This window comes from Cetorhinus maximus, chromosome 19, assembly GCF_964194155.1.
Source record: "Cetorhinus maximus chromosome 19, sCetMax3.hap1.1, whole genome shotgun sequence".
Lineage (NCBI taxonomy): Eukaryota > Metazoa > Chordata > Chondrichthyes > Lamniformes > Cetorhinidae > Cetorhinus > Cetorhinus maximus.
The window spans coordinates 28,818,032-28,880,834 of NC_135897.1; the positions used below are offsets into that span (position 1 = coordinate 28,818,032).

At 44.0% G+C, this 62,803-nt stretch overlaps 1 protein-coding gene and 1 non-coding gene across 3 annotated transcripts; both read right to left on the minus strand.

Annotated features, from left to right (window-relative positions):
• Window positions 1-22,121: 22,121 nt before the first annotated feature.
• LOC144693704 (hepatic and glial cell adhesion molecule-like) lies at window positions 22,122-48,089 on the minus strand. 2 transcript variants are annotated; one of them, XM_078563617.1, is made up of 3 exons: window positions 47,040-48,089; window positions 30,452-30,730; window positions 22,122-22,577 (listed from the first exon to the last, which is right to left on the minus strand). In XM_078563617.1, the coding sequence occupies exons 1-3, from the start codon at window positions 47,416-47,418 to the stop codon at window positions 22,486-22,488; spliced, it is 750 nt and encodes a 249-aa protein (XP_078419743.1). In that variant the 5' UTR covers window positions 47,419-48,089; the 3' UTR covers window positions 22,122-22,485. The 2 variants fall into 2 exon arrangements, with proteins under 2 accessions (XP_078419743.1, XP_078419744.1); XM_078563618.1 differs by lacking the exon at window positions 22,122-22,577 and adding an exon at window positions 24,239-24,388.
• On the minus strand, window positions 35,389-35,495 carry LOC144694323 (U6 spliceosomal RNA). Its single transcript, XR_013579710.1, has one exon. It is a non-coding gene; the product is annotated as a U6 spliceosomal RNA (small nuclear RNA).
• Window positions 48,090-62,803: the final 14,714 nt, after the last annotated feature.

Here is a 62,803-nt window from a genome sequence, read left to right on the forward strand (position 1 = left end):
CCTGGTTGCTCACATCTGCCACTTACTGCAGGACTTGGCGCCAAGGGGACATGGAGGGCATCCACTGCCAGTGGCTGTGAAAGTGACCGTGACGCTCAATTTCTATGCCCGTAGCTCCTTTCAGGGCTCCACAGGTGACCTCTGTGGGATCTCACAATCCGCCACCCACAAATGCATCCATGAGGTCACGGATGCCATCTTCTCCATGGCACACAACCTTGTGCATTTCGCCCGGGACCGGGACAGTCAGGGTGCAAGGGCCATTGATGATGATGACAACATGCAGTGAGGACACTCCATAGATCTTCATATAGCTCTGAAAATGTCTGACTGCTGTCTGGCTGAGGGCAGCTCGCTTGTGCTCCATGATCAGGGCCATCTCAAAGACGCAGCCATGAAACTTTAGACACATTTGATGCTTGTTCACCTTCAGCAACTCAGCCCTTCAGGACTGGTGCACAACATCACTGGTCACAGATGCAGGTGTGATGGGGGCCAGCCCCACCTTAAAGGTGCTGAGAGCACACAGAGATTTATGAGAGAACTCTGTGGCGCCTGCCCACTATATTCTGGCAGCAATGACCAGCACTGCTGAGGTGCAGGCATCAGTAATGTTTCCAAGGAGTGTGAGGCTGGACCATCACTGTAGTTTGAAGGCTACACAGAGCACAGGGAAGAGGCCCTGGACTGAGACATCTGCCTTTGATCTTGTGCAGAAAGGTTTCACATCTGAGTGACAAGAACACTGCTCATCAGAACAAGGAGCCAAAGGTAGGGAGTGATTCTTGGGAGTTTATTGACAATAGTGAACATTTTGTACAAGTGATTAACACCTGCGCCCAGACTGTGCAACTAATTCTCCTTTACTGTCCTAACCCTGCCGTTACATCTTGGTGATCCCCGGACATCCACAGCAGAGGTGGAGGCAGCCTGCTGACTGCGACACCCCGTCTGTGATGACTTTGGCAGGCATCCTCTGAAGGGCCGAGACTTGAACGACCCGGCCTGCTTTTGGCGTCCTGCTGTGTGGCAGTGACACCCTCCTTGGCCTGTGAAACTTGATCTGCAGAGGTCACAGGAAGAGAGGAGTCAGATGGGCAGGTCACTCCCAGAGTCACCTGGGTGGATGGCCCCAGAGTGTGCACCTGCTGATCCTCCTCCCTATGGGTGCCCGAGGGCCCCTGGCTGACTCCGTGAGTGGAAGGGGTAGCTGGAGTGAGATCGAGCTGCCCAGCACCCCTCTTGCGTACACACTGTTGGAGGCCAACTATGGCATCAGCGATGGAGTTAAGCCCGCGCAGCAGTGCAGGAGCGACGTTCTGGACCACGGTCTCCATGGCAGCTGCCATCCTGCCAGTGTTGACCTCGGTGTGTTGCAATGCCAGCGCTATCACCTCAGCCTGAAGACAGACGGACTCCTCCATCGTGCCTTGTAATCTGAGGAGTGTAGCGGACATCCCTTCCTGATGTTCCCTAGCTTTCCTTTGCAGCTCCAGCAACTGTGACATGACTGAATCCAGAGGCTCATCATCTGACTCAGACTCAGCAATCTTCTGGCCTCCAGCAGTCCTCCGAGTTCTAGACACCTGGGAAGTCCCTGCCTCCGCCTGCTGTAGATCAGATGGTGCGATGCACTCACCAAATTGTGGTCCCAAGGCTACTCTAAAGCTAGGTCCCACCAAGGTGTGTGTCTCTGCACTGGTGGAGGGTGTGGGTGAGCGCTGTGACAGGACTTCAGGGAGGGTGCCTCCAGATTCCTCTTCAGAGATTTCTTCGGAACTTGCTTGGAGGCTCTGGGTTGTGGACTCCGTTGGCTGCTTCCCAGATGTGCCTGCGAAAGCAAGGACAGAAAATTAGTGCACGGCAGTGGCCTGTGAAAGAGGACACATCACTCACAGCATGGTTGTCTGATGGGTGTTGCACTGTTGGATCCTCACTTGGTAGAGCAGCACCAACCTCACCGTCAGCACAGGACCGGTCCCGGTCATCGCCGGCCAGCTGGATGTCTCTGTTTTCGAATTTTGTCAAAACTTTGATCTCCGGCATCCCTCCACCTGTCTGTGACCTTTCCCTCCTGTTGTGAGCCAGTTTGTCCTGCATGGATAGAGATGGGGAGAGTCTATCAGGACGCCTGCTGAGCCAGATGATAAGTATGCCTGGCCTGTGTGGGTGGTGAGTGGTCCCATGGATGGAATGAGGACAATGACGGTGTGTGTGAGAGGGTGAATGGTGATGTCCCTTGCACTGGCAGTGAGTAAGGGCCCTGTCGATGTGTGATGGGTTTGTGAGTGTGTGAGTTGGAAGTGATGAAAGAGTTGATTTACCCTGGCGTAATGGAGGAGATCATTCATCTTTTTGGGGCACTGGGTGCCTGCCCTCCTCTGCAGGGCATTTGCACTGACCACTGCTGCCACCGCCTCCCAAGACGGGTTGGTGACTTTGCTGCCCATCCTGTGGCCAGAGCGGGGGTTGAACACATCCCAGCAGGCCTGCACAGCATCCAGTAGTAGCTCAAGGGACCCGTCATTGAAGCGGGGAGGCTGCTGCCTTTTTGCCTTTGCTGGCCATGTCTCCCAGGCAGTGGTGGTGAGTTGCTGGCAATGAGCGCTTTGCTGGTGGCTGCCTTTTAAAGATGGCGGCTGGCGTGATGCATCAGTGGGATGATGGCGAGCCGACGAATGAGAGCCCGCCCGCCATGGAAACAGCACGTTTCGCAGGAGTGAATATATAATGAGGCGGGCTCGGGAAGATACGGCATGAAAGCCCGCCATTTTCATTGGCAGGTAGGACTCCATTTTACCTGCCCGCTACCGCACTTAGAGCAATTCTGGAAAGATTCTGCCCATTGTCTCTCATAGGCTCTTGAGACACTGGATTAAAGCAACCGTGTACCAGTATACTAGGTCAACTGAGTTTTCCCATTAAAATATCTTTCCTGTTGTCACATACCCTTCCAATGTCTTCACAGATACACATTGTCCTCTTCTTACATTGACCCAAATATTAGCTTGCAAATTTTGTTTGATTTAGAGATGGCCAATCAGAATAGTTCATTTCGTAGATTTCTAAATCCCCCCAAAGTCAATTTCTTTTATCTCTCAGGTGCCAAAATGGAAGAATAAGACCAGCAGGGCATATGGTCAGGGTGGAGACAGTTACCCAAATAAGTGCCCTGTACACAAATGTGTGTAACGTAAGAAATAAAACAAAGTGAGTTAGAAGCAGAGATACGGATTATAGGTAATGATGCAGTAGCCATTAAAGAATCCTACTTTCAAGCTGGGCATCATTGGGAGTGAAATATTCCAGACAGTAAGATATTTAGAAAGGACAGGGAAACTGGGAGAGGAAAAGGTATCGTAATATTGATAGAAGACACAACTATAGCAGTGCAAATAAAACATTTTGGTAAGGATGATCAGGCAGTGGAAACATTATGAATAGTGTTGAGGCACAGTAAAGGCTGCAAGACTCTTGCAATAATTATTCACAAACATCCAGGTGATAATTGTAGTAAAGGTGTATTGGGAGATTTTTGAGGGAGTTTTAACCCCAAAAATGGGTAGATTTGAGATGGGTAGCTTCAATGAGGTAGGTAAATTTAATGAGCCCTCAATCAGAACTGCATCCTGGCTCCAAAGTACACATTTTCAGTTTTAACAGAAATGTGTCTGGATGCTTCAATAAACCTACTCATTGAAGTCAGAAATTTAATTATTGCAGGAGGACAAGTAGTCATTGGTGCATTTAGCATCTGTCAGAAAAGCAGTGCTTCTGCAAGCTGAGGTTGTCTCATTGGATGATGGCAGCCTCCTTCGAACATATGAGTATACGAAATAAGAGCAGACGTAGGCCATTCAGCCCCTCGAGCCTGCTTAGCCATTCATCAAGATCATGGCTCATGTGTTTGTGTTGCAAATTTCACATTCCCATCTACCCCTGATAACTTTTGATTCCCTTGCCTAACAAGAATCTATCTACCTCCTCCTTAAAAATATTCAATGACCCCACCTCCGCCATCTTCTGAGGCAGAGAGTTCCAAAGTTGCACAATCCTCTGAGAGCAAAAATTTCTCCTCATCTCTGTCCTATAATTGCAACCCCTAATTTTATAAGAGTGCCCCATAGTTCTGGACTCACCCACAAGAGGAAACATTCTTTCCACGTCCACCTTGTCAAGGCCGTTCAGGACCTTGTATACTTCAATCAAGTCATCCCTCACTCTTCTAAACTCCAGTGGAAACAAGCCCAGTCTGTCCAACCTTTACTCATAAGACATCACACTAATTCCAGGTATCAATCTAGTAAACCTCCACTGAGCTGCCCCCAATGCATTTACATCCTTGCTTAAATAAGGAGACCAAAACTGCATATAATATTCAAGATGCGGTCTCATCGATGCCCTGTATGCCTGAAGCATAACATCCTTACTTTTATGTTTAATTCCTCTCATAATAAAGGATAGCATTCCATTAGTCTTTTTAACTAATTGCTGAACCTGCATACTAACTGTTTGTGACTCATGCACTAGAACAACTAGATCCCTCTGCAGCTCGGAATTCTGCAGCTATTCTCCATTTAATTAATATTCTGCTTTTTTGTTCTTCCTGCCAAAGTGAATAACTTCACATTTTCCCACAATATACTCTATCTGCCAGATTTTGTCCCACTCACTCAACCTATCTATTTCCATCTGGAACCTCTTTATGTCCTCTTCACAACATATTTTCCTACCTATCTGCAAATTTAGCTACCATGCGTTCACTCCCCTTATGTAAGTGATTGATATAAATTGTAAAAAGTTGAGGCCCCAGCACAGACCCCTGCAGAACTTCAGTCATCACACCCTGCCAATCAGAAAAAAAACAATTTATGCATACTTTCTGTTTTCTACCGGCCAGCCAATCTTTTATCTATGCTAATATGTTATGCCTTACACGATGTGGTTTAATTTTCTCAATGACCTTTGATGTGGCACCTTATCAAATGTCTTCTGGAAATCCAAGTACAGCACATCTACAGGCTCCCTTTATCCACAGTGCATGTTACTCCTTCAAAGAACTCCAATAAATTGATTAAACATGATTTCTCTTTCACAAAACTATGCTGTCCCCCCCGATTAGCTTGAGTTTCTCTAAGTACCCAGCTATAACCTCCTCAATGATCGATTCTAACACCTTCCCCATGACAGACGTCAAGCTAGCTGGCTTAGCTAGCATCCTGTTTTCTGTCTTCTTCCCTTCTTGAATAGAGAGGTTATATTTGCTACTTTCCAGTCTGATGGAACCTTTCCAGAATCTAGGGAATTTTGGAAAATTAACACTAATGCATCTACTACCTCATTAGCCACCTCTTTTAAGACCCTAGGATGGAGCCTATCAGGACCTAGAGACTTTTGAGCCTACAGCTCCATCAGTTTGCTCAGTACCACTTCCCTAGTGATTGTAATTCCACCAAGATGCCTTGCCCTGTCCACCTCCTGGTTTACAACTATTACTGGTGTAGTAATTGTAGCTTTAAGTAATGTAGTGACTGTAGCTTTAAAAGTTATTGTGTTGTATAGCATCACATGACTGTGTGAACAAATCAGTTCTAAGCTCGGGAACCTTAGAGTGGGAGTTATTCTTCTAGTTGTGGAGCTTGATGGAAGCATGTAACTGCTGCTGCAGCCTGTAAATAAAGTTTGATGTTTCTAATAAGAAACCTGTCTGGAAAATCAAGTCTATAACAGACTGGCGATGAGGATGGCATCAGGGCCAGCATTGTCCCTCGCCCAGTGACTGTGAGTATCTTGTTTAAACATAAGAAAAGGAAGATAAATTCACCATGTATGTTGCAGAGTTCAAACTGAAGAAACAGAAGTGCTATCACTTTAAGTTTAAAAAAAAGGGGCCTGATCCAAATGGCTGAGAAATCTCCTGCAGCACTCCCAACGTTTAAAACTAAAGGACCTGCAGAGTCAAAAAATAAAAAGAGAATCTGTACTTAAGGTGTAAAATAGGTGGGAGGTTCAGTAGATTAGAGAAGCTGGCACACAACTGCAAATAAAGAAAGGTTTAAAAACAACCTGCAGCGCGCAGTAAGAAAATAAAGACTGCTGAGTTAAAAATTAAAACAAAGGGGCAATCAGGGCAGAAAGCAATGCTGCACTTTAAATTTAAAAAAAGGCCCCAATCAGTCCACAAGGCTTCTGGGTCTCCCGAAGTTTTTTGTTTAATTCATTCAGGTGATGTGGGCTTCGCTGGCTAGGGCCAGCATTTATTGCCCATCCCTAGTTCCCCTTGAGAAAGTGGTGCTGAGTGCGGGACGTCCAACATCAAAAGAACCTGCGGAGTTAGTTAAAAAAGCTGCCATGTTTGCCAGTGAGTCTGCCAAAACACAAAAAGCACGGGAAACTCAAAAACAGCACAGAAAGCCAACAGCTGCAGAGACAGCCCGGGTAAAAAAAATGGTGACTGCTCTTAAAGAGGCAATACATTTAAGGTGGTAAATACAAGAAAAATGGCTATGAACAGAAAATTAGAAGAGACCCCAGAGAGGGGGCAACTCGGCAGAAGTCAACAAGAGACCCCAGGGAGAGGGCAACAAGAAATTAAATAGTTGAAAGAACAGTTGATTGTCCTTCAAGATCAAATGCAGAAGGAATGTGTAACCATTTAGCAACATGAAGAAATAAAGACTGTCTTAAACAGTAGAATGGAAGCACAGCAGAAGAATCTCGAAGAGGGCTCAAGGGAAGCCCTGGTAATTGGAGAAGGCTCACAGGAAGCCCTGGGAGTCGTATATAGCTGGACACAGCCAGGAGACAGGAGTTTGGAGAAACTCAAAGGCAGTGCCAGCTCAGTGAAGCTCGCTATCTAGCATAGAGCTGAAGAATCAGCTGAATGAAGATAAAGAGGAAGTGAAAGGAAAAGTTGTATAACTTTCCAAGATGCGAGTGATTACCTGGTGTAATAGTTTCTGTGACTGGACCCTTGTGTACCACGTAGAAGTGGAGGGCCAGATCACCCACAAACATGTGGATCATTTGAGAAGAAGGGAGATACCCCAACAAAATGATGTTACACCTGTAACCATTGTAGAAACTGTGGTCCCTGTTGAAATTGTTCAACCAAGGGTAAACATATGTGGATAACACTGAACTGCCTGTTCCTAAGGAGGTACCTGATGTTGCTGCGGTTCCAGATAATGGGGATCCTGTAAGAATTTGAAAGTTGTGGAGCAACAATGTTCCACCCAGATCAGAAAACCATCTGAGAGACTGAACTTGTAATTTCATAACTCGTGTATATATTTGCAATGTCACGAAGGTAGATGTTCTTGTAAATACAAATTGCACAAAAAAATTAAAGGGAGAACAAATGTAGTAATTGTAGCTTTAAGGAATGTAATGACTGTAGCTTTAAGACTTATTGTGTTTATAGTATCACGTGACTGTGTGAACGAATCCGTTCCAAGCGTGGGGGACCTTAGAGTGGGAGTTCTTCTTCTAGTTGTGGAGCTTGATGGAGGCATATAATTCTGCTGCAGCCTGTAAATGAAGTTCGATGTTTCTAATAAGAAACCTGTCTAGAAAATCAAGTCCATAACAACCGGAATGTATTTTTTGTCCTGTACAGTGAAGTCAGAAGCAAAATATTTGTTCAATTCATCAGCCATTTGCTTATTTTCCACTATTAACTCCCCATTTTCACTCTCTAGAAGACCAACATTCACTTTACTTACTCTTTTCCTTCTTAAATACCTATAGAAACTCTTGCTACCATTTTTACATTTCTAGCTAGCTTCCTTTCATACTCTAATTTCATATTTCTGGTTAAGCTTTTAGTCATTCCCTGCCATTCTTTATATCTTGACCAATCATCTGACCTGCCACTCATCTTTGTGCAGTTATATGCCTTTTCCTTAAGTTTGATGCTTTCCTTAACTTCTTTAGTTAAACACCGATGGTGGGTCCCTCCTTTAGAATTTTTCTTTACAGTAGGAACATGCTTATTCTAAATATTCTGAAATATCCCCATAAATGTCTGCCATTGCTTCTCTATTGATCTATCCCGTAGCCTAGTATCCCAGTTCACCTCAGCTAGCTCAGCTTTCGTGCCCACATAGTTGCCCTTACTTAAGTTTAAAATACTAGTCTTTGACCCACTCTTCTCCCTTTCAAACTGGATGTAAAATTCAATAATATTGTGGTCGCTGCTACCTAGGGGTGCCTTCACTCTGAGGTCATTAGTTAATCCTGTTACATTACACAATACCAAGTCTAATATAACCTGTTCTGGTTGGTTCCAGAATGTGCTGCTCTAAGAAGCTACCACAAAAGCATTCTATGAAGTCCTCATCCAGGCTACTTCTGCCAATCAGATTTTTCCATTTTATATGTAGATTAAAATCACCCATGATTATTGCTGTCCCTTTATCACAAATACCCAACATTGCTTCTTGTACACTTTGTCCTAAATTGTGGTTACTGTTAGGGGCCTACAGACCACTCCCACTAGTGACTCCTTTCCTCTCCTATTCCTCATCTCCACCCAAACCGATTCTACATTCTGATCTCAATCTCTAACTATTGCATCAATGCCATCCTTCATTAACAGCGCTACCCCTCCACCTTTACCTAGCTTCTTATTCTTCTTGGATGTCATTAATCCCTCAATATTCAGGACCCAATCTTTGTCATCCTGCAGCCATGTCACCGTAATGGCTATCAGGTAATATTTATTTACTTCAATGTGCGCAATTAATTTGTTTACTTTGTTATGAATGCTAAGTGACTTCAGATACAGAGCCTTTCGCTTTGTCTTTTTGCTATATTTGTAAATCTAGTCTTGACTATTGGTGTATTCTTAGGTTTTATCGCGTGACTGCGCATTGACGTTGGCATGCTCGACTGATGTCAACACGCGTCATTTCACACTCGAGTGGGTCGGGCGCATGCCCATCTGCTGAGTGAAAATTTCTGCCCTTACTTAAGTTTAAAATATTAGTCTTTGACACACTCTTCTCCCTTTCAAACTGGATGTAAAATTCAATAATATTGAATTGGATTTTTCCTATGGCGGGCAGGCTGGGTGGGAGCAAGCGGGGGTGGGCATGGAGTGATCTGCGCCGCCATTTTACGCAGGCGGGCCAATTAACGCCTGCCCAGCATAATATGCGCCGGTAGTGTCAGCGCTGCCTGTGCTGGTGGGGGGGGGAGGGAGAGTATGGGCCGTCGCTCTTATGCGCATGTGTGCGAAAGAGCGCAGCAATCTTCCTGATGCACAGAGCTGCCTCAGGGAGATTGAATGGATATTAAAATAATTGAATAAATGACTTTAAAATTTATTTAAACATTTCCCCTCATGTCACATGAGTTGGGACATGTTTTTATATTTATGAAAATGTATTTATTTCTTTAATAAAAGCTTCAGGAAACCTTATCCTGCTCGTGGATGAGGTTTCCTGAAAAACGCAAAGGCCGCTTGGGCTTTTTGCCTGCCCGCCGACTTTAAGGTTGGACAGGCAATGTTACTAATGACAATAACTGCTTTCTTAATGGCCTTAATAGGCCATTTACATTTCGGCGGGCGCTCAGCTGACTCCGGCGCGTACCTGCCGAACGAAATATCGTGATGGCGCACGATGATGTCGGGACACATGCCCAACATCATCGTGCATCATTTTATGTGTTGGCATGTGGGGCCTGCCCCCGCATGCCGACGGAAAAATCCTGCCCTGTGTGTGTGTGTGTGTGTGTGTGAGACTTAATTGAATTAGAGGCAATTAGTCTGGGTGCTTTGAGAAATTAGGTTTGAGATGTTAATTAGGTAAACATGGGGAAGTGTCACATGAGCTGGGACATGTCAATGAACTTTAATAAAAATTTTTATTCAATTTATAAACACTTCATGAAACCTCATCCCACCCATGGATGAGGTTTTATGATAAATGTGAAGGCCGCCTGGGCTCTTTGCCTGCCCGCTAGCCTTAAGGTTGGACAGGCAGCTCCATTAAGTATTTTAATTCATTTTTAAATGGTCTTAATAGGCCTTTGACAGTTCGGCAGGCGCGCACCAGAGTCGACTGCGTGCCCGCCAAACTGAAAATCGGAATGACACACAGTGACATCGGGACGCACACCCGGTGTCACCGCGTGTCATTTTACGCATCAGTGAGCGGGGCCCGCCCCCGCACGCCAACCCGAAGATTCTGGCCTTGCCCATGGGTTTAAAAAATGGCTGACAGTATTTTGGGAAATGACCACTTCCTGCAGCTGCTGTGTGGTAAAAGATTTACCCACCCAGTGAGCACAGCAGTTACCACAAAATAACGTTGGGGAAAGTGTATGCTGAGACTTGCAAAGTAGGATCCAAAGAAGGACATTGACCCACAAATTGGAAAAATTTGATTTGTCAGTGAATTCACCAAAATTGGTCCAATTAGTCACTTTGGCAATAATTTAAGCTTTTTCTCCCTTGGCTGTCCATTGTTTATGTGGAAGAAACATCAGTGATCAAAAATAGAAATTCTCCTTTAGATTTAACAAAAAAGGCAATGCTATTTTGCAATGGATTATTCAGTATCTGGTACACTGACAATTCAATTTTAACTGGGGATTGGTGTTTCAAACTTTATTACCAAAATAGGAAGAGTAAGATAAAAATTGCAACCCATATCAATATGCAACTGTAAATCTCCCATCAAAATCAAACCCAACGGTCACAGCATCAAAGGAAAATCAAGACATTTTGTACAAATAATCAACAGGTTTATAGGAAAAAGACATTAGAGGAAAAAAATGATTTACAAACATATAATCAGTTGAAAAGGAGACAGGCAATCAGTACTTTATTCCATTTGGCAAGATTTAACATTAAAATAGCTTCAGGTTCTGATCATGAGCATAACATTAAAAGGGTCAAATATTCATTTATCCAAATAAATAAACAAGTCATGCATCCCACACACATCTTTCAGGCTCCAGACATAAAAGTGTCAAAAGTAATTTTCATTTCATGCTGATTTAGGATCTGGAGCTGGGAGCTTATGAACATCCGCTAATCCACAAAATTCCTCATTTATAATCATTAACTTTGCGCCCTCAAAGAGGGAGGCCACAAAGCCCAGCTGCTCCTTTGCAGCTGATTAAAACATTATCCATTGGACTGATTATTATCAAACAATATTTCTGCTTTATCATGAGAACCTTCATGTGAACACTTCAATGCTAAAAACTAACAAAGCAATGTAAAAAAATTACAAATCTGAAAAGACAAAGTAATCCGAAATAATGATGGTCAAGACAAATTTGAGGGAGTTCAGCGAGAATAAATACATTAATGCTCCTAGTGTTGGGACATATCATCATTCTTTTAATTTCCAGTGGATATTTCCTTTTACAAGTTGAGGCTTTCTGAAAGATGAAAATGTAAAATGTAAAAACCGCTCAAGTGTTTGTTTGGCCCACCTTGGGATAGAGTGGAACAGACACAAATATAAACTCTGATCACAAGGGGGTGTTATTGTTCTGTCCCTGGCATACAAGTAGATAGAGGGTAGTATGACTCAACTCCCATAAGAAGCAGGATTCTCGGAGCGCTTATAGGAACAACAGATGCCATGTAACCTGAGAAAATCCAAATGGAAAATCCAAATTCATAAGAATATGTCTGGTTTGAAATTATGCACGTGAACTGAGAAAAGGCAGCTTTATGTGAAAACGTTAATTTGCCTTATTTAACTACTCAGAGAATGATGAGAATATGGAATCTGTTACCACGTGAGGGGAATGAAGACATTGCAGTTAAATATGCAGATGACACAAAGATAGGTAGGAAAGAGGACACGAGGAGGTTGCAGATAGATATAGATAGGTTGAGTGAGCGGGCAAAGATCTGACAAATAGAGTTTACTGTGGGAAAATGGTGAAGTTGAAGTTGAATGTTCACTTGGCAGGAAGAACAAAAAAACAGAGTATTACTTAAATGGAGAACGGCTGCATAATTCTGAGGTGCAGAGGGATCTAGGTGTTCTAGTACATGAGTCACAAAAAGTTAGCATGCAGGTACAGCAAGTATATAACAAGGCTAATGGAATGCTATCCTTTATTATGAGAGGGATTGAACTTAAAATTAGGATGTTATGCTTCAGTTATACAGAGCATTGGTGAGACCGCACCTCGACTACTGTGTGCAGTTTTGGTCTCCTTATTTAAGGAAGGATGTAAGTACACTGGAGGCCGTTCAAAGGAGGTTCACTAGATTGATACCTGGAATCAATGGGCTGTCTTATGAGGAAAGGTTGGACAGACTGGGCTTGTTTAGAAGAGTGTGGGATGATTTGATTGAAGTGTACAAGATCCTGAACGGCCTTGACAAGGTGGACGTTGAAAGGATGTTTCCTCTTGTGGGTGAGTCCAAAACTAGGGGGCACTGTTTTAAAATTAGGGGTCACCCTTTTAGATGAGGAGAAATTTTTTCTGTCAGAGGGTTGTGCGACTTTGGAATTCTCTGCCTCAGGAGGTGGAGTTATTGAATATTTTTAAGGCAGAGGTAGATAGATTCTTGTTAGGCAAGGGAATCAAAGATTATTGGGGTTAGATGGGAATGTGGAAATTGAAACACAAGAAGATCAGCCGTGATCATGTTGAATGGCGGAGCAGGCTCAAGGGGCCGAATGGTCTACACTTGTTCCTATTTCTTATGTTCTTATGTACGTAGAGTGGTTGAGGCGTAAAGAATGGAGGCATTTAAGAGGAAGCTAGATTAGTACACGAGAGAGAAAGGAATAGAAACATATGTCGATCAGGTGAGATGGAGGAAGCTGGGAGGTGGCTTGTGTGCAGCTTAAACACTGGCATAGACCAGTTTGAACAAATGGCCTGCTTCTCTGCTGTAATGACTCTGGCAATCGGCATAATAAGTGGCTGTGTTGTAACAACTACTTAACACCTTATGGCAAAACATTTGTTCCCAATTGTATAAACTGAACTTTCATCTGGAATTTTTTGGACATTTGTATGATAATAACACAGATAAAGTTGCCAATGCCACAACAGATCAATAAGCTGCTCATCAACACTTCTCACTAAAGACCAAAAGACCATAAGACATAGGAGCAGAGTGCAGACTGAGGGAGATCACTTCGACTTTTAAAACTATTAAAAATTGAGAAAAGAAAAATCCCTCACATGTCCCATCATGTGATAATGTCACATGAGTTGGAACATGTTCATAATTTACAGAATAACTTTATTACGGTATTTAAAACCTTGCATGAAACCTCATCTCACCGCTGGATGAGGTTTCATGTTTTCTCTATTTGCTGCCGGGGCTCCTGGCCGACCCGCCAACCTTAAGGTTGGATGGGCAGGTCCTTTAATTAGTTAAATGATCCTGTCGATGGCCTCAATTGGCCATTGACAGGTCGGCGGGTCCACAGCTGATTTTGCTGCGCCCCTGCCTTCCTGAAAATTTAAATGGGGCAGGTGACGTCGGGGGTTCCGCCCAACATCATCCCGCGTCATTTTATGCGTTGGCGAGTGGGCCCTGACCCCTGTTTGCCGACGACAAAATTCTGCCCAACATGTTGCTAAATCAATGCAAAAATGCAACTTTTGTGGCACCACATGGCCCAAAGTCATAGCAGTATTGATTTCATTGGGCAATAATTTACTGTAGGACTGAGTCTAATGTTGTCTGCCATTCATTAGACTTACGCACGGACGCTTGGGCTTTTCAAACGTTTTTGTAGCCAACTACTGGAAATGTGAGCTGATAATGTTGCAGGCAGGAAAACAGGGCACCCAGGACCTGAACAAACAGAGGAAGCAACTGTGTATCTCTGAAACTAATCAGATTGAAGGATATTGACATTAACAGTGAAGAAAATGGGCAGGATGTGTAAATTAGAGTGGGAGAATTCGATGTCAAATCAGGTGGAGAAAGACAAAGAAACAGATGGAAAAGAAGATTGGATTATCCAATTCCCTTTTGAAAGCGATGGTTGAACCTGCCTCCACCACACTCTCAGGCACCGCAGTCCAGATCCTAACCAGTTGCTACATAAAAAAGTTTTTCCTCATGCCACCATTGCTTCATTTGCCAATCACCTTAAATTGGTACTCTCTGATTCTCAATCCTTCCATCAATGGGAACAGTTGCTACATATCTACCCTGTCCAAATTTTGATTTTAAATGCCTCTTTCAAACCTCCTCAATCTTATCTTCTCAAGGGGAACAGCATCAGCTTCTACAACCTATCCACGTAGCTGAAGTTCCTCATCCTTGGAACCATTCCTGTGAATCTCTTATGCACCCTCCCTAATCCCTTTACATCCTTCCCATATAAATTGACATAAAGTGGACCACCCAGGACTTGTTAAAATGCTCCAGCTGAGGCCAAATGAGTGTTTTATAAAGATTTATCATAACTCCTTCTTTTCGTACCCTATGGCCTGAATTTTTAAGGTGACGGTCGTGGAGCCGCCATTTTACCTGGGTGGGCCAATTAAGGCCCACCCAGCGTAATACGCAAGCAGTATTGCTGAGTGCTGCCTGTGTGGGCAGGGGGAGGAGGGAGAGTCGGGGCCAGCGCTGTTTCGCGCATGCACACGACAGAGTGCTTCAATCTCCGTGCCTCAGGGAGATTGAATCGTTACGGAAATAATTAAATAAATGGTGTAAAAATTTATTTCAACATGTGCCCTCATGTGACTGTATCACATGAGATGGGACGTGTTTGGATATTTAGGAATTTTTAAAAATTATTTAATAAAAGCTTTAGGAAACCTCACCCCGCTCGCGAATGAGGTTTCCTAAAAAACGCGAAGGCCACTTGGCCTTTTCGCCTGCCCACCAACCTTAAAGTTGGATGGGTAACATTAACGATTACTTCAATTACGTTCTTAATGGCCTTAATAGCCTATTTACATATCGATGGGCGCACAGCCAACTCCTGCACACGCCTGCAAAACAAAATATTGCAGGACTGCACGATGACTTTGGGATACACACCCGACATCATCATGCATCATTTTACATGTCAGCGTGTCGGTTCCGCCCCTGCACGCTGAATGAAAATTCCTGCCCTATGTTCCCATTTATAAAGCCCAGGATCCAATATGCTTTAGTGAATACTTTCTCAACATGCCCTGTCACGTTCAATGATCTGCGCACAAATACCCCCAGGATGCTCTGCTCCTGCACCCACTTTAGAATTGTACTGTTTGGTCCAGATCTTCCGGTCTTTGGATAGCCAGAGACTATCCGTCAGCAGCCTCCTTCAGCTGCTGCAACATGTCTGAGATGTGCTCGCCTGATAGTGGCTTTGAGCTGAATCGTGAGTGCGTATTTCCACTGAGGTGTTTGCATCTGAGGCCTCCACGTCCTCATGCTCAGAGCTGGGCTGCAGGGTCATGGACGATGGAGCAGGTCATTCCTCCAGAAAATGAGGACCTGAATTGGAGAGCACAAAGAATTAGGTTAGCATCAATCACAATCCCTTTTCCCATCCCTCTGTCACGGGTGTCTCCTTTCTGCCCAGTGGTCAACACCAGGTTTGAGGCTTCTTCATTCTGTGCTCTTTGCACTTCTGCTTCACTGTCTGCGATTGCCCACCACCCTGCTCTCCAGCCAGTTCTACTGCCTCCTGCTCTGCAGGTGTGAGTGTTTTTAATTTGGGCACTCCCCCTGCCATCTTTGCCTGTCCCTTGGTGTTATGAGCCATGTTCCCCTGCAGACTTCAAGGGACCCCTAACCCCTCGTGCCTCTATCCATCCCTCAGCTAGAAAAGGGGCCTCCCGGGTAAGTGATCCACAGTCTCATTCTCCTGTCACTTGTATAACTTTGCAAATTCTGGTTCACATATATTCAGGCCTCATGGTATATCTGCTTTCGAGGTTTACAATGCATTGTACCAGCTGGCTGATCTCTCCCCTCGCTGAGACACATTGCTTGATGCCCCATGAGAGCCGCATTGACATAACGCAATGTTTTACACATCCCAGCAACACAGAGTAGGTCATTGACCCTTTTCCTGTGCTGGACCCAGGTGTGCCTGTGGACTCTGTGGCTGCTCACTTCCACTGCAATCTCTACCCAGCTCTCCTTGGTGAGGTGGGAGGTCCCCTGGTTCCATCAGTGCTGACAGCACTTCTCATCTTTCCCAGACAGGCTGGAGGAGAACCTGCAGGGAGCCATCAATGAACCGTGGGGCCATGCGTTGTCTGCTCTGAGCCATGAAGTACCTGGGTCTGCAAGTGAAGGAAATGAACCTGTGGCTCAGAGTCAGAGAGGAACACAGATTCTGGAGGCAAGTAAGAGGACCCTGTAGATTGGTACCAGGCTTTGCAGAACAGATACTATTGGTTTATAGGCAATGGGTACATGTCCTATGCTGCTTAAAAATGGTGACTGGACCTCCGTTCCTGTCAGCTAACGGCGGGTTCAGCAACTTCTTGCCTGCCCCTGTCGCATAATTGGCCAGGTCCTACGCCTCTGCATATCTTATCGGCTAGCTGCCACATGATCACGCTCAGCCAGCCTTTCCCGCAGTAAGCAGAAGTTCCACCCATTTCAGGTTCTGCCATTGAGACCCCCGCCGCTGGAATGGAATTGTACTCCTTGGCTGGAATTTTTCAGCCCCTCACACCGGCAGGATCCTCCAGTCCTGCCAATGTGCACGGAAATTTCAATGGCTCGCCGGCTCTACCACGGGGACACTCACCACTGGGGGGCTGGAAAATTCTGGCCATTGTTTCTAAAAGCTTTCCTTCCATTGAGGTTAAACTGACTGGCCTGTAGTCACTGGATTTATCCTTACACCCTGTTTAGAATGAGGATCTAAGATTTGCATTTCTCCAGTTCTCTGGGACCACCCTTGCATCTAAGGAGGATAGAAGATTATGGCCAATGGCTCCACAATTTCCAACTTCAATTCCCTCAGTATCCTTTGATGCATCTGATCCAGTCCTGTTGACTTTATTAACTTTAAATACAGCCAGCCAAATACATCATCCTTTTCAATGTTTAGCCCTTCCAGCATCTCAACTACCCCCTGATCCACAATAACATGGGCAGCACCTTCTTCCTCAGTAAAGACAGAACATAGGTGAAGAGGGTCAGTATCCAAAATCAACTTACAGCATCTGCCCACGCTCAATGCGAAGAAAAATGCTCCCACAAATGGGCAGAATTTAACGCCGATGACGGTGAGCCCATCCTCTGACTAGAGAGCCGGTGGCAAACCCACCATGGCCATTCCAGTCCCCGACCCACTTTAATGCCAATCAGGCACTTATCTAGTTGGCAACAGGGTTCTTGTTGTGTTGAGGGGGAATTTCCCATTTGCTGGCCAATCAGAGGCCAGAACCGGCAGGACCATCAGGAGTGATGACCATGGACTCGAATTTTCTTTTTCCATGGCGTCTGCCATGTTCTTGCTGGAGCTTGATTTTCACAAATGGAATTGTTATTTCCACTTGTTTCAAAATCACAGCCAAACATTTGTTTGCTGTTTTATTTTCAAATCATTTTGCAAACTTATTAACCTTTTCATTCAGCTCAGCTTTTTCTTCTTCTAGTGCCTTGTGCTTCAGTGTCGAATTTTCATTTTCCGATCTCATTTCTGTCTTTTCTTTCTCTGCTTACAACAGAACTTTGTTCTTGTCTTTCATTGTGGTTTCACTGTTGGCCAGATCTGACTCCAGCGAAGTCTGAACTTGTTTCAGTTCTGTAATTGTGCTGGTCATGACTTCATTATCCACTCGCAGTTTGGAAAGTTTGACAGATTTTCCTTTCAATGCCTCCTCTTTTTCATTAAACTGTTTATTCAGCTCTTCAGGCTTTTTCTTGTAGCTTTCAGCTTCCTCTTGGAATACAGAACATTGCTGAGTATTCTCTGCTAAATGCTTCTTCAATTTGTTCAGAGTGACATTAAATTAATTTTTCTTCTCTTTGTAATTTTCTAGAGGAACAAACTTTGTCCTAAGTAATTCTTGTAACCTGTGAAGGTCTGTCAACATGTTTTCCTTTTCTTTGCGAAGCTTGCTTGCTACATCTTGTGATTTCCTGTAATTCAATAGAGTCTCCTCAAGTTTCTTCTGTTGTGCTTCCATTCTGCAGTTTAAGACAGCATAACCTGCTGAATGGTTATGCATTCCTTTCGCATTTGATCTTGAAGGACAATCAGTTGTTCTTTCAACCAATATTTTCTTGTTGACCTCTTGCCAACTTACTCTGGGTTTCAGTGCATCGGCTCGTTGCCACTAATAGTTCCAACGCAGCTTTTCCTGAAGTAATATTCAATGTCCTTTTTAGCTCCTCATGTTTTTCCATGGCTACATATTGATTCTTCAAGGAGTCTTACGGAGTTGCAACTACTTTGCATACCTTTCCTGCCTGCTGTTTTGCCTGGATGTAGATCTGGTCGAGTTTTCCCAACTCCTGCTTTGATTTGCCAACTGTGGAATTGAGGATCATATTTCCCCCTGGTACCTTTGTGTCATCTCTGAAATTTATTTGTTCTGTTCTCGAACAACTTGCTTCATTGAAGACTTCAGTTTATTGTGTGTTTTCAAAGGTATATACTCAGCTTGAATCTTGCATTTCAAATCTTCCAGTTCAGCTCTGATGTAAACATTTTCCTGTAGAACAGCTTCATTTACTTTTTGCACATTTTGCTTTTTTTGAGTTACCTCAGATAACTTTCCTTCATACATGGTCATCTGCTCACTCTGCACTGCCACCTGTGTCCCTCTCTCTGGGGTAATTTAGCTCCCTTTCTCTGGATTTTTCTGATGCCCACGCTCTGGAGTCTTTTGTTGCCTCCACACTGGGGTCTTTTGTTGTCTTCTCTCTGAGGTCTTTTGTTGCCCTTGTTCTGGGGTCTTTTGTTGCCTTTGACACTTTATTGGGAGTTGCCTTCTTTCTGAGGTCTCTTGTTGCCCTTGGTGCTGTTGCCCTCTCTCTGGGGTCTCTTGTTGCTCTCAGTGGAGTTGCCCTCTCTCTCCGGGGTCTCTTGTTGCCCTTAGTGTAGTTGCACTCTCTGTAGGGTCTCTTGTTGCCCTCAGTGTAGTTGCCCTCTCTCTGGGATCTCTTGTTGCCCTCAGTGTAGTTCCCCTCTCTCCGGGGTCTCTTGTTACCCTCAGTGTAGTTCCCCTCTTTCCGGGGTCTCTTGTTGCCCTCAGTGTAGTTGCCCTCTCTGTAGGATCTCTTGTTGCCCTTGGTGTAGTTGCACTCTCTGTAGGGTCTCTTGTTGCCCTTGGTGTAGTTGCCCTCGCTCTGGGGTCTCTTCCAATTTTCTATCCTTTGGCTGTTTTCTTTTCTTGTAGTTACAGTTTTAAATTTTGTTACCTCTTTAAGACTAAGTGCCGTACCATTTTTTTTCACTTGGGCTGTTTCTGCAGCTTGTTGGTTTCTGTGCTGTGAGTTTCTGACATTTTTTGCTTTTGTCTGGCTCCCTGGCAATTGTGGCTGCTTTGCTTTTTTGTTTTAACTTTTGAAACTGCAGCAATTCCTTCATTTTTTGTTGTAACTCAGCAGATTTTCTTTTTTTTAACTCAGTGCTATTTTCATTTGAATGTCTCGCGCTTTGGGAATCTCAGTGAGCCTCGGTCTGATCAGAGGCTTTTCTTTCAAATTTAAAGCACTTCTTGCTTAAGCACTTCTGCGGGTCTTTATTTTTAAAACCCTGCAGGGTGTCTTCTTAAATCTTTGACTCTGCCAGCCAATCTTTACAGTTTTACAAACATATTTTTTAATTGCAGCTGTGTTCCAGCTTCTCTTAGCTACTGAGCCTGTGGGACTGCCACTATTCTACAATGTAAGTGCAGCTTCTTTTAGAATTTTTGTTCACCGCCTCATGAACTCCAGCATTCTTCACTCTGCATCACTCCGAGTCTTGCAAGTTTTTATATTTTTGTTCACCCGTCTATGTGATATAACCTTTTATTTCTCAATCTGTGTCACCTGGGGATCTTGCAACTTTTTGAGTGTTACTGATCCGTCTTGTGGATCTAAACAGTTTTTTGCTCTGCATCACTCAGGGGTCTTGAAACTGGACTTCCACTCACTCTGGTGGATTCCTCAACTTCTAAGTCTGTAGAGAAGCTTCTACAATTGTTTCTTCAAGTTTTATCCTTAGGCGCATGTCTTTCTAGTTAGGCTTCAGTTGCTTTTAGTGTTTCATACCTTGAAATGCTGCCCTGGGTTCAGACATTTGGCTGCCATCTTTCATATCACCGTGGATCACCATGTCAGAGTCTGATGCAATATCTTTTAGAAGTGACCAACACTGTCAAGAATGTTGTACTATGCTGATAGTGCTGGTATCCCACTGCTGACAACCATGTTGTGTTATGGTGCACTGCGGATGTCTCAGTGATGAGATCCTGCAGAATTGTATGTTTCAACACGAACCCTTTATTGGGAGTCTTTAACTATTTACAAATCCAAGGTATGGTCATGCATGGAGCTGTTGACTCCGTACTGGCTGGTTGCAGAGTGTCCTTTCTAGACTGTTCTCTCTGAGTCTATCACCATGCAACTCTATACATCATACCGTGGGTGCTGCCATTCTCGAGTCCCACATTAACCCTTGCTCTGCCAAATACCTTTACATTACAATGACCTGCAAGTACAAAACCTAATGAGGTGAGGGGGGGGCGAGAGGAGTTGGGAAGGCAATCGGGGTCTCCATCCCATACATTATCACTTGATTATAAAGCCTTCGGGGAGCATTAAATTCTGCCCAATGTGTCATTTGCATTCCATTGTTTTAACTATGCTAATGCAGCTTTGATCATAATTAATTGACAACATGCCGTCAAAGAAATTAATAATATAAAACAAGAGGATCCTTGAGCTTTCTGCTGTGATATGGTTTCTCCAGTTAATCCAAATATAAGGAATGTGTAAGCATTTGACTAACGGTAGACTTTAAGAAATTGTGGTTTTACCTTGAAGGAAAACCTGAAAATCAACTTTAAAGAAGTATTTGCTGGAACTGATTTGATATTACCTTGAGAAAGCCTAAATCTTGAAAAGGTTGAATTAACCCCTTGCAGATGATTTTTATTCACTTATTTATTCTACAAGTCCTCTTTGCCTAATAATTTCACTGTTGTAAATGAATTGGATATAAATTGAATTACTGTTGTCTTGTACAAAGCTCACTTGTCATGTGACATTTTCCATCTTTCAAAAGACTCAGGGATCCTCCATAAAGATAGTGAATGACCCATTGTAAACATACCAGGGCTGCACTTAATTATAAAAGCAAAGTACTGTGGATGCTGGACATCTGAAATAAAAACAGAAAGTGCTTGAAATGCTCAGCAGGTCTGGTGGCATCTGTGAAGAGAGAAACAAAGTTAATAGTTCAAGTTAAATATGACTCTTCTTCAGAACTTCAGATGCTGCCAGACCTGCTAAATTTTTCCAGCACTATCCATTTTTATTTCCTGCGCTTAATTATGCTGGCCAGAAACACAAAGTTTTGTTTGTAAAGGACATTATTCATGTACAAAACCTGCCATCAGGTCAGGTTTAAAACATATGTCAATGTAGTTTAAAAAAAAAATTGGTCAGAATTCAATTGTGTGACCTGAAGCTCTGTATAATTAAGATTTCAGTGCTGGACCATTGCTGGAAAAAAAAACATCCCTGATATGATAACGTCTTCATGTTTTCTTTTAATCAACCGATGAATGTTCTCACCACTTATTAAATTGATAAACATTTGTAGAATAAAAACACACGGTCCAGAATCTTCAGATCGGCGTGCGGGGGCGGGACATTGGCCGTGTGTCCCGACGTCACTGCGCATCATTCTGATCCTCAGTTCGGCGGAGTCAGCTGCACACCCACCGAACTGTCAAAGGCCTATTAAGGCCATTTAAAAACTAATTAAAGTGATTAACTGAGCTGTCCGTCCAACCTTAAGGTTGGCGGGCAGGCAAAGAGCCCAGGCGGCCTTCGCATTTATCATGAAACCTCATCCATAGGCAGGATGAGGTTTCATGAAGTGTTTATAAATTAAATGAAAGTTTTTATTAAAGTTCATTGACATGTCCCAGGTCATGTGACACTGTCACATGAAGGGACATGTCTTAAAAAATTTTTTTCTTATTAAAATTTTAAAAAATCAAACTGCCTCAGGGAGATTTCTGCACTCTTTTGTGCGCATGTGCAAAAGAGCGCAGGCCCCGGCTCAGCCTACTCCCCCCGCCTGCACAGGGAGTGCTCAGCGCTTCCGGGTGCGCTTCATGCTGGGCGGGCCTTAATTGGCCCCCCCACATGAAATGGCGGCGTGCAGCCAATCATGGGCGGTGATCGGCTGTGCGCCCACCTGTACCCACTCCCATTCAACCCCCCTGATGGGGAGAAAACTCTCCCCACAGCTTCTCTACAAATAGTACCACACAATGAATTAACAGGTCACTGGGCAATGACTGCGTTCTTTGGAGGGTTTCATGTTAATTTGAACTGTGCCACTTACCGCTTTAACTGTGAAGACTTTTACAGGAGTATACAATGGTTAAAACCAGAATTGTCATCACCACAGGGGCCAGGACCATCCAATAGTTTCTCTTACCTAAAACAGATTTACAGTATCTTATGAAACAGGAGGGGACCATCCAGGTCATCATACTCACACCAGCTCTGAGAGAAGCACCCGCTTAGTCCATTCCACCCCTCACCCATAACCTTTTAAACATTTAATTTTCCAAATTTCAACCAATTCTCTTTTAAAAGCCATTCTGGATTCTGCTTCCACCACTGTTACTGGTGAGGCATTCCAGATTCAATAAACCCCTTGTATGAAAATATATCTCCTAACTTCTTCTTTTATCTTTTGGTGGAAACCTTATATCCAATTTGCTGAATGGATATAGTTATTCTTAATTTAACATCAAGGCAGCTCTGATAAGCCTCATTACCTCTTTTCTCTCTTTCCCCGTTCTTTCTGCTGCTATCTCACCTAAAATTTGGTGAGATACTGTTGTAAATCCAGCCTGTACAGCCTGATTCACAAGTTCTCCAAATTTCATTGATAATTTTATGTGACTTATCCAAACTATTTGTGGGTATTTATGAACATTTGATCATGTACTGAGTTTAATCACAATGCAAAGGATCAGTTTCATGTTGCAAAAAATTGCATTTGCTGCTGACCTCATAGAAAGCTACCCACAAAAGTTTAGTGAGCTCCACGGTATGTGCATTTCAGCTTTACCACTTAATTTCATTCTGCTGTCAGTTATAGGGAATCCCTGGCATCCAGCAACTGTGGTGTCTTCAAGTAGGCTAAGCAGCCTATCACATTGAACTAACAAGCTGGTTCATCATTTACTACTTATAATTTTAGTGAGGACAAAGATTGGGGCATTCACATGGGATTAAGGTAGAAGCTGAAATATCATAAGTAAATTTTAAAACAAATATTTTAAAAATCAATGGAATATCATGGAATGGATAAATTTGACATTCCACAAATATAAAATTAGTTTTCAGGGTCAGGCAGGTTGATCAATAGTAATTATGACAGTACATTGTTAAAACTCAGCTACACCTCATCCAGCAGGCCTTGATGCTTAACTCACAGAGTGAATAATGCATATACAGCAGACGTTCATGTCTATTCTGTGATTTAGAATTAATTTCCATCTGCAAGGATATCAACATTGCTCCCTTTGGAGGAACAGGGAATAGCTGATAGCAGGGATTCTAGAATTCTGCATTTAATTGCACTTGTGTGGATGTCAGAAGCTGCTGTCAGTTTTACAGATTAATGTCTGTGAATACTGACAGTTTTGCCATCATTACAACCAGAAAATCAGAACATAAATATTTTGCTTCAAATGGCTGGAAAGCTATTGGACAACTTAATAAATAAAACCAGCCAATGTTCTGCTGCGTCCAAAAGAAATGAGGAAGAAAATTGCAAAGAAGTTCTGAATATTGGTTTAACAATAAATCCAAAGATGACTGGATGGCATGAAAAGGAAAACTAGCAACAATAAACAAAAGCTATGGCAAGTCAAAGAGGAGGATTCACAGCTGAGGTTCAGTGATACAAAAAGATCATCACACTGAAACATATAGGAATCCACTGTTCATCTATTGAAAAGGGAGAAGGTGTTTGAATCCTCTGTCTCCAGATATTGCAATACATCCTACAAAGTTCTGTCAATTTTCCTTTTGTAGGCCTGACAAGCTGACTTGTGAAACATTACAAATAAAATTAGATTGAATACTCTGATGAAAGATTTTTATTTCGATGCTGCTCATGTTCATGGAATTACACTTCAAATGATTCAAAGGCTTGCAGCTGAATTGGGATTAAACAAAATCGTCAGAAGGAAGATTGTTGGGCAAAGTCAACAATGACGTCAGTTTAGGCTTCTGTGGAAATATCACCCACACCATCTGTTAGGCCATTTATAATATCCTTTACTCTCACATTAATGTTACAAATTGCAGCAGTGTAAAACATAGCATTACATGGGGTAAAAAACATAGCAAAGAATTGATCTGATCTAGTTTCAGAGCTGGGTTTGGGGAGCTTGAAAATTTCATTGTAAATCAGCAGCTGATGATCATTGTAGATGTGTAAATAGTGCTCCGTGGATTGGGAGAGGCTGAGATTTGATAACACGCATAAAATGATGCACATGAAAAGCATTATAATACTTTAATACTGACAGAATGTTATTTTAAATCAGAGCAAGTGATTTCTCCTTTTGTTCCCAGAGGCACTAATTACCATTTGCTTTAGTTTAAACAGTCGAAACTTTCTGGCTCAAAATGTATTTATTGTTTTGAAATTGTGATTACATAGGAACAGAAAATCATTGAGATTTGGAGAATTTGTAAATCAGATAATAATTAGGCTGGAGTTTCCTCCATTATCCCACAGCAATTGGACATGCCATCTCTCATCAAGATGGACACTTTCTGTAACCCCCACCACAGCCCCCACTACCCAAAGAAGTTGTCAGATTTGGCAGCTGTTTTAGTCATGGATTTTTTTTCATTCATTCATGGGATGTGTGCTTCGCTGGCTGGGCCAGCATTTATTGCCCATCCCTAATTGCCCTTGAGAAGGTGGTGGTGAGCTGCCTTCTTGAACCGCTGCAGTCCATGTTGTGTAGGTATACCCATGGTGCTCTTAGGAAGGGAGTTCCATGATTTTGACCCAGCGACAGTGAAGGAACAGCAATATATTTCCAAGTCAGGATGTGACTTGCAGGGGAACTTCTAGGTGGCAGTGTTCCCACCTATCTGCTGCCCTTGTCCTTCTGGATGGTAGTGGTCGTGGGTTTGGTAGGTGCTGTCGATGAAGTCTTGGTGAATTCCTGCAGTGCATCTTATAGGTGGTACACACTGCTGCTATTGTGCTTCAGTGTTGGAGGGAGTGAATGTTTGTGGATGGGGTAACAATCAAGCGGACTGCTTTGTCCTGGGTGGTGTCAAGCTTCTTGGATATTGTAGGAGCTGCACTCATACAGGCAAGTGGGGAGTATTCCATCACACTCCTGACTTGTGCCTTGTAGATGGTGGACAGGCTTTGGGGAGTCAGGAGGTGGGTTACTTGTCACAGGATTCCTAACCTCTGACCTGCCCTTGTAGCCTCAGTATTTATATGGCTAGTCCAGTTAAGTTTCTGGTCAATGGTAACCATCAGGATGTTGATAGTGGGGGATTCAGTGATGGTTATGCCATTGAACATCAAGGGGCGATGGCTGGATTATCTCTTGTTGGAGATGGTCAATGCCTGACACTTGTGAGGCAAGAATGTTACTTGCCACTTGTCAGCCCAAGCCTGGATATTGTCCAGGCCTTGCTGCATTTGTAGTAGCCATCACTGAGACGTGGCTGAGGGAAGGGCAGGATTGGCAGCTCAACATTCCGGGATATACGATCTTCAGGCGAGACATGGGAGGGGGTAAAAGAGGAGGAGGCGTTGCATTATTAGTTAAGGAGTCAGTTACTGCTGTAAGGAGAGATGAAGCTTTGTGGGTAGAGCTTAGGAATAAAAAAGGGGCAACCACATTATTAGGTGTTTATTATAGACCGCCAGGTAGTCAGCAGGAAATTGAGGAGCAAATATGTGCACAATTTGTGGAGGTGTGTGAAAACAATAACAATAGGATGATTATTAGGTGTTTTCAACTTTCCCAACATTAATTGGGATAGACATAGTGTTAGGGGCTTGGATGGAGTGGATTTCTTGAAATGTGTACAGGAGAATTTTTAGGTCAATATGTAGAGGGTCCAACAAGGGACGACACAGTGCTGGACCTAATTCTGGGGAATGAAGCCGGACAGTTGGCTGAGGTGGTGATGGGCGAACATTTTAGCGATAGCAACCACAACATGGTACAGTTTATGTTTGTTATGGACAAAGAAATAGACAAGTTGCAAAAAAATGTTTTGGATTTGGGGAGAGTGGATTTTAGTAAAATAAGGCAGGATCTGGCCAAGGTAGACTGGGAACAGTTACTTGTGGGGAAATCTACAGAGGAACAGTGGGGGGTGTTCAAAAAGGAAATGGGGAGGGTACAGGCTCAACATGTTCACTCTAGGGTGATAGGAAGGAGTAACAAGCCCAGAGAACCATGGATAACCAGAGATATTCAGGTTACGATGAGAAGGAAAAGAGAGGCTTTTAGCAGGTACAAGGGAAGCAAATCAGCAGAGGCATTAGTGGAGCACAGACAGTGCAGGGTGGAGCTTAAGAAAGCAATTAGGAGAGCAAAGAGGGAATATGAGAAAGCTCTGGCTGGTAAAAGTAGGGAAAATCCCAAGATATTCTATAAGTATATCAATGGGAAGAGGATAACCAGGGAAAGAGTAGGGCCCATAAGGGACCAAGGGGACAATCTATGGGTGGAGCCAGATGACATCGCTAGAGTGTTGAATGAATACTTCACGTCCGTCTTCACCCAAGAGAATGTGGATGAAGGTATCGAACTCGGGGAAAGAGAGGCTGCAAGGTTACTAAGCAAATTGATGTAGGGAGTGACAAGGTATTGGAGGTGTTGGCAGGCTTGAAAGTGGACATATCTCCAGGTCCGGATAATTTGTGTCCCAGACTGCTGAGGGAGGCAAGGGAGGAGATCGCAGGGGCTCCGACCCGAATTTTAAATTCCTCTCTGGCCACGGGGGAGGTGCCAGAGGACTGGAGAACAGCTAATGTGGTTCCGCTATTTAAGAAGGGTTGTAGAGATAAGCCAGGGAACTACAGGCTAGTGAGTCTCATGTCAGTGGTAGGGAAACTATTGGAGAAATTTCTGAAGGAAAGTATCTATCTCCACTTGGAGAGTCAAGGTTCGATCAGGGATAGTCAGCATGGCTTTGTCAGAGGGAGGTCATGCCTAACGAATTTGATTGAATTTTTTGAGGAGGTGACCAGGTGTATAGATGAGGGTAGTGCAGTTGATGTAGTTTATATGGATTTCAGCAAAGCCTTTGACAAGGTCCCACATGGGAGACTTATAACGAAGGAAAAGGCACATGGGATACAGGGTATTTTGATAAGATGAATTCAAAATTGGCTTAGTTGTAGGAGGCAGAGGGTGATGACAGAAGGATGCTTTAGTGACTGGAAGCCAGTGCCCAGTGGCGTACCACAGGGATCTGTGCTCGGTCCCCTATTATTTGTCATTTATATAAATGACATAGATGACTATGTGGGAGGTAGGATTAGTAAGTTTGCGGATGACACAAAGATTGGCCGGGTGGTTAACAGTGAGCTTGAGTGTCTTGGGCTACAGGAAGATATAGATGGGATGGTCAATGAGCAGATAAGTGGCAGATGGAATTTAACCCTGAAAAGTGTGAGGTGATACACTTTGGAAGGAGTAATTTGACAAGGAAATATTCAATGAACGGCATGGCACTAGGAAGCTCTGAGGAACAAAGGGATCTTGGCGTGTGTGTCCATAGATCTCTGAAGGCGGAAGCGCATGTTAGTGGGGTGGTGAAGAAGGCATATGGGACACTTGCCTTTATCAATCGAGGCATAGATTACAAAAGTAGGGAGGTCATGTTGGAGTTATATAGAACCTTGGTGAGGCCACAGCTGGAGTACTGTGTGCAGTTCTGGTCGCCACATTATAGGAAGGATGTGATTGTACTGGAGGGGGTGCAGAGGAGATTCACCAGGTTGTTGCCTGGGATGAAACATTTAAGTTATGAAGAGAGGTTAGATAGACTTGCGTTGTTTTCGTTGGAGCAGAGAAGACTGAGGGGCGACCTGATCGAGGTATACAAGATTATGAGGGGCATGGACAGGGTGGATAGGGAGCAGCTGTTCCCCTTAGTTGAAGGGTCAGTCACAAGAGGGCATAAGTTCAAGGTGAGGGACATGAGGTTTAGGGGGGATGTGAGGAAAAACTTTTTTACCTAGAGGGTGGTGACGGTCTGGACTGCACTGCCTGGGAGGGTGGTGGAGGCGGGTTGCCTCACATCCTTTAAAAAGTACCTGGATGAGCACTTGGCACATCATAACATTCAAGGCTATGGGCCAAGTGCCGGTAAATGGGATTAGGTAGGTAGGTCAGGTGTTTCTCATGTGGCAGTGCAGACTCGATGGGCCGAAGAGTCTCTTCTGCACTGTGATTCTGTGACATGGACTGCTTCAGTATCTGAGGAGTCACGAATGGTGCTGAACATTGTGCAATCATCAGCGAACATCCCCACTTCTGACCTTATGATGGAAGGAAGGTCATTAATGAAGCAGCTGAAGATGGTTGGGCCTAGGACACTACCCTGAGGAATTCCTACAGTGATGTCCTGGAGCTGAGATGACTGACCTCCAACAACCACAACCATCTTCCTTTGTATGACTCCAACTAGCGGAGAGTTTCCCCCTGATTTCCATGTGCTGGGCTCCTCCATCGTTGGGGATGGGGATGTTTGTGGAGCCTCCTCCTCCAGTGAGTTGTTTAATTGTCCAACACCATTCATGACTGGATGTGGCAGGACTGCAGAGTTTAGATCTGATGCATTGGTTGTGGAATCATTTAGCTCTGTCTATCACTTTCTGCTTATGCTGTTTGGCCTGTAAGTAGTCCTGTGTTATGGCTTCACCAGGTTGGCACCTCATTTTTAGGTATGCCTGGTACTGTTCCTGGCATGCCCTTCTGCACTCTTCATTGAACCAGGGTTAATCCCATGGCTTGATGGTAATGGTAGAGCGAGGGATATGCCAGGTCATGAGGTTGTATACAATTCTGCTGTTGCTGTTGCCCACAGCACCTCATGGATGCCCAGTCTTGAGTTGCTAGGTCTGTTCAAAATCTATCCCATTTAGCACGGTGGTAGTGCCACACAACACAATGGAGGTAGTGCCACACAACACAATGGAGGGTATCCTCAATGTGAAGGCAGGACCTCATCTCCACAATGACTGTGCAGTGGTCACTCCTACCCATACTGTCATGGACAGATGCTCTGCAGCAGGCAGGTTGGTGAGGTGAGGTGAAATATGCTTTCCGCTCTTGTTGTTTCCCTCACCACCTGCCACAGACCCAGTCTAGCAGCTATGTCATTTAGGACTCAGCCTGCTCAGTCAGTAGTGGTGCTACCAAACCACTCTTGATGATGGACATTGAAGTCCCCCTCATGCTGCACCCTTGTCACCCTCAGTGCTTCCTCCAAGTGGTGTTCAACATGGAGGAGCACTGATTCATCAGCTGAGGGAGGGCAGTATGAGGTTTCCTTGCCCATGTTTGGGCTGATGTCATGAGGCTTCATGGGGTCCAAAGTCAATGCTTAGGACTCCCAGGGCAATCCCTCTCTCCTGACTGTATGCCACTGTGCCTCCACCTCTGATGGGTCTGTCCTGCCTGTGGGACGGGACATATCCAGGGATGGTGATGGCAGAGTCTGGGACATTATCTGTAAGGCATGATTCCATGAGGATGACCATGTCAGGCTGTTGCTTGACTAGTCTGTGAAACAGCTCTCTCAATTTTGGCACTAGCCCCCAGAGGTTAGTAAGGAGGACTTTGCAGGGTGAACATGGCTGAGATTGCCATTGCCCTTCCCAGTTTCATTCCTTCTTTGTGACAGTTTGATACAACTGAGTGGCATGCTAGGCCATTTCAGAGTCACATGTAGGCCAGAAGATTCCCTTCCAGATGGGTTTTTACAACAATCAACAATGGTTTCGTGGTCATCACGATCAGGCTTTTAATTCCAGACTTTTATTGAATTCAAATTCCATTATCTGCTATGTTGGGATTCAAACCCAGGTCCCCAGAGCATTACCCTGGGTCTCTGGATTATTAGTCCAGCAACAATACCATTATGCCATTGCCTCCCCAGATCACTATTACATATAGAGGAATGCATACATCAGAAAATCATCACTGAATATTTTCATATGAATTCCTGTGATGAAAAGCTACAAATAAAGAGTTGCTCTCATAGAATAGATAATTTTTCCAAATTTCTCACCAGTGGGATTGGCCCCCGTTATGTAGGCAGTCACTGGGTTGCTGGTTGCGTTACTGACTGGGTTTGCTGCTCTACATCTGTACACATGTTGCTCCTCTTCAGTAACACAGTCTATCACAAGCAGCATCCCATCATATGTCTCATTGAGAACTCCAGACAAGGACACCTTTTCCCAGTGAATCACGACATTTGTTCCTTTGAAGACAAAGCATCTCAAAGTGATATTTGGTGAACTCACACAGTTACCAAGGATCACTATCGCAGGCTGGGAAACTGGTTCTGAAATACACAGATAATAATTAGCCTATATAACATAGTCATTGTACTTTAGAGTAATTCATTTTGGATCATATGCCTTGTGAGACTTTTCTAAGCAATGTGATAAATCAGAACACAATTGTAAGTCTTTTCTTTTGGGTTTGTGTTTTAAATGATTAATATTAAAGCTCCAATATAATAGAGGTCCTAATGTTAACTCACACATTGTTTTTTTACTTCACAAATGCATCCAGTTTATGTATTTTTCATCATCGTTGACTGTCCATCCATTGAGAATGACATCTATTCAGGGTCGCGAGTTTCTGCCATGGGTCTACATGTGGCTGAATTGGCCAATTCTTGACCCACAGATCTTTGGGCACATGGAGAAGGATGACCCAAGATCTAGTGGGATTGAAGTGTAGGATTTGCTTCTTTTTCTTTCTTTCTCTGTTGCTCCTCTGCCTCATCATTAAAATGATGGGACTCAAAGCGTGATGCAACTTGATGGACAAGTTGTTGCCTTTGTGGACAATTGGTAGAAAGCTCCTCTCAGTCACTAACGTCAATGCTGCTGCACTTCAAGGAGAACATCAGAGTGTCTTTAAAGCATTTTCTTTGTCTTCCTTTGGAATGTTGGATATTTGAGAGTTGAGAAAATAGGACCTTGAAGGGGAGACAGTTTATGGCTATCCAGACACAGTGTCCAGTCCATCAAAGTTGATTTTGCAGGAGTTTTGCCTGAATACTTGTGGACCTGGCTTCAAGAAGGATACTAGCATTTGTTCCTCAGTCCTCCCCTTGGGTCTGATGGATGTGGCAGAGGTACTCTGATGGAATTTCTCTAACATCCTTATTTGTTGCTGATACACAGTGCAGGTCTCACTGCAGTACAGAAGTGTGGTGACAACAACTGCTCTGTACAATAGGAATTTTGTTGTCTTGTGGAGGTCTTTATTATCAAAACGTCAGCACCATAGTTTGTAGAAAGCTGAGTTGGTGCAGCTGACCCAATGTTGGATGTCCTTGTCAATGGTGGCCTTTTGAGATAAGTGGCTGCCAAGGTATCAAAAGTGCTGAACATATTCCAGAGTCTCTCCCTCAACATATATGGGAGGTGGAACATTTGACAGACCAGGTCTGGGTTGATATGAGTTTTGTTTTGGCAACAATTAAGGACAGGTTGAGCCTCTTGTATGCGGAATTGAAGATATCGAGAGTTGTCTTGCAAATCTGTTGCAGAGTGGGCAATAACACTGCAGTCATCTGCAAACTCTAGATCACGTATATCTATGGTGGTCAGTTTAGTTTTGACACAGAGGTGACTGATGTTAAAGCGTTTTCCATCTAGACGGTATTTAATACTGACATTGGAGGGCTGTTGATCTTTGATGAGATGAATAGCCATTGTCAGGTAGATTGTAAATAGTATGGGAGCTATTACACAGCCTTACTTGACACAGGTCCAGATTTTGAAGTTGTCTGTTTCTGATCTCCCACTCAAGACAGTTGCAGTCACATCATCATGAAATAATTGCAGGATTGTGATGAAGTTTCTTGGACATGCAAATCTTTGGAGAACAATTCCACTGAACCTCGTAATTTACTGAGTCGACTGCTTTGGTCAGGTTGATGAATGCAATGAAGAGTTCCTGGTGGTGTTCGAGACATTTTTTCTTGGATTTTTCCAGCAACAAAGACCATGTCAGGTTCCACTGGAAGGTCTAAAGCCACACTGTCTCAGGGAGGTTTTTTGTCAGCCATGGGGAATAGGTGATTCAGGAGAATAAGTGCCAGGATTTTCTCTGCTATGGACAAGAGGGAAATACCTCAATAGTTTCCACAGTATTGTATATCTCCCTCTGTAAAGATAGTAATAATTGTCGCATTCCTGAAATTGGGGAACAGGGGAGATATTTTTTCTCCCCAATCCCTAGGATGATCGCATGGAGTCTTGATGTGTATAAAACTCATCAGCTTTGAACACCTCGGCTAGAAAACCATCAGGACCACAGGCTTTGTTGTTTTTCATCTGTTTGATTGCTTGTTGTACCTTTCTCATTGATGGTGGTTCACCCATGAAGGCTACTACAGGACATCGGGAGAAAAGCCTGGAGAGATATCAGTTGCCATCATGGATTCATGGTTGAGGAGTTGTTGAAAATGTTCTTCCCAGCATTGACGGATAGTGATGTCATCCTTGAGGTGAGAGGCACCATCCAGTGAGTGAAGGGGATTTTGCCCATTTGACCTTGGTCTACAGATGGCCATGGTGACTTCAGCAAAGCTTCACATGTCATGTTGGTCAGCATACTGGTTGATCTCCCAGGTTTTATCTTCCCACAACATGTCCTTTATCTTCTGGATTTGTCCTTGGATGTCAACCTTGAGCTGTTGGAATGCTGCCTTCTTGAGTTGCGAACTTGGGTTGTTCTGCCAGGCAATGAAGGCTACTCTTTTTAGTACCAAGAGCTCACATACTTCAGCATCATCACTCCTGGTCCTGGTAATGCTAAGCTCAAACCTAATGGTAAGGGCACAGGACTCTAGTACAGCTGACTTCACATGATCCTACTGCTCCAAAATTGACTTAAATATGTGAAGACTTTCAAGATTTGTAATGGAATTAATCTTTTCAGCTCTTCAGTTTTGGGGCTGAGATATCGATCTTCTTCCTCTTAGACTTTTGGGCCTTTTGATGTCTTGATGTTAGGTGGATGTTCATTACTGATTGAACAATTGATGCTCTGTCAGCAGGCTTCAAGTCCCCTGAATGGATCGAGTGATGCAGACATTGCTTAGACCTTTCAGCCGAAAAATAACATAATCCCAGAAGTTCCAATGCTTTGATCTAGAATGCTGCACTGTGGTATTATCTACAGCGAAGGTATTAAGCAGGAAACAATGGATTTCTTGGTAGCCACCATGATTGTCACATGCACCAGGGATTTTCTTGGGGCTTCTGTCACGCCTTAACTTTGACGGATGGTTGATAGAAACTCCATTTACCTGTGTAAACAGAGGGTTTCACTGGAATTCTGGAAAGGTTATGGCAGCCAATTGAGAGAATCCTAGAGGAAATTCACTGCAATCATGTTGGATCTGATTTGCAGTTAGCGGTGAAACATGACAGCACTGAGGGATGGGAACATAGTTTGTAGGCAGCAGCGAGAATTTTACCTTCTTGCTGCAGCACGGTCCATGAGGGAATTTTGAGGCCTTGCCATGAGGGCCATTCTCGGTGAAGCCATGCTCCCTAATGATGTCACAAGCTGGAGACAAGACCCTTCAGTTCGGCCTTCAGCTCGGAGCAGGTGAGGTATTTCTTATGATTTTAAATACTTTGAATACTTTTATAATGCTTAAATACTTTTAAACACTTTTAACAAAGATGTTTAACAAACTTTCAATGCGCAGATACTGCTGTTGGGGAACATCTTGGACAAATTACTTTGGTTCTCAACAGGAGCTGCAAATCCATTGTGAACCTTAGAACTTGGAATGTTTAAAACTATCAGAGAACAGAGCAAACAGTGTTTCCAAAAAATAAATTCCAACCCCATCTCATACCAGGTACATTAATCTCCCTCCCTCGTTCTCCAAGTCTGGAATTGCACTGAAGCTGTCCGAAGGGATTCAGAAGGACCTTTCCCCCCAACATCCATTCTTCCAACAAGTATAGAGAAAGAATATGCACAAACTAAGATTTATAATCCTTTTCACAGCCCTAACACAACAAAAATAACTTATATTTACAACAATTTATATTCATTTTTTATATGCTATATAAATAATGAGTCATCCCAAGGTGCTTCTCAGGGGCATTATTAAAAAAAAGTATGACACTGCGCAACATTAGGTCAGATGACCAAATGCTTGGTCAAAGAGGTAGGTTTTAAGGAGTGTCTTAAAGGAATTAAGTGAGCTAGGGAGTCAGAAAAGTGTAGGGAAGGAAATTCAAAGCTTGGGGTCTAGGAAGGCACGGCTGCCAGTGATGGAACAAATATAATTGGGAATGCACAAGAGGCCAGAATTAGTGGAGCACAGATATCTCAGAGGAGTGTGGGACTGGAGGAGATTATAGAGCAAGGGAGGGGCAAGGCCATGGAGGGATTTCAAAACAAGGATGAGAATTTTAAAGTCAAAATATTGCTTGACCAATAGCCACAGGGTTGATAGGGGAACAGGACTTTGTGCAAGTTAAGACACAGACAGCAAAGTTTTGGATGACTTCAAGTTTATAGAAGGTAGAATTTGGGCTGTTAATTGGATCCACATCGGTCGGTGAAGTTAAAACTAAGGCACAGCTGGAGAGAGTTTATTGACTTAGTTCACAGTCAACACTACTCCAATCCCTCAGTGTCCGAGCTAACTTTATTTGCAACTCTTTTGAGCACAAACAAATAAACTAAATTAACAACATCAGGGACAAAGTAAAAGGCAGCTCCTTAAAGGGAAACTGTAAAAACAAAGACAAAATTTAAAGGAAACTTACGAACATTAAATCAAAATGTGATTGAGGGGGTCAATAAAATACCCCAGTCCCCACGGTGCCCTCTGAGCATGGAAGGCCTCGACACCGCATGCTCCCTCTCCAGGGACATCCGGCTGTGACTGTAGCTGCGGAAGAGAGGCAGACAGTCAGGCCGGACAAGCCCTTGATCAGCCACTGCCTGGACAAAAATATGGAATGCTTCACAAATTTGCATGTAATCCTTGTGCAGGGGCCATGCTAATCTTCTCTGTAGCGTTCCAATTTTACAATATGTGCTGCCAAAGCAAACACAAAGGATTCATAGGCTGATAGGCCACATTGTGAACACTCCTTTACCTTAACCCTTTTCAAGACCTGGACTGGGGCTTGAACCTACACTAGACTACAGGCACTAGAGGCAGGAATGCTTCCAGCTGAGACACAGGAGTACAGGTATACAAATACCCATCACCTATTTAACGATGTAATTGCCATTAAACCTTAACAGAGTAATAAATAAGATGTTAACATGGGGACCAGCCAGGAATGCATTGTTATAGTTGAATCTAGAGGGAACAGAGGCAATAATGAAGGTTTCAGCAGCAGATGAGCTAAGACGGGGAAAAGCTAAGCAATGTTATGAAGGTAGAAATAGGCAGTCTTGGTGATGGCATAAATATAAGGTCAGAAGCTCATCTCGGGGTCAAATGTGACACCAAGATTTAAAACAGACTGGCTTAATCTCAGTCTATTACAAATCAGAGGGATGGAGTCGGTAGTTGGGAAGAGTTTGGTGTGGAGACCGAAAACAATGGCTTCAGCCTTCGCAGTATTTAATTGGAGGAAACTTCTGCTCAATGTATTGGATGTCAGATAAGCAATCTGAGAATTTAGCAACAGTGGATGTGTCGAGAGAGGTGGTGGTGAGGTAGAACTGGGTGTTATTAGTGTAGATGTGAAAATAACACTGTGCCTTTGGATGATGTTGCCAATGGGCAGCATGTAGGTGAGAAATAGGAGGAAGCCAAGAATATACCTTTGAAGGACACCAGGGGTAACAGTGCAGGAACAGGAAGAGAAGTCATTGCATGTGATTCTCTGGCTATAATTAAATAGATACAAATGAGAACAGGTGAGAACAGTCCCACCCAACACATGACAGTGGCGAGACGTTGGTGGAGGATAGTGCGGTCAACAGTATCAAATGCTGCAGACAGGTCGAGAAAGAAAAGGAGGGCAAGCTTTCCTTTGTCATAGTCACATAGGGGCTGAAAAATTCCAGCCTCCGATCCCGCTGAAGTCAATGGACTTTTGAATGGCCTGTCGCATCCACTGCAGCAGGACCTGCCGCACCAAGGCCAGAAAATTCCAGCCAGGATGTCATTTGTGATTTTAAGAATCATTTTGGTAATGTGGCAGGGCAGAAACCTGATTGGAGGGATTCAAACATAGATTTTCGAGAAAGATGGGAATGAATTTGGGAGGCGACAACATGGGGGTGGGATGGTAGATATAGGAGCAGGAGTAGGCCATTTGGCCCATTGAGGTAATTTGCAAGGATGGTGGGGTCAAAGGTTGTTTTTTTGAGGAGAGGGGTGAGATTTAACAGAAAGAAAGATAATACCTGAAGAGAGAGAACAATTTACAATACAGTATCAGCTAACATGGGGGCCAGGAGGGGAAGTTGGGTGATCAGGAGTTTAGTGGGAATTGGATGAAGGGAATAGGAGGTGGGTCTCATGGACAAGGTAAACTCAGGAAGGGCATGAAGGGAGATAGAAGAGTAACGAGAGAAAAATGAGAGTTTGGGTTAGGACAGGGAGGAGCATTAAAGAAACTGTGGCCAGGTGGGCTAGTGGAAAGGAAAGGCACAGCAGAGGCAGCTGATTGGATTGTCTCAATCTTAGTGACAAATCCATGAGCTCCTCAGACTTACTACTGGACACACAAAGTGCTTTCAGAAAAGAAGGCAGTGGAAAAATACAGGTGCTTTGTTTATTTTTGTTTCAATATCCTTTATTATGTCCACAGTAAACCGTCATCTCTATTTGTAATCCATGCCAGGGAGAGGACACACACACAAGGAGTGCCTCAGCTCACCAAACTGGCTACTATGGAGGGGTTGGCACTGGACATCACAAGGGTGGCACCGCATGAAGATGTGGGCAGTGGATGGGAAGCTTGGAAGAGAAGGCGAAAAGATATTTTGTCGTACAATGCTCTCTGTCTGACAGCATGCCATGCTGCATTGGGGAGCAGCAGCCCTGCAGAGGCATGTGTTGTCATAGGTGTGGTCTCATGATTGCCAGTCATAGAGGGGGAACATGTCAGTACTCTAGCAGCTTACAGCGAGCCTCAGATGAACCTGAACCAAAAATGCAAGCACTATCACATCATTCAAGCCCATCCTCCACTAGCGCAGGTACATTCACATGGACAGGTCCTCACACATGGTTAGATAGGGTGGCACTGAGTGAGGGGCACATCACGAGTGAGGGGGATGAAGTGAAGGAGGCAGAGACAGCTTGGGCAGTCCCCCTCAGATGGAGGACAGACACAGCCATGCTCAGCTGGGCATGGATGCGGGGCCCTCGGGCATCACAAGGAAGGCGGTTCTACTTTGATCAGCTGCATGCAATGTGCGCCCACATGTCAGAGTTTCCTGAGGCAGTGTAGAGTCACAGGCTGAGACTGGAGGAGTCCATTCAGCTCGTGTCTCTGTGTTTTTTTTCTTCTTCTTGGGATCTGGACGTCACTGGCTGGGCCAGCATTTATTGCCCATCCCTAGTTGCTCTTGAGAAGGTGGTGCTGAGCTGACTTCTTGAACCGCTGCAGTCCATGTGGTGTAGGTACACCCACAGTGCTGTTAGGGAGGGAGCTCCAGGATTTTGACCCAGTGACAGTGAAGGAACCGTGCTTCATGGATTTGAATGCATGAACTCCCCATGCAGCAGCACTCAGAGACAATGTGGGAACAATGTGCTGTCATGCACAGAATTATGCCACACTCTGTAGCATTGAATGGTCAGTGGCACAAAGATACATAGAGTGGATGCCAATTGCACCCCAACCCGTGGTATCCTCCAGCGATCTGGCCTTCCAGAAAGGACTGAGACAGTCACTGAAGATGATGAGGGTGCCAGCCCTCACAGTTGCCATCATCATTGGCCTCCTTGTCCACTCCAACTGAGTAGCCATCTATGCAGCAGGGCCCAGTGACAGAGGCTGCCCCTGAACCAATGCTGCTGCAGCAGTCTGTGGGGATGCCCCTGCTGGCACCGCTGTAGCAAGGACAAATGCCACATGCATCTCAGCCACAAGCAGACACACGTGTGCATGTAGTCTCCAATCGGAGGCCACAAGGGGAGCACAGCGTGGAAGCAATCGACAGTGAAGGCTATTGTCGTCATTATACTGAATAGTTCACTTGGCTTAATTTCTTTCACTATGAGTAAGAAAATATTACAGGATAGGAAATAGAGAGGTATGAGGAAGTAAGCTAACAAAATAGCCAGTTGTCCTGTAGCCTGCCGAAACCCACAATGGACAAAAAGAAGGAAGTCATGAAATGTTAACATCCTGACTATTTTTAACTTGTGCCTTATGTATGTGCAGATAAATGTTAAAATGAAATTGTAAGCTTTGTGTGAAAACCAGGAAAGTATTCTTGGAGCATAGCCAGAATAAAATGAACTTTGTGCACGATTAATTATATAAATATGGTGGCCAGCTTGTTTTTTTTAACTTCCCTGCTCTTTGTGACTTCTCTATTCTATGTCTCGTAAGCTGTTGATTGTGTTCTAACTTGATGCAACATGTCTTGTAAACTGTCTGTCTTTGTAAAACTGTCTTGTATCTGATGTAATTACTTAGTTAACTTACCGATTACCTGACCTATTGTGAGATATAACTGCATGCACTGATAACGGTTTATGTATAACTACCTGATTGTTACATGATTATAACTCAGATAAAAAGGATCAGATGTTGTCTCATGGAATGAATAGTACATTGTTAGAAGAGATAAGGGACAATCAAGAAACTGTATGGGTAAACAAAATCAATTGCTAACCTAATTATAAGAGAATAAAGAAAGGCAAGTTAATAGGATCAAAACAAAAAACTACTGCGGATGCTGGAAATCCAAAACAAAAACCTGGAAAAACTCAGCAGGTCTGGCAGCATCGGCGGAGAAGAAAAGAGTTGACGTTTCGAGTCCTCATGACCCTTCAGCAGAACTGAGTATAGTCAGGAGAGGGGTGAAATATAAGCTGGTTTAAGGTGGGGGTAGGGGGTGGGGGGGGGGGGGTGTGGTGGGGGGGGGGGGAGAGAAGTTGAGGGGTGGGGTGGTTGTAGGGACAAGCAAGCAGTGATAGGAGCAGATAATCAAAAGATGTCACAGACAAAAGGATCAAAGGGGTGTTGTAGGTGGTGATATTATCTAAGAAAATGTGCTAATTAAGAATGGATGGCAGGACACTCAAGGTACAGCTCTAGTGGGGGTGGGGTGGAAAGACTGACAAGGTATTAGTTGTAGATTTAAAAATAATGGAAATAGGTAGGAAAAGAAAAATCTATATAAATTATTGAAAAAAACAAAAGGGAGGGGGTAGAAACGGGGTGGGGATGGGGGGAGGGGGAGTTTAAGATCTAAAGTTGTTGAATTCAATATTCAGCCCGGAAGGCTGTAAAGTGCCTAGTCGGAAGATGACGAGCGGTCCACACATTTCCTTTTTTGCCTCCCTCACTTGCTGGAAACCAAAAAATCCAGTCCCATGTTATGGAGAGCACAGCAGACCACCACTTATGCATGAGACCCCTGCTGGAGTATTCAGCAGGGTGCCACCCAATTAGTCCAGGCAAGTGAATTGCAACTTCAGAAGCCTAATGGCCTGCTCATTGACAATCCTTGTGACCAGGTGCCTTTGGCCCTGAGAATTTTTTTCCCTTTTATTTTCTTGTGGGATGTGGGCATCGCTGGCAAGGCCAGCATTTGTTGCCCATTCCTCATTGCCCTTGAACTGAGTGGCTTGCTAGGCCATTGCAGGGGCAGTTAGGAGTCAACCACATTACTATGGGTCTGGAGTCACATGTAGGCCAGACCCAGTAAGCATGGCAGGTTTCCATAAAGGATATTAGTGAACCAGATGCATTTCAACAACAATTAACAATGGTTTCATAGTCACTGTTACAAGATGTTAATTCCGGATTTATTAATTGAATTTAAATTCCACCAGCTGCCAGGGTGGGATTTGAACCCATGCCACCAGAGCCTAGACATCTGGATTACTAGTCCAATGACATTGCCACTACGCCACCATCTCCCTAGAATTTTGATGGTTACATGAAGAGCTATGGACTGCTGGAGAATGAAGGCGTCATGACTGCTACCAGGATAGTGAGTGCATACATCCATAAAGACCGGCTGAAGATTGAGGTAGTGGAAGCCATTCCTGTTGGTGAATCTTATTGTGCCGTCAGTCAGTGTCGTGATGGCCACACGGGTGCAATTGATGATGCATTGCACCTGGGGAACACAGCAATGGAGATCAACCCCATTGCCCTTTGTGGCAGCGAAGCGCCCTCTGTCTGAAATTGAATGTGCTGCCCAGCTCTTGCAAATAGAGCATCAGTGACCTGCGAGATGCAGTGGTGTGCTGCTGCATGAGAGACGCCACCAAGGTCTACTGCTGATCCTTGGAGGAAGCCAAAGGGGAAATAGTTCAACCGTAACCGTTGATGGCTACTGGCCGGGCATGGCGAACAACACTGCAAAGTTTGAGGCTCACTTCAACTGGGGCACAAATCTCAGTGACCATATGCCAAATAGGCACAGTCTCCTATCAAACTGATTTTCTGAAATGTTCTTTGGCACTAAACTCAATGTTGAGGGCATTGCCTCCATATTGAGGAAGACCTTCATTGCCTTCCTGCCTCTCATTCCTCTCTTCTAGCCTCCTCATGCCAGGACTCTGCATCTGTTCCCGAGGATGTTGGTCCTCTTTGCTACTCATCCCTATCTCAAAGTACCTTAATCTCATATCCAGCTGTTGCCTTGCTTGTGGTCAGCTGTATTTAAAATGCTTACTCACTCCCACCTCTCCTGGCCCCACGATCCCTGATGGTCACTTCCCCCTCCATTGACGAAGCATGCACAGACCACTTGCTCCACTAATTCTGCTCATCCGATGGCACCTGTGCGTAAATGGATGAGAGTCCCCCACCCCAAACCCTCCCCCCACCCCCCCCACCCAACCCCCCCCCCACACCCACCCACCCCCAGCCATGTTTTTTTTATTCATTCATGGGATGTGGGCTTCACTGGCTGGGCCAGCATTAATTGCCCATTCCTAGTTGCCCTTGAGAAGGTGGTGGTGAGCTCCATTCTTGAACGGCTGCAGTCCATGTGGCGTAGGTACACCCACAGTGCTGTGAGGGAGGGAGTTCCAGGATTACCCTTTTATGAGCCTACCTAATTGAATGACATGGTCATGACTGGGACCCTGCTCTTTGCTGCCTCCACCTAATTGGACTGTTTCCAGGTCCATCATGTCTACCTACAAAAATTGCATACTGTCCATGAATGGGCTGATAACAAGCTTGTTAATAAGCTTAATTGGACTTGGATCTGAACTGGGCATGTTGCTGAATGTTATGACTAATGCAGCTGGTAAAGCAGAGTTATTTAAAAATCCCAGAAGGAAACTTTAAACAACTGTCACAACCTATAATTTTAAGCGTATGTTTGAGATACGACTCTAAATTCAGGAGTCTGGCCACCAATTCTCGAGGCTTTACATTAAACTAATGGAAACATTTTATTAATGTACACAGGTTAAAATATATACACATGGCTACAAATTACTACTATCATAACTTTTAACAAATTCCCAAACTAATCTCCATGAAGGCAACAGCAACCCCTAGACTTAACCAAACACCAGGCAAAGCATTTTCACCTTATGAATTCAAAATGAGGTTCTTTTCACTATGGAGCCAGTTGGAGGCTTACAGCTGCCTTTTGATCTTACATTACCTCTGCCCTACACACCTGTAAACTGCTGAAGTTATAGCAACCACTACTGATTGAATTCAAATTCTCATTGTCTCACCAGCCTTTTTGAACTTCACCTTTTAACAATGAAACCCCTTTCATAGTACCAATTTTATTAGTAACATAAACATATTGCTTGGTAGCTGCTAGAAACGTGTCAGGTTCCCACTTCTTGAATGCTCTATTCAAAAAATGCAAATAACTTCTACTGCTATGTTTGCATCTCAAACGAGTACATATCAAAGCACCCAGACTAGCTGATTTTAATCTAATTAAGACACACCCGCAGGCTAAAGCTCTATTTTAAAAGAAAAATATTTTCCAAAATATTATATACATTAATAGCTTCATGACACTGGGTCCAGCCTTCCCACCTCCTGAGCTAAATCACTGGCTGTCAGAACAGTATCAGCGAACTGACATGATAGCAAGTGGCGTGAAATTACTCGCTTGCCCACCCCCACATTTGGGTGAAAATCCTGCTCATTGTTTCAGCATGCACACATTACAAATCCAATGGTTATGTGACCAATGGTTATATGGATGTTCATTCTTAACTAAAGGTTTTGCTCAGCAGTAACTGGGTATCAACAGTCATCTAAATGTAACTGTGAGAAAGCTATTGTTGACACAATACTTCTCCGCCGATGCTGCCAGACTTGCTGAGTTTTTCCAGGTAATTCTGTTTTTATTTTGTTTTGGATTTCCAGCATCCGCAGTAGCTTTTAGCTTTTTGTTTTTAACTCATTATTATTTCCCATGTCGGAGGCCCTTATTCAGGGTTGTTTGGTTGTGTCATCACTGGTTTTGCATGAATAAGTTGAAAACTTACAAAACTGGTCTGTTCAGGATCTGCTTGATGAGTGTATTCAGAGGGTCAGTAATGATGAAACTGGTGCTTTTAAGTACATTGCAAACGGAGTACAGCTGAGGTAACTGAGTGAAGACTTGGTCCAGGATTTTATGGCCTCTCCCGCCTGGTGGGATATTACCGTCCCGCTGAACTAAATGAAGATTTAAATGGCTCACAGCATCCGCCAGAGAGAGAGACTTGCCGTGGAAGAGCCATAAAATCCTGGCCTTGGAGTTTATGAGAGGGGAGCTCGGTGAAGGGGGGGGGGGCAGGTGGGGGGGGTGTGTTTGTTCCAATTTTCTATCTTTCTCACCCTGTAGGAATTGGTTCTTGCTCCCCTACAGGGAAAGGAGTTAGCTATTTGGTGAGCATCTGGTAATGGGTAACTTCTATCCTATCCCTAAGGTTTAAAATAGTACAAAAATTGGTGGTAAAGTTAATAAAGCATATATAAAAGCACCATAAAAAAATGATTAATTAAATTAAGTAATTATTTAAAACACATTAAGGATGGCAGGACAGGTAATGTGTCAAGCCTGCAGCGTGTACGAGCTCCTGGACAACATTGTGATCCAGGGCAAACACGTCTACACTAAGTGTTTGCAGCTCAGGGAACTTTGGCTCAGAGTCATTGAGCTGGAGGCTGCAGACTCTGCAACACATCAGGGAGGGGGAAAGTTTCCTGGATGTTTTATACCAGGTGGCAGCCACACCACTTAGGATAGGGTCTTCTGATTTGGTCAGGGACAGAAGGGTGTAACTGCGAGTGAGGCAGATAAGGGGACCCAGAGGGTAGGAAGGTGAGCCTCTGCAATTGTCCAATAGGTTTGAGGTTCTCTCAGCCTGTTTGGATTAGAGCAGGGGCTGCAAGGTAAATAGCCAGACTGACAATGGCACCGTGGTAAAGGAAACCATTCAAATGGGCAGAGCAAAAAGAAATGTAGTAGTAGTAGGGGACAGTATAGTGAGGGGGATTAATATTGTTCTCTGTAGCAAAGAGTGAGAGTCCAGACGGCTATGTTGCCCAGTGCCAGGTTTCGGGTCTGGAGGGGAACTTGCCATGGGAGGGGGAGGATCATGGTCCATGTAGGTGCCAATGACATAGGTAGAGCTAGGCAAGAGGTTCTGCATAGAGACTATGAGGAGCTAGGCACCAAATTGAAAAGGTTATAATCTCTGGATTATTACCTGAGCTGTGTGCAAATTGGCATAGGGTACATACAATTAGATGGATGAATACCTGGCTCAGAGTCTGGCGTGGGAGAAGTGGTCCTGGTTTGTGGGCGCTGGCACCAGAACTGGGGAAAGTGGGGCCTATACCGTTGGGACTGGGACCAGTGTTCTTGCCAACCGCATAACTAGGGAAGTAGAGAGGGCTTTAAACTAAATAGTGGGAACAAGGGAACAAATGTGGAAAGATGTGGTACATCAAAGAGTAGAGACAAGGTAAGAGAGGAAAATAGTAATATGGGAAATGAGGGTCAGAGAATGGCAGGAAGGAACAGAGAGAAAAAACCTAAGAATGCACGAGGAATCAAGACTATATGTTACAAAGATAACAAAAAGACTAAACTAAAGGCTCTGTATCTGAATGCACGTAGCATTCATAACAAAGTAAATGAGTTAGTAGCGCACATTGAAGTAAATAAATATGATCTGATAGCCATTATGGAGACCTGGCTGCAAGATGACAAGGATTGGGTCCTGAATATTGAGGGGTTAATGACATTCAAGAAGAATAGGAAACTAGGTAAAGGTGCAGGGGTAGCACTTTTGATCAAGGATGGCATTGGTGCAATTGTTAGAGGTGATCTTGGTTCAGGAGATCAGGATGTAGAATCGGTTTGGGTGGAGATGAGGAATAGCAGGGGAAAGACGTCACTAGTGGGAGTGGTCTACAGGCCTCCAAACAGTGACCATAATGTAGGGCAAAGTATACAAGAAGAAATATTGGGTGCTTGTGATAAAGGGACAGCAATAATCATGGGTAACTATAATCTACATATAAACTAGAAAAATCAGATTGGCAGAAGTAGCCTGGATGAGCATTGCATAGAATGTTTTTGAGATAGTTTCTTAGAACAGCTCGTTCTGGAACCAACCAGAGCAGGTTATATTAGAATGGTATTGTGTAATGTGACAAGATCAATTAATGACCTCAGAATGAAGGCACCTCTGGTTAGCAGCAACCACAATATGATTGAACTTTACATCCAGTTTGATAGGGAGAAGAGTGGGTCAAAGATTAGCATTTTAAATTAAAATATGGGTGTCTATGTGGGCATGAAAGCTGAGCTAGCTGAGGTGAACTGGGATACTAGGCTAGGGGATAGACCAATAGAAAAGCAGTAGCAGACATTTAAGGCGATTATTTCAGAATACTCAGAATAAGTATATTCCTGCTACAAAGAAAAATTCTGAAGGGAGGGCCCACCCACCCATGGTCAACTAAAGGAGTAAAGGAAAGCATCAAACTTAAGGAAAAAGCATAGAACTGTGCAAAGATGAGTGGCTGGTCAGATGATTGGTCAGAATATAAAGAACAGCAGAGAATGACTAAAAGATTAATCAGGAGAAAGAAATTAGAGTATGGGAGGAAGCTAGCTAGAAATGTAAAAACAGTAGCAAGAGTTTCTACCAGTACCGAAAAAGGAGAATAACTAAATCAGGAGGGCAGAGAGGAGTTTGGTGAAAATACAATCACTAGGGAAGCAGTACTGAGCAAACTGATGGAGCTGCAGGCTGTCAAGTCTCCAGGTCCTGATGGACTTCATCCTCGGGTCTTAAAAGGGGTGGTTAATGAGGTCTTAAAAGAGGTGGTTAATGAGGTAGTACATGTGTTGGTGTTAATTTTCCAAAATTTCCTAGATTCTGGAAAGGTTCCATCAGACTGGAAAGTAGCAAATATAACCCCTCAACTCAAGAAGGGAGGAAGGCAGAAAACAGGAAACTATAGACCAGTTAGGTTGACGTCTGTTGTGGGGAAGGTGTTAGAGCCGATCATTAAAGAGGTCATAGCTGAGCACTTAGAAAAGCTCAAAGTAATTGGGAAGGGTCAACATGGTTTTATGAAAGGGAAATCATGTTTAACCAATTTATTAGTGTTCTTTGAAGGAGTAACATGTGTAGTGGATAGAGGGGAGCCTGTAGATATACTGTACTAGGTTTCCAGAAAGCATTTGATAAGGTGCTACATCAAAGGCTATTGCGGAAAATAAAAGATCATGGTGTAGGGGGTAACATATTAGCCCGGATAGAAGATTGGCTGGCTGGCAGGATTAGCGGATTGTCTTATGAGGATAGGTTGGACGGGCTGGGCTTATATCCACTGGAGTTTAGAAAAGTGAGGGGTGAATTGATTGAGTATTTAAAATCCTGAATGGCCTTAACAAGGCGGACGTGGAAAGGATGTTTCTTCTTGTGCTTTAGTCCAGAACTAAGGGGCACTGTTTTAAAATTAGGGGTCGCCCTTCTAGGAGAGAGGGGAGGAGAAAATTTTTCTCTGAGAATTGTGTGACTTTGGAACTCTGCCTCAGAAGGCAGTGGAGTTAGGGTCACTGAATATTTTTAAGGCAGTGGTAAATAGATTCTTGTTAGGCAAGAGAATCAAAGATTATCTGAGGTAGATGGGAATGTGGAAATCGAAACACAAACAGATCAGCCATGATCTTATTGAATGGTGGAGCCAGCTCGAGGGCCGAATGACCTACTTCTGCTCTTATTTTGTATGCTTGTAAATGATAGTTGAAATAAAATGTATATACTGCATTTCTGACAGTAAGTGAAGGTTTTGGTCCAGTTCTACACTTAACACAGAAACTGTTGTAAAATGATCAAAGACAAATTTCCATTGTGACCATCCAGGCTTCAATGAAAAAACTGATTATATAATGTTAAAATGCTGCTGCAATCCTCAAAGTTAGCAGAAGTTCCAGTACTAAACACTTACCAAATACTTGCATCCTGAAAGTATTTTGATCATGGTTTTTCAGTTCTGCCCCATAGTAGTCAATGTGTATTTCATATTCTCCTGTGTCATTTACCTGCACATCATTCAGCACCACCAAATCACTGTGGATTGCAACTCTGTGTTGATACAATGGATGGACAATGTGCAGCTTCTTCGGATTAGTGGATTTCCATGTTAAAATCTTAAAGTTCAGTGGAAATTTCATTCTAAATATTACATCATACTGATCAGTGCCTTTGTACTGTATAGGGAACAGGACCTGTTCTCCTGCAGTAGCATTAGTGATGATGCTATCAGGTCTGGCGAGTATGGCTCCTCCATACACTATAAACAAGTGGAATACTGGAACACAAAGCATAGATTACACACATCATTTGCTAGCTTAAGAAAAATAAAATGTATTGTCAACTCATGTCTAGTGAGGTTGAAAGGAACGGAAAGTAACAGGGTTTTTTTTGTGGTTGAGTTTGCTTCAAGGTTGGAGATTAGAATCGCTCAAATCTTTGTGGCAGACTCTGTAATCTGTCCACTGAGTCCAAGGCGTGCTTGGTGATAGCTGGAAAGATGCATTTGTTAGTGGAGGCTGAATTTCTCCCTGTGCTAGTAATCTATGTGGCTTGAGCAGTTTGAACTTCAACAGTAATACTATGGATGCTTGTGGGGGGAGTAGAGGGGAGTCGGGGGTGGACACAAGCCTTGGTCCTTTCATTCAGTATGTACTTCAAGCTTAGCAAGTGGTTATGTTTCTATGGATAGGGAGTTTATAGTCATTCAAGTTAATGTTACCTCCAAAACTGTGAATTTCTCAACAAACATAAGGCTGGGTTGCGACTACTAACAATAATTACCTGAGGTAAATTTGAAGATGTTAACATTCAATGATTCTGAAAATTTCATTCTGCACAACATGAACCTTTTCCTTCTCTTCATGAACACTGGATTATCCTAAAAAGGGGAAAAAAAATAAAGCCTGACAGAAACTACAATGTTTAGCAGGGACTCTCCTGGAAGCATTAGCTTAACTGAATGCGAGTAAAGAAAGAGAGGTTTGCATTTATATAGCACTTTCCATGATCTCAGGATATCACAAAGCACTTTACAGTCAATGAAGAATGGGTTACTTCTGAAGTTTAGCCACTGTGGAAATACAGAAAATGTAGGAGCCAATTTTCACATGGTAAAATCCCACAAAGAGCAATGTTATAATGAACAGATAATGTGCTGTTCTTGATGTTGGTTGAGAGATAAATATCGGTCAGGAATATATTTGGAAATAGAAGATGAATGGAAAAGTAGTATATGAGGAGGTGCAGACTCACCAAGGAGAATGAGATTAAGGTGTGCATAAAACAGCTTTACAAAACCCTGGCCATAGAGAAACCTATTTACCAATTGCAGTGAGGGCAGCATTGATTTTTGCCATTCTGTTGCAAGATCCTTCTGTGTGAGTACAGAGTAATGACCGTCTAGAACATTTTGAAATTCCTTTCATATGATTCACTCAGTTGAAGCCTAATATGACTACAGTTAGGGCTCCCAAACTTATATAATGCCAATTGGAGCATTCCTGAGATCTGGTCCTACAGTATAATGGCCTGCATAGTTGAGGTCACCACTGTGGTTGTCACCTTCTCAATGGCGTTTGCAACTATTGGCACACAACCTCAGTTATAGAGAAGAGACTGGTGAATATCTTTACAGTCCAGCATGTCTGTGGACAGGGCTTTAAACCGACAAAGGTGTGGGAGGGTTTGAACGAAGGGAGAATTAAAAATCCAAAGAGAAAAGTTGGCATAATAAAAAAGCACAGCAATGTTGGTAAAGATAAGCAGAATGGGATATGAAGGGGCAGAGAGTCTGAAAGTAATAGTACATCGGTAAATAAAGTCCATGCAGGGAATGGTAGTAAAAAAAATAGAATTAAAGGCTCTTTATCTGAACGTGCAAAGCATTCGCAATAAGAAAGATGAACTAGTGGCACAAATAGAGATAAACGGTTTAGATTTAATTGCCATTACAGAGTAATGGTTACAAGGTGACCAAGTTTGGGAAATATATATTCCAGAGTACACAACGTTTTGAAAAGAATAGAGAAGAAGGAGGGGTAGCCCTGTTAGTAGTGGATGACTTAAGGACATTAGTAAGAAAGGGTCTTGGTTCAGAAGATCAGGGAGTAGAATCAGTATTAGGAAAAGCAAGTGTCAGAAAACACTGTCAGATAAAACAGCAAGTGTCAGATAACTACTGTCAGAGGCACTGACAGTAGTTATACCATTTTGCAGAACATTAAACAAGAAATTATTGGAGTTTGTAGCAAAAGAAATGTAATAATGTTCATGACTTTAATCTTCATATAGACTGGACCAATCAAATTGGTAAAGGTGATCTGAAAGATGAGTTTGCAGAATGCCTCCATGACCCTTTCCTGGAGCAACATGTTGGACCAACTAGAGATAAAGCTTTTTTAGATCAAAATTGTGTAATGTGGCAAGGTTAATTAGTAATCCCATAGTAAAAGATCCATTGGGAAATAGTGATCATAATACAATTGAATTCCATATTCAGTTTGAAAGCAACATACTCCAATTACAAGCAACAAACTTAAATTGCCGACAAAGTCAATTACATAGATATGAGGGGAGAGCTGGCTAAAGCTGACTGGGTAAATAGTCCAAAAGATATAATGGTAAACAAACAGTGGGAAGCATTAAAGAAACAATTCAAAATGTTCAAAAAATATATTCAATTGAAGAACAAAAACTCAGTAAGAATGATCCATCCATGGCTTACTGAGGAGGTTAAGGATAGTATTAGATTAAAGGAAAGGCTTACAATGTAAGTCTGAGGATTGGGAGTGTATTAGAAATCAGCAAAGGGCCACCAAAAAGATAATAAAAAGGGAAAAATAGAGTATTTAAAATAGAGTAAACTAACTAGGAATATAAAAACAGATTGTAAGAGCTTTTACAAGTATATAAAAAGGAAGAGAGTAGTTAAAGTAAACATTGGTCCCTTAGAAGCAGAAACAGGAGAAATTATTGTGGGCAATGAGGAAATGGCAAAGACATTGAGCAAATAGCTTGTGGCTGTCATCACAGTGGAAGACACAAGTTATATACCATCAATGGAGGGTAAACTAGAGGATAAAAAGAGTGAGGAGATTAAGACAGTTAATATTAGTCGTTGCGAATTGTCCTGATGAGTGCAAGACAAAACGTTTTGATAAAATAAGTCTCTTTTTTCAGCAATAGAAATGAACCTAATGTTAAAATCTGATAGGCAAAATTTTTACTGTAATAAACCAAAAATCTACATAAATTAATCATGAATTAACAGGTAAATTGAAGTTGATTATAAAATATTAATTATGCATTAAATGACAGATAAAATTAAGAAAGATCTCATGAATTTACTCAACAGTCCACTCAGCATATATGTAATCAATTTCAGCCTCAAAGCCCATCAAAACTCTAACTTTCTCACAAAAAATTCCAGCTCCTCTTTTTCCAGGATATAACCTGATTCCCAGCTGACAACAGCATACAACCAACCCAAGTTCCACAGATGGAAAAGCAAGATACTGCAGATGCTGGAAATCTGAAATGAAAACAGGAAATGCTGTGAAAGCTCAGCAGGTCTGGCAGCATCGGTGGAGAGAGAAACACAGTTAACGTTTTGAGTTTGTATGGCTCTACTTCATACGAACTCGAAACGTTAGCTCTGTTTCTCTCTCCACAGATGCTGCCAGACAGCTGAGTTTTTCCAGCATTTCCTGTTTTTATTCCAAGTTCCACAGACACAGTCTTTACCAAAAATGACACACATCTGCAGGACCTTCTGAACTCTGCTTATGATGGTCTTGATGGTGTAGATCTGCTAATGTTATCTTCAAGTAACAGAAACAGCTGCAGTAACTGTGTATTTGCCTATTCTCTGCTTCTCAATCCAGCCCCCATCTTCTTCAGCCTGCCTGTACTGCACTACTGGGATTACCATCAGAGCTCAGATGGCTCTGTGTCCTTTTATCTGGTTTCAACCAGTTTCAATTTCTCCAGAAGTTTTGATTTCCAATCTCAGTTTATGTTTTTGTTTCCCTAGAAACCAGAGGTTCAATTTCCTTTTTCAGTTTCTATTTTCAGTCAGGGACTGAATATTTAAGGAAAGCTGTACTTGCATTAAAGGCAGTACAACGAAGATTTACTAGATTGGTCCCTAGGATAAGAGGGTTGTCCTATGGTGAGAGGCTGAATAAATTGGGGCTATATTCTCTGGAGTTTAGAAAACTGAGCAGTGACCCCATTGAAACATATAAGATTCTGAAGGGGTTTGACAGGGAGACATTGTTCGCCCTGGCTGGGGAGTCTGGTCATAGTCTCAGGGTAAGGTGATGATTACTTAGAGCTGAGATGAGGAGAAATTTCTTCATCAAAGGATTGTGAATCTTTGGAATTCTCTACTCCAGAGGATTGTGGATGCTTTGTCATTGAATATATGTAAGGCTGAGATAGACATAACTTGGTCTCTCAGGGAACCAAGGGATATGGGGAACAGGTAGGAAAGTAAAGTTGAAACTGAAGATTAACTGTGACCATACATAATGGTGGAGCAGGCTCTATGGGACATATGGTCTACTCCTGTCCCTTTTTCTTATGTTCTTATGAAGGAAAGTAATTCCAGAAATATACTGCTACTCCAACAGCAATTCAAGAAAGGTTAATTCTAGTTGTAGAAGCAGCAGGAAGCTGGTTTCAGTTTATTAAAGTTTACATGTACCCCTCGACTTAATTGAGAATTCTTGTGCCTTGGCAGTTGTAACCTCCATCTAAGTTCCTCAACTTTGGTAAATGAAGTGTACACCAGTGGGGGAAAAGCCGGTTTACTTCATGTCAGGAAAGCAATAACCGTACCTATATGTGTTTCTCAGCAGCTTGGTTTGGAGTTTGGAGTAGTTTGGTGATGAGCTTCCATGCCAGAATAATCAAAAAAACTGGATCTACATTGATGTTTGCTTTGAATGAGATGGGAATGGTTGGTATACGGAGCTCTTGAGGTGCAACATTTAAATCACTGTATCCTCCCGCATACTCTACTATTGCTACCTATGTGCCCACCTCCAACCACAGGTTTATTTCCTCTTAAATTCCTGTTGTTCTTAATCCTGATTATCTGTGAGTAACATTACAGCACATCAATTATGACATTGTAGTGCATAGTATTTATAACTGCTCTATGTCAGTGTTTATGCAGTAGATGAGCCTTGTTCCACCCCACTGTATCTAAAACTGTCAGGGTAACCTGTTATCCCTTTCCCATACATGTATCTGTCTAGCTTCTCCCTAAATACATCTACTCCATTTGCTTCAACTACTCCTTGTGGTGCCAAGTTCCACATTCAAGTAATTTCTCTAGAATTTTCTACTGGATTTATTAATGACTATCTTATATTTCTGACCCTTGGTTTTGGACTCCCCCACAAATGGAAACACTTTCTTTATGTCTGCCCTATCATAATCTTAAAGACCTCTATCAGGTTACCTTCATGCCTCCATATTTCCTGTATCAGGGTCGTTGTACATCCCACAGTGTCATGTTGCACAAAATGGTTTTGACTTCATGATTGGAACATGCCTAGCCCTGCTCCAACAATCACACATTATGACCCATTTTGCTAGAGCTGCGATTACAGATAACAACACATAGGGTTTAACTCTGTGATGCAGGCTCTTAGGGCTCTGGACACATATCAACAGTGACTTAGATTTATATGTCAACTTTAACCAGATTCCTATGGCACTTAACTAATTGTGGCTAGTAAAGAAAGGAATGCTGAGCCAAGAAGGGAAAAGATTAAAGACGGTGTCTGAAAGTTTGGACATAAAAATCTTTTCAAAGTCAACCTTTAGAGGTGGAGAGGCAGAGAGGGTGTTCCAGAGAGAAGCATTAAAACAGCTGAAAGGGATGAGAGGAGAACACCAGGCTAGAGTTACAAAAATGGAGTGTACAGGAAGGAGAAGCTTTGGTTCAGCCAAAGTAAGTGGTTGGGATAAGAATGGAGTCCGTGACGAGGTGGCTGAGATTATGGTGGGGGCTGGAAACAATCGCATCAGTGTTCTTTATTTTCAACCAAAACAATTTGTGACTTATTCACCTTGGACAGTTTGAAAGGTTGGAGTCAGATAACGAGTTGAGTAAACTGGTAGAGATGTTGTCAGTGCAACCATTGAAGTTGATTCTATGTTTACAGGCAATGTGTCAAGAGTTGGAAGGTAACTGGGTCAAGGACAGATGCTTAAGGGACTTTGGAAGTGATGTGGCAATAAATCCATTTCTGGAAATGAGATAGTTGTGCTCAGAATATAAGTGGAGCCATTAGTCACAAGCAGTTACAATGGTATGTTTTGCTGTTCAATAGTTCATATTATTTAGCAAATTAACAAGAAAAATGATAAGCATTTTACTGTAAAGTGATGGTATCGACATTTACCCAGGATGATGAACAGAATAACTTTAAATATTTTTTCAGCTATTCAATCTATGCTTAAACAGGATCTTTCTCATCTTTTAAACAGCTAGAGTGTTATAATACAAGATTTTGATTCAGACTTTAATCAGCAAATTAATTGACTAATAGCAAAACAATAAATAAGGTTATTGAGGCAGATAGATGAATAAACTTATTTTTTAGTTAACCTAACTATTACATATACATTGATTTGATTCCTCTTCTAGTCTTTGCATCTTTGGGTGCAAACATCAACATTGAGCAGAAACATAACCGGACAGCTATATGAATACTGTGCCCACAAGAGCAGCTAGTGGATGGGAATTCTGTTGTCTCCACAAAACCTTTCTACCATCTACAAGGGACAAGTCAGGAGTGTGATGGAATACTCTCCACTTGCCTGGATGAGTGCAGCTCCAACAGCACTCAAGAAGCTTGACACCGTTTAGGACAAAGCAGCCTGCTTGATCAGAACCCCATCTAACATCCTAAACATTTTCTATCTCTACTTTTGGTGCATAATTGCAGCAGTGTGTACCATCTAAAATAAGCACAGTAGCAAATAGCAAAGGGTCCTTTAACAGCAACTTCAAAACCTGTGACCTCTGACACCTATAAGGACAAGGCAGCAGATGCATGGGAACACCACCACCTGCAAGTTCCCATCCAAGCCACACATCACCCTGACTTGGAACTATATTATCATTCCTTCACTGTCACTTGGTCAAAATCCTGGAACTCCCTCCCTAACAGCACTGCGGGTGTACCTACACCACATGGACTGCAGCAGTTCAAGAAGGCAGCTCACCACCACCTTCTCACGGGCAATAAATGCAGACCTAGTCAGCTTACCTCCAAGAACAATAAAAAAAACTGCCTGGATCTATTTCTATGAACATTTTATATTGTTCAATAATTTGAACATTCAAACCTCAAATTCTAAGGTTATAAATTTTACTAACAGCTAAGTTTAAAAGTAACTGCGACACAGAACTGAACAAATCAGGGTAAATTTAGAGCTGGAGATAGCTGGGTTTCTCACTCTAACCTGTAGCCATATAGACAACTGAACAAATCTTCACAATATGTTGATCCAAGCTGTGGACATTATTTTGAATGCAACTTGTTTTTAAATTCCTCATATTTGAACGACCATCACCTCAAAAGTAGGCGTTCATTTTTATCCCTTCACCTGAAAGATTATATTTCTGTGTTGACCCATACAGTCATTTAATGCCTATGGGATATTTTCATCAAAGCACTTTTCTAATCTCCATTTCCTCCTCTGATTAAAGAGAGAAACTTTAATGTGAAAACTCACCTGAACATTTTCCTGAAATTCTATCCTTCCAATAGTTGTTCTCCGTCAGCTCCTTTGTGGAAAGTTTGATGAGAGAGTGAATGGCAATGGCTGAGTGAGCAGTGAGACACTGAGACAGTGACAGCGAGGCTGAACTCAGTCCCATTCATTACTGTCTGTTCAAACTCACCAGCTCATGTTTGAGGGGACTTGTTCTCTCTTGTGCAGGGGCTGTTTCCCAATCTCCACCCACTCACCTATTTTTCCATTTCTAACCCAATGAACTGAAACTGGGCTGGAACTTTGTTATGAGTAGCTTCTTAAACTTAAACTTGCCTTCGGTGAATAATCAAATGCCTGGCTTCTTGTCAAATTTTCAGTTAAGGTGCAGCTTGTTCTCGATTCTGTTCCCGTTTGTCTCTCGTCCAAACCCACTGGACACGTCAGAGACTTTTAAAAAAATATATATTTGAAGATGAATTGTCTTTTTAGGTGTTGAAGGTGGAACTGATATTCATGTCTTACAGAAATCTCATTTGTTTCATTATACCTGGAGTTAACTGATGGTGTTGACGGATTATTCATAAATTAATATCAATAATGTAAATAAACTATTTCACATATTAAAATGTGTTTCAAAGATTGAGGGCAGAATTTTCCCAGGATTGCACTAAGTGCGGTAGCGGGTGAAATGGAGTCCTACCTGCAAACAAAAATGGCGGGTTTTCACGCCATATCTTCCCGAGCCCATCTCATTATATATTCACTCCCGCGAAACACGCCGTTTCCATGACGGGCGGGCTCTCACTTGCCCGCCTGCCATCACCTCACTGTTGCATCACACCGGCCGGCATCTTTAAAAGGCAGCCACCAGCAAAACGCTCATTGCCACCAGCTCACCACCGCTGCCCAGGAGACATGGCCAGCAAACGCAAAAAGGCTGCAGCCCCCTGCTTCAACGATGGGTCCCTCGAGTGACTGCTGGATGCTGTGGAGGCCCATCGGGATGTGCTCTACCCGCGCTCTGGCTGCAGGATGGGTAGCAATGTCATCAACCCGGCTTGGGAGGCGATGGCAGCGGTGGTCAGCGCGAACACCCTGCAGAGGAGGACAGCCACCCAGTGCCACAAAAGGTTGAATGATCTCCTCCATTCCGCCAGGGTAAGTCAACTCTTTTCATCACTCCCAACTCACACATTCACAATCCCATCACACATCCACAGGGGCCTCACTCACTGCCAGTGCAAGGGACATCACCATTCACTCTCTCACACACACCTTCATTGTCCTCATCCCGTCCACACAGGCCAGGCATATTTATCAGGACGCCTGCCGGGACAGATGATACACTCTCCCCATCTCTATCCATGCAGGACAAACTGGCTCACAACAGGAGGGAGAGGTCACAGATAGGTGGAGGGATGCCGGAGATCAAAAGTTCTCTCAGAATTTGAAAACAGAGCCATCCAGCTGGCTGGCAATGACCGGGACCAGTCCTGTGCTGATGGTGAAGTCGGCGCTGCTTTACCAAGTGAAGAGCCACAGCAGTCTTTCCACCCCACCCCCACTAGAGCTGCACTTTGAGTGTCCTGCCATCCATTCTTAATTAGCACATTCTCTTAGATAATATCACCACCTTCAACACCTCCCTGTTCCTTTGTCTGTAACATCTTTTGATTATCTGCTCCTATCACTGCTTGCTTGTCCCTACAACCACCCCCCCTCCAACTTCTCTCCCCCCACCCCCCCCGCCCCCCCACCGACCTTAAACCAGCTTATATTTCACCCCTCTCCTAACTTCACTCAGTTCTGTTGAAAGGTCATGAGGACTCGAAACATCGACTCTTTTCTTCTCCGCCGATGCTGCCAGACCTGCTGAGTTTTTCCAGGTAATTCTGTTTTTGTTTATAGATTCTAAACCTATTCGTAACATAAACATTAAAATATGTTCAGTAGGAATCCCACCCTCTAGTGACTAGTTCCAGTTATTGCATATATTAGGAGAAATTCTGAGGTTGAAAAATCAGGGTTCACTGTTGTAAGTTCATCTTGGTAGTTACAGGTAATGAACTGGCTCTACATCCCATCTTAATCCATTTCTCCAGACAGATCCTAATGCTTCCATCCCCTGTGAAGCATCCGAAATAATTTTAAGAAGAGAAGCTTACAAATATGTAATGTCCATCAGCAAAGCACTTTACAGCCATTGTAATGCTTTTTAAAAAAAAGCGTTGTCACTGTTATAATGTACAGAATGTGGTATCCAATTTGCACACAGCAAGCTCCCAGAAGCAGCAATATAATAATGGCCAGATAAACTGTTTTTGTAATGTTAATTGAGGAATAAATATCAACTGGGACACCGGGGATAACCCATCTGCTCTTGTTCAAAATAGTGCCGTGGGATCTTTTAGGGCCACCTGAGAGGGCAGACACAGCCTTGGTTTAAAGTCACATCTGAAAGACTCTGACTGTGCAGCACACTGTCACTACTGCATAGCTCAGGAAATTGAGAAGTGAACAAAGATGAGTTTGAGCCACAGGCCCTATGGGTATTAACATCTGTCATTGGTCCATCTGAGTATAAGTTCACTTGTTGAAGCTGTTGTCTCAGTTTCCATTGGTAAATATTTGATAGTCAGTTCTTGTGTGGATACAATTGTTGTCGACCTTGGACAACAAGGTGATATGACCAGGGTGGGAGGTGTGTTGGATATGATTGACAGGTCAGAAGATAAATGGCAGAATTTTCCAGTCACCCCCGCAGTGGGTTTAATGGCAGGCAAGGGAGGGGGGAGCAACGTAGCGGGAGCTCAAAATGATGGACCGATCTTCTGCTCTCACCTGCCATAGTGGGTCACAATTCCCGCCAGAGACCGGCATGAAACCAATTTTCATCCTGCTAATGGGATGCAGATGAAGGCCCAGCCAGAATCAACACCCCCCCCGCCCCCGATCGTCCGTGCTGCCAGTGGAATATCACTCCAGTCCAGGACGTAGTGTGTAAAAGTGGGCACTTACCTGTAGAAGGCCAGGGGCAGCTTGTGGAAATAAAGAGAAGATGGAGGCGTCCAGAGACCAGGCCCTGGAACACCACGTGCAGTAGGAGGTGGGTGGTTCCATAAACCACGTGGATCTTCTCTTCACAGCAGCATCCAGGGGGTGGTTATTCTTGGTGCAGCAACCTCTTCCAGGGATCGGATCTTCAAGCAGCAGAAGCTGCAGGAGGTACTGGTGGGTGTCGAGGGTCTGTGCTGGTGATGGGGTGGTTGGGGGCAGAATAGAGGAGGAGAGGATTGAAGAGATGCGATGGGTGTGCAGACCTAGACAGGGGCGGTGGGGGGTAGGGAGGGATTCAGGGGGGGTCATGCAATGGGTGAGCTGGTATGGAGCAGGAGAGTGGAAAGGGCCATGTTAGAGTGCAGGTTGGGGGGGTGGTACTTGTGCAGGTGTGAAGGAGCATGGGGCATTGTGCAGGCGTGGAGGGGCATGGGAGGTGCAGAAGTGTGGATGGGCATGGGGGTGCAGATGTGTGGATGGGCATGGGGGTGCAGAAGTGTGGATGGGCATGGGGGTGCAGATGTGTGGATGGGCATGGGGGTGCAGGTGTGTGGCTGGGCATGGGGGTGCAGAGGTGTGGATGGGCATGGGGGTGCAGAAGTGTGGATGGGCATGGGAGTGCAGAGGTGTGGATGGGCATGGGGATGCAGAAGTGTGGATGGGCATGGGAGTGCAGAGGTGTGGATGGGCATGGAGGTGCAGATGTGTGGATGGGCATGGGAGTGCAGAGGTGTGGATGGGCATGGGGGCTGCAGAAGTGTGGATGGGCATGGGAGTGCAGAGGTGTGGATGGGCATGGGGTGCAGAAGTGTGGATGGGCATGGGGGGTGCAGAGGTGTGGATGGGCATGGGGGGTGCAGAGGTGTGGATGGGCATGAGGGATGCAGAGCGGAAAGTGGTTCAAAGGAAGGGGTTAATGGAGGATTCTGGGGTGGGGGGGGCATACTGGGGGTCCCATGGTAGGAGGGGATGGTGACGGTTAAAGGCGGCAGTGGGAGCCAATAGGGTGGGAGGGTGAGGATGCAGCGTTGTTGAGTGAAGGGGCGCTGAGGGTTGTTGGAGGGGATGGGAACATGACGCAGATTTGGAGGGTTGGAAGGAAGAGGGGGGCATGTCAATCATAATGGGAGTGAGGTTTTCAGGAAGGTAGGGGACTTCTACATTTACCTGTATGGGACTGAATATGATGGGGAGGGTTGAAGGGTGACTGTGGGGAGGTCGAAAGTGATTCCTTGGCGGGGGGGTCAATGGTTATGAGGGGAGGGGGTCGGTGTGGGTGATGGGGGTAGGGGAAAAGGTATTCGACTCTACCACAAACGTTACTAGCACCATAGCTGCTCGCAACTATGCAGAGCCTTGTGGTGGAGATCTTGAGATGGTGTATGGGACTTGGGTCATCGGGAGTAGGCAGAGATGCAGGTCAGCTCAATTGGACAACTGAAAAGGCACTCCAGCGTGTAGTACTTACATTGCTAGGGCCTTTGGACAGAGGAGAGTGTGAAGGGCAAAGGCTCAGCGGGAGTGTGCAGGAGACTTCTTGCACATGGCTTGCAAAGGGCCCTGGCAAATACCTTTTGCCTCCCTGCACATGCCTAATTCCAGGGGAGATGGTGTGTCCTTGGGAAGATGGTAGGGGAGGGGACGCACAGGCTTAAGGGCCATCAAAAATAAAACACATCAGGCTTGATTAAGTTGCAAGTGAACTATATTTACAGAGGTGTGATATGTGTAACAATCATAGTGCACCCATGCAACCACTTGTGAATTCAGGACTTCATAATTTTTCTTTCCCTAATGCTTCTTCTAAGTGCTCTCCCAACATCCGCAACAGGGGTGCAGGCAGCCTGCTGACCCTTGGCTCTGTTGCCTTGGATGACCTTGGCAGGCATCCTCAGGAGACCTGAGGCCTGGAGGGCTCCAGCTTACTTTGGCTGTTCTGCTGTGGGCAGCTGCTCCCTTTGTGGTCACAGAGAACGAGATTGAAGGGGTCACAGGCAAAGGGGATTCTGAAGGGCTGGACACCATCAGAGAGTCCTGAGTAGAGGTCCCGGGGTATCCAGCTGCTGCTCCTCCACCCTTTGGGTGCCCAAAGGCCCCTGCCTGACTCCTTGAGGGGAAGGAGCAGCTGGAGGGAGGTCGAAGTGTCCTGTCCACCTTTCACATAGCCACTGCTCACCCATCGCTACAGAGATGGAATGCAGCTCTGCGTGCATCTCTGACAGAATCAGCTGGACTAGGTTCTCCATAGAGTTTGCCGTCTGCCACCTTTCCCATGTAGACCTCTACACTTGCACATGTCAGCACCACTTCAGCAGCCAGCAGACGGACGGATTCCTCTGCCTCACATGCCACCCTGTTGAGGGCCTCCGACACCTCTGCCTGATGCTCCCTCATCTCTTACTGCCTCTCCAGCATCTGTTGGAAGGCCAATTCCAGATGCCTGTCATCAGGCATGAACCTCACAGGTGCCTCTTCTTCAGCATTTCTCTAAGTGTCAATGAGCTTGGTAGATCCTGCCTCCCTCCTGCGGACACGTTTCCATGCAGTGGCCACCAGAATGTGAGAGCCCTATTAAACTAGAACTAATACCCACTGAGGTGTGCATCTCTGGGCTGGTGGAGGGGGCAGGTGTCTACTGTGATGCCTCTACAGGTGCTTTCTTCATCAGCGTTGTCCTTGGTCCTCTCTGGGCCTGTCCAAGTGCTGGACAAGGCTTCCTCACTTTCAGACCTCTTCCTGATACCACCTGTAAGCGAGAGAGGAGAAAGCGAGTGACAGCATCAGCTGCCTCCAACATGGAGGCACCCTTGACCCTGAGGTTTCTATGAAAAAGATGGATCCCTATTGGATGGAGGCCACAATCCAATCTCTCCATCTCCCACTCTACCCCTGCCAGCTGGGCTGCTCATTCCTCAAAGTCAGCCAGTTGATTCAACTGTGGCCGGCCTCGTCCCATCTTCTCTCTCTCTCTTCTATTTTGTCTTAACTTCTCCTGCACAAAGAGAGAAGATGGGGTTGAGAGCAATTGAGTTTCATGTATCTTTCTCATGCTTTCTTATAAATAGCCCACTGGATTGTGTGCCATGTGTTTGATGCACTGCAGGTTGTTCTGGGTCAGCACCCTCCAGAGTGCTGAGCCCATGCAGATAAGGCTCAGAGAGACATGTCATTAGCAGTGCTTGCTGGTACCCTCAATGCCTGAGTCCCTTCCCCACCCAACCGCCAACCACCCCACCCTCCACACTCTAGACAGCATGTGAGCTCTCTGTGTGAAAGGGTAAGGGACCCAGAGTGGCCTCTCCACCTGGAGTAGATGGACTGCAGTGGGGCTATGAGGCATCACCTTATCATAGTGCCACTGAGGCCCATGAGCCCTGTACCATTCATTGAGGGGAGTGAGCAGTTGAGGGTTCACTTACCCTGGCTGGACGGGTGAGGTTATTTGTCCTTTTGCAGCATTGCAGAGCAGTCCTGTGCTGGAATCCCTGGGCAGTGACCACACTGGAGGTTTTCTCCAATGCAGGTTTCATATCCCTGCTCGGCCGCCTCCTCCCATCCGGCAGATAGAGAATGTCCCTCCAAGTGGAGGCCAGGTCGAGCAGGATGCCCAGGGAGGCATTGCTGAATCTGGGGGCTGGAGCTCACTGTCCTCTTCTGGTCATCTCCTCAATCCGCGTGGTGGGTAAGTTGGCGTCCGAGTGCTTTTTAAACATGGTGCCCATATATGACGGTTGGGCATGCACTATTCAGCTCACCTCATTGCAAAAAATGTTGGGAATCCCCCGAGCGCATAATTAATGACAGTGGGGTCACGCAATATGGCACAAATTCTCAGCAGTCTCTGTGGCAGAACTTAGACCCGGATGGGAAAATTCCACCTAAAGACTATCACCATCCATGGTAACAACATAGTGCTTGGTGGAATGAACACATGCACAGGGATGAGCTGCACCAAAGAGGGACCAAGATCGCAGGAGGTCCCACCCGTGTCATAGGGTTTACAGACAGAGGCGCTTGGAAGAGCAGTACCACCACAGTCTGAGGTTGCCACATTAGGTGGTAGCAGACAGCTGTAGTCTCCTAGAGAAGAACCTGCTCCCTACTGGAACCAGTGACCACACGTTGCCATTGTCTGCAAAAGTCACCATCACTCTCAAATCTTTTGCCTCCAGATATGTCTGGGGTGCGACCAAAGATGATCCAGGATTTCCCAGTTAGATGCATGTAATCGCATAAGGCAGATGTATCGCTTGCCAGAACCCACCATTATGTAAATTTGCCTAACTGTTTGGATTCTCACAAGTACAGTGTACCACTGACTGTACATATGTGGCAATCCAGCTATCAACACAGCAACCAGGAGTTTTATAAACTGCAAGGGATAATCATCCATAAATGCACAGCTAGTGTGCAACCACAGGAAGATGTTTATTGTTATGACGTGGCAGATGATGTGTGCCAGGCAGACCATATCCACAAGGGAAACTTGGTTGCGCTATCACAACAGTTTTGCAATTTGTATTTATTACGAGAAGATGTGTGCACTGAATTCAGAAGTAATGAGTCCACCAAGACTTTTAGAGATTTTAAAAATTAAATTAAAATATTTATTCACAAAATAAAAGATTTCAAGCACATACATAAGATGACAATTACTTAATAATATAACAACTCCTAAAATTCCTAATTAACCTGACTCCCAGTTAGACACCCCTTTTAAGGCAAGAGTCCAAAATAGATTTTAGATTTAAAAACAAAACCAGCGAGTTAACATCGTACCCACTTGACTGTGGGATTCCAAATGGCTTTTTCCAACTTCAGTTATTGGACAGAGCCAACTTATGCACAAATGGCTGGAGGCTTTTTGAAGACTGTTTCACA

What these genes read in the sequence shown, in the direction of transcription:
- LOC144693704 (XM_078563617.1), bottom strand. Translation starts at nt 47,418, where the DNA reads ATGCTTTGTGTTCCAGTATTCCACTTGTTTATAGTGTATGGAGGAGCC. An exon ending in TTTCAGGATGCAAGTATTTG is followed by an intron (nt 30,731 to 47,039) that starts GTAAGTGTTTAG and finishes TGTGTATTTCAG; the next exon opens with AACCAGTTTCCCAGCCTGCG. An exon ending in AACGGGGGCCAATCCCACTG is followed by an intron (nt 22,578 to 30,451) that starts GTGAGAAATTTG and finishes AATCTGTTTTAG; the next exon opens with GTAAGAGAAACTATTGGATG.